This window comes from Marmota monax, unplaced genomic scaffold, assembly GCF_021218885.2.
Source record: "Marmota monax isolate L192 unplaced genomic scaffold, Marmota_monax_Labrador192_F-V1.1 WCK01_AAM20220418_F8-fsc00055, whole genome shotgun sequence".
Taxonomy (NCBI): domain Eukaryota; kingdom Metazoa; phylum Chordata; class Mammalia; order Rodentia; family Sciuridae; genus Marmota; species Marmota monax.
Window position 1 is genome coordinate 7791356 of NW_026695205.1, and position 72089 is coordinate 7863444.

Below are 72089 nucleotides of genomic sequence, written 5' to 3' on the forward strand. Positions count from 1 at the left end.
CTGGGGAGGCTGAGGCAGGAGGGTGCAAGTTTAAGTTCCACTTCAGCTACAGAGCAAGACACTGACTTAAAGCAAAACCAAAAAGGGCTGGGGATGTAACTCAGTGGTGTAACGTGTGTTTAGCACATGCAAGGCCCTGGGTTCAATGCCCAGCACCAAAATAACAACAACAACAATAATAAAAGTTAGTTTCAATAAAGATTATGCATAGCTTTGCTGTATCACAGGGCTTTCCTTCCTCCTCCTCCCTGATATGATTATCCCATCTTTATCACTACACAATCATGAAGAAGAACAATAAGATCAAAATTCAAGGCTTAATAGCAAACAACTGAAGATCTACCACAGACTGGTAGGAGCCCCTGAAAAGATGAAACCAGAATCTGTTGAACCAAGAAGATTGGCACAGTTTAAAGAGTAAGAGGAGGAGGAAGATGAGCCATGCCCCTGTGGGACAGAAAAGTGGACAGGCAGGGGCCAGGTGACAGCTGATGGGAACTTCTGGACATCAAATGAAACCTGGGACTTCCTTTCCTTCTCCAAGAAAGGCTTGTTCAGGGCCACCACCACCCTTGCCTTCTTGCTAACCCCTGCAATGTCCTGTGCCCTGCGCTCTGCCCCTCTGCCCTCTAGATCCCTTCATTCTCTTTTAGGCTGAGAACAAGTGTGTGTGCATTTTTTAAATTATTTATATTTTTAAAAATCTTCATTGCTTTCTCCTTTTCTGGTTGGAAAAAAAATGCAAATAGGAAAAAAAAATGAGAATGAGGAATAGAGAGGCCATTAGACCTGCCCGTAATCACAGGGGCCTCGTTAGAATTGATTTATGTTTGGCCAATTTAGAAATGTTTTTACTAAAACAATCCAGTCCTAATTTTAAGAGCTGTGTAATCTTTCACCCTCAATCTGACTGAAATTACTAACGTGATTTAAACTCTGTAAGGCACACATTGCCCAAGGCCAGGATTTAGAGGGAGAGTCAAGTTTGCAGTCTTTTACAAAATAGACTTTCTCACCCCTGTTCTCCAGTTACCAAACCTTTTCCAACTTGTCTGGACCTTCCGGGGCTGGTGCATAAATCAGGAGAAATGTGGGTGGAAATGGCTTCCTTCTCTTCAAAGCCACATGTACCCACCTCCGTGGAGCCCTGGAAATCCATAATGGTGCATGTGGTCTCCATTAGGCCAAAGGAGGCCTGTCCTGACTGTGCCCGGCTGCCGGGCTGCTGTGTGACGTCACAGCCTCTCCTACATGCTGGAGAAGCCCCTGGATCCAAATCAAGAGGGGGTCATCCAGGCAGATCCCTTTTCTATTCCAAGAGACAGCAGGAAGACACTGCTCATTTGGCAGACTGGCCTGGTCTCTGAAGGACAGAGTCTTAGACTTCTGACTTTAAATACCACTATCCTTCAGGGATTTCACTGCAGCCTGAGCCAGAGAGGCCTGGGAACAGGACACGCAGCCTTGAGGCCGCAGCACTCTCTTGTCTTTGGAGTTCTATGATGCTCAGCATGCTGGCGTGGGTGGACAAGGTTTGCGGAGTTCCAGCTCCTTGTTTTTCCTGAAATTATTCTTATTTTTCCTCTAATGCTGCTTTCATCAGTGTGAGTAGCACTGAGTTTCACAGGCAAATGGATTAACGGCCAAGATAAGTGGACTTTTATATGCCACAGGGTGTTTTCTAATAAATAGGAAGATCATCACAACTACTCACAGTGAATGTACCAAGAGATGTCTGCGTAAGCCCTGTCCTCCAAAGAATTACAGGCTATTGGAATAAAAATAATTAATGATAATAATAAGATAAAAGAGAGCCAATATTTACTGAACATTAATTATTAATTAATTCAGCCAATAAGTGTTCAGTGAACAGCTACTCTGTACTAGGCAGTTCTCTAAGAGCCAAAGATAAAGCAGCAAACATAAAGCTGAGGCTGGTTTACTTTGCAGTGTAAAGGACTAGGCATCTTGTGTATGTAACCTTATTTGATGCTCCCAAGAACTCTCCAAACTGGATAACATTATTCCCAGTTTACACCTGAGAAAACAAAACCCCGGAGAGGTTAAATCACCTTAGTTTATTAGAGAAAGAGCCTGGATTACAAACAGTAAGTCTGACTTCAATGCCTACATTTTCCACCACATGGCAAGGCCTTTAAAGACTAAGGGACACACCACAGGGAAGGCCTGGAACAAACGCCAGTGAGAAGACTGCGAAGGGGGAAGGATGGCAAAAGGCAGGGAGGTGGGGGGGGGGGGCGTGGGGAGGCTGCAGGTGGAGGCTCAGATCAGAGTCGGAAGGTTAGAGTTGGGATGATATGGGAGGGAATCAGCACAGGAGGTGCGGAGACAGATGTGCTTGTGGCCCGTCCAGGGACCTTGAGCAGAAGTGGCTTAAAGAGAAGAATGATTCTCACAGGAAGACAGAGCCAAAGAGGAAGGTCTGGACAAAGTCCAGTGCCTTGAACTTATAAATACAGTGTCTGTACTTTTCTGGGGGCAGTGGAGGGTGCAAAGGGACTGAGACATGACAGCAGGTGTGCTCCTGCTGGGACTGCCCTTTGAGGTCTACCTTTCAACACTGTCCTGTCCTTACCTGTGAAACACAGGAGAATCACAGATAGTGTTTAGATGACTTCAGGACTCACCAACTCATAAAACCTCTGTTAACTACTGGAAAAAGACCAGCATATGTTAGGTTTTACCCCCAGATACATATTTTTAATAGCCACGCAGATTCTTCTTTGAGTACTCTTGGTGTTCATATAACTGGATACATGAATATTAAGCTAATAAAACTGGTCAAAGAATGTGAGAAATTTATCTACTGCATGAAGTCATTGTTTCGTGTTTGTCTGAAGCTCCCAGTGGACTCTGAATACCAGATTTTTGTTCCTTTCTGCTTTCCACATTGCTCTTTCCCATGAGGAGATTCTTTTGATATCAGCATGGGGTGTATGGAATTCTTTGGGGGTGAAAGGTGTACTTTCTATTACAGTAACTTTTTATTTAACCAGTTCCCTTCCATACAAAAGCTGCAATTGATGTAATAAAATTCGAAAGAGGCACACCAGGTCTGTGTTTCAATTTTCCTCTGGTGGGGTAAAGTTGCCGAGCAAATTTGTTGAGCAGCTGGAATTATTAAGATCACACTAACGTTGAAAAACCAAGGTTCTGACATCAACATACCCAAAGACCTAGATAATTTGAGGCTGCCTTCAATTTGGAAATCCATTTCTCTGGGATTTTGTATCTCCTTCTCCTTTTCCCACAGTGCTTTTGGCTTTCCTCTTCATATAATGAATCCAATTCCATGTGGATTTAAAATTTTTGCCTGCTATAATGCAAACAGTTCCAATGGTCTAAACTTAATGTCAAGTCCACCAAGTATTATTTGCTCAGTCTGTTCAGGGGGGAAAAAAAATCCCTTTTTTCTGCCCAGATCTTGTGTAATGGCATGAATTCTCCTAGTTATTTGGCTAAGAAAATCTATCCCAAGGTACACTGACTCTAGGATGGAGGAGAATTCATTATACATTCCCTGCTGAAATAGTGACCTGCAAATAATGATGGAGAAATCAACCTTGATCGCTGTTGCTTTCCCTTTAGTCTAATTTTCTTCTGAACTTTAGACTGTAACTTGTTTTTTGGCTAGATAGCCCCAGGACATGCTGGAGTCTGACAGGGAGTGCTGAGACCTGGATTTTCACACCATGAAGCTGGTAACAGTTTTGACTTCAATGCCTTGAAAAGTAGGTGATTTCAATTGCCCTGTTTCCTTTCAGGGGAAAATGCTTTCTTTGCACCTAAACAATCTTCCGGTGCTTTTGACTGACAAGCATATTGTTATGATTATGACTGGACTTCTTGACTCCTACAGGGATAGCATTTAAAACAGCCTGAGACTGGCACAAATCAAAATATTCATCAACTTAAACTATGTCAGCTAAACTGGAAAAGCCAAAATTGTAGTGTTTTATATCATGTCAGGAGTCCAGGAACACTGCAAAATGCTTAACTCTTTCCCTCCCTGGAGAAAATGGAGCACTGCTTATTTGGATATTTTTTCAAAATTAGACTATCATATAAATGCCTTTTCTTTCTCTTTGTATAATAACCATTGCTTGGATTTATAGGTTCAATTACCTTTTTCTTCTTTTCTGTTCATCAATTCATTGATTATTCGACGTACACTTTTGGATGCCAAGTGTGTGCAGGGCATTGTGTGTGCCTTGTGGGAAGAGGAGAGGACTTCTTGGACACAATTTGCTGGTGGTCTGTAAGGAGGAGACATATGCACACATTTCTATAAATGAGCAGTACAGGTACTGGGTGGTAGGAATTCAAGATGCCAGGATGGCTCAATGCAGGGAAGTCACCTCCCCCTCTGGAGAGGGCGATTGTGCACCTAAGAGGTTGTCCCCAGCCTCTTCTTTTTCAAGACTTTTCCTTCCTGCATTCATAGTGTGTGCACCACAGACAGTATCAGAGGGGTCCTGTCCTTCCCTGCAGGCTCTCCTTCAGCTTCTGTTGAGTGACCATTGACCATACTGGCCTTTCAGAAGGCCTTCCACAAGAGTTCTGCTACCAAGCAAGAGATTTCAGTCTCAGTGTGGTCAAAAGGGAAGTGAAATCCACAGAGAGGGTGAGCCAAGTCAATGGAGGTGAAGAGCAGGTGGGTTCTGAGGGCAGTTCAGGTCTTCAGTGCATCCTCTGACTCTGGCCACCCAGCCTTCTCGGAGCACCTGCGTTTCATTTTCTCTGGGGGAAAGGATAGCAGAAATGAGTCGATTTCTGTGACTTGCATCCCAAAGAAACCTTCAAATGCAGGAGGCTGTGGAGGAAGGAGAGGATCATCTCCATTCAAAAGAGAATGGGAAGGAGAAGAGAGGCCTTAAGAAGTAGGCAAACATTTTGATGATTAACCAGTGTGTTTTCCCCATGATTTCCTGTTACCCTTGACCCTCCCCCACTGGGCAGCTAGACCATGAGTCACTCCTTGCCTCAAGGGAGGGTTGTCACAGCAGAACCAGAGAACAAAAGAGACAAATTCTTGGCTTTGGAGTTTAAAAAGCTGAGCTTCAGGCTTCAGACAAAAAAGATTTGGAAGAATATCTGATCCATTTGAGCCAATTTTTTTCCTGCCCACGTAGATAAAAATTCCCCTGGCTGGGATACAAGAGACAATTCCAAAGCAAAGCCAGAGGGTTTGATGCTGCTGAGTCCGAGAAGGGGCTCCTGCACTCTTCTGCCCCCCACCACTGATCCCTGGGGAGAGTGTGGGCTTTCAGGGTCTGAGAACCAGGAGGCTTGCACCATTTCCTAGTTAGAATCCAAAATATGGCAAACCTCAGTGAGATCTCTTAGACTTTACATTGCACCAGAGCAGAAGAGTCTGGAGTTGCCTCAGAGAAATTTCCATGGTCCTAGAGAGGTCAGGGAGGGGAGCCTAATATTCTCTGTAACCCTCACAGAGATACAGCTTTAGGGATCTGGACTGATTTGAAAAACTTGAAGCAAACATGTGCGCGCGCGCACACACACACACACACACACACACACTCATACACACACACCCCACAGACACATACTCACAGCCCGGGCAGGCCTCAAACTTTCAGTCCTCCTCCCTCAGCCATTAGCTGCTATAACAGATGTACACCACACTTATATCTCTGAGAGATGTGCAGGTCAGGAGGGAGCCAGATTCAGTCCAGTCTACAAGAGGGCAATGAAGATACAGTACCCTTGGATTGAGGACCATCAGCAGGGGTATGTACGTAGCTCACGACAGGCCAGCCTGGACCAAGAACCAGACCCTGTGGCACGCGGAGGACTCTGTCATTCTACAAAAGCAGCTCTGCTCCCCTTTCTGAGCTCCCTGGACTTACACCTCTCCCATTTGCACAAAATGTTTCTCTGAATAGTTCTGTTCTCTGGGGAGAAGTTATCTACCAACTTCAGAGTTTCTCCAAGAACGGAGTAACGATCGTTGGGGCTCAGAAAATGACACCTCAAAAGACTGGTGCTTCCACATGCTGAGACCCAGAAGCTGCCTCTTCCCCTGAGCTTTCCGTGTTCCACCCCACCTCCCAGCACAGGGAGGGGCTTTCCGTAGAGTTTCCTTATCTACTTGACCAGATCTACCCAAAGAGGAACAGGGTCACCTTTAGTCTTTTTCTGAAATTTCAGACTAGAGAAGTCGGCTCATTGCAGGGAGGAAAACTGAAAGTCATATACCACACCTAGAGCCCACAAAGAACCTTGTCCCAGCTATTGCTTGTTCTTCTGGGTCCATTTGTCTCCCCTAAACAGAATTTACTACACCTCTAAAATTTCCCCACCCCCTCTGCCCTTGGAAGAGTACCTAAGCTTCAATTATCTGACCTCCTCCGAATCATACAGTATCTTCCGTGTTTGACATGTTAATAAATTTTTGCTTTTTCCTGTTACTCTGCCTACTGCCAGTTTATTTCATGCACTATAATGTTCAAAGCTGAACTTCCCTACACTCTTCTTTAGATCTTTTCATAAGAGGGGCTAGGTTCTGTAGAAGTCAGTTTGCCCAGATTTCTGTTCAGGATGAAGACTTCCTTGTTCCATGGGAAAGATTAAGGACCATGAAAAACCTTGCCCTCATTTCTATCCAGATTTTTTAACTAATTTCTGAAGTGATCAGACTCAGAGGAATCCAGCAATAAGACACCTGCTTCTATCTGCAGGGCTTTTCAGCGCCTCCTTCAGAGTTTGGGTATTTCTCACTCCACCCTGTGGCCACTGGGAATCTCAGCTCTCATCTTGGTTAAAGACCTGCCACCATAGCGTGGGGTTCAGCTGTCACTAGCTTGAGGAGCCCCACTGTCTTCTGCCAGCAGCCTAGGGTAGGGAAGGGATAGATCAGACAGAAAGACTTAAGATGTTTCTGAATCTATGCGACACTGAGGCCATGTCTTATAATAACTTCTAAGGGGAACATGGGAAATAAATCAGCCAACATATGGAAAATGTGGTTGCTTCAGCTATTTTTCAATTATAAAATCCAAGTCTAAGCAACTAACCAAAATTCTACCAAACTGTAGTTCCCAAGTTTTGCTTAGCTGAGTAAATGAGACGGCCAATTCTGTGGAGTTTTTAATTAAGCAAAAGCTCTGGTATGAATATACAGCTTCAAAATGCTGGACAGACAGCACTACTGGCCACTGTGCTTGCACATAGCAGCACAGTCCAGCAATGGAACACACCCATGAAATGATTCTCCTAACTATTCATCTCCTCTTCCTTGAAACAGCAGCGACACTACACCTTACAAGGTCATTATTTCACTCCTCATACAAATCTTTGGCCTAGTGATTTATCTGAGGCATGCTACAACCACTCAGAAACATTATCCCTGTCACATCTCACTGCTTAATTATGTCTCTATTTTAGGCTTCTAGAGTCATTGGACTTGGAAAGCCCTCTCTCATGTGTGATCTTTGAACAAGACTCCATGTTGAGTTATCCTTGAACTTAAATGGTTCCATTTCTAACCTGTTCTGACTTAGACAGCAGTTATGGTTTCTTGGTTCAACAACACATGGAATAATCATGAGTTCTGAGCTTTATGCTCATCTCCATATAAGGTACTATCAATTCTTTGCAGGAGGGTCTACTTTTTTCCCAACACTTGATAGGGTTTGGATTGGTGAATCCCAGTGAGTCCTCTATTTTAAATTGATAACATGCACATAACTTTGTTTTTCTAATTCACTCTTGCTCTGGTAACTATACTTTTAAACTCTGTACATGTTGTCCATCATGAATTTTTTGGTTTTATTTTGGTTATACTTATATTGTTCCCCAGTGCTAAAAGTTAACTTAAAAAATATGGCTGTCATAGACACCTCCATATATTGCCAAACAACTAGACAGAATATTTAAAATTAGGAGTGTTGGAAAAATTGGGGAGTTCTGGAGGGATATCCACATTTAGCTTTCCAAACACTTATTTCGCTTACCATTATTAAAGCATTTCCTCCATTGGCCTTTTGTGAGTCTAAATCTTATTCCCTCAATTAGACTATAAGCTGCTTAAGGACAAAGGCCAGATCACATACCTCTTAAACATCACCACCATGTAAAGTAGCTACACGAAGTTGTCTGATCAACTGTATAGAGATGACACTGCAGCATTTTTAAGACAGCTGTTTGATATTAGAAGCTTGCAAAAGTAGCCTAACATTGAAGGCAGACTGGAGAATAGTGTTCTGCTTCATCCCTCCAGAGAGCAGTTCAAGTCAGGTCCCGAGTAGATCTATGTTGAGAAGAGATATAATTACCCGGGTCCAGAGTGGCCTCAGGTCTTGTCTGGCAGACTGAGTTATATCTATCAGAGCCTTTTAAAATGCTTACTTGGCTCCTTATAAAAACAAACCCCAAAACATCATTTATAAAGGTCATGGGAATGGCCTGGGCCAGAATAACTAGAATCCGTTTTGTGCCAACACCACAGAAGAGGTTGTGGCTGAATTCTTAGGTAAGCTCCTCAAGCCTATATTGCTAATTCCAAAGAATGAGACATTTATAGCTGAGCTGTACTCTGTAATTCAAATGCCAATCCAGCAATAAAATAAGATCATAGAATTCCAATCAGAGATTTTTATCATCTGACGTGGAAACCACTACACCCTCAGTGATACAAAGATTGACCACCACCTGCAAGTGCTGGAATTCAGCATAATTATATAGAGGTGAAAATTTTGAGGAAAAAAAAAACTATTTCATTGCAATGAGAACCACGTTTTCAAACATTTGCCTTCTCTGAAATGACTAATTTTAATAAGTAGTGAATCAAGGTTTAAGAGCCCTATATCCTGAAATTCAAGTTGAACCAAATAAAATTTGCTTCAAGATTAATAAGTGAAAACTACTACAATTTGGAAAAGACTTTTAAAGAGCACAAGTGAGATCCCCAAAGTAGTTTGCTCCTCAATTACTCATCACAAAGCTCAGAACTCTGTCTTCTACTTCAGCTAATTGAGAAGTTTTAACATAAGAAGGACAGTTCTACAAAGTGTCCCAATAAACACACAGCATTAATTCTGGACCAATAATTTCCTTTACAGAAATTACCAGTTACTGTGTACTTGTGAATCTATATAGCAAAGTCTTCCAATGTATTTTAAAAGATGTACATATCAGGATTATCTTGAGAAAGCCAGTGCATATGGTCCTATTATCAAGGAGCCCCCAGCTCTCATTCATTTGCTCTGTTCCTTCCACACATGGGATACAGCTGCCTTTGTATAAAACTGATGCAATATAGTTTTGTCACTTATATCATCACCTGAACACTCAGATACCACCCCAGGAAAGCCAAGCAAGATAACGTTTTTAATTTTTTTTGTATAGTCATATTTGAAAAGCATTACACACACACACACGCACACCACACACACCCTGAATGGGTTATAAAGCAAGATTGTCAAGCAGAAGGATGTGCTGCACATCACCAGGTGATGTATGTAATAAATACATGAGTAGTACAGAACTTTACTGGCACTTTAAAATGAGCCAGTTGGCCAATCAGCCACCGTCAAACTTCTGGCCCTTAAATTCCTCATAGTAAAATAAGATGATCAGAAGATCAGATTCATTTCTTTCATGATTCTCACTTCTCCATTCAGCTTATAAGTAGTCAGCCTGAAAATTAACAGTGCACATAGCCATATTTAAACAATATTATAGAACTTTATTTGTTAATAAATTTTCTCATACAAAATTGAATAACTATATCTACTTACCTCAAGGAAATCCAAAATGCATAACTGACACACACTTCCCCAAACAGTTATCTCTTTGAAACTTGTGTTTTTAGGTAAATAAAAAGCCACATTATAAATATATCAGACTGCTTTATTCCTTAGAAAAATAAAAGTGTCTTGGGCATTGAAGTTTCAATTTTTGTGTATGTTATCCATAAATAAAACCAACTCCTATATAAATTCATCTATTGAGAGAGGTCAGTAATGAAAATTATACTATTAACTAAATTATATGCAAGTACAAAGATCATCCATACTACCAAAAGATCATACCCTCAATCAAACCCACTTAAAAATGACATTATAGTCTTTCTTATCTTTTTATAATAGTTCCTTTTTTTAAAGACTTAAAATGCAATTATTTTTATTTTCTGGAATTTCTGATAAATAGATCATCATTTAATGTAATAGTCACAGATTTCAGGACGAAACTACAATATGTTTATACACCACCTTCACATATAGCACAATGAATGTAGTGGTCAAGTATTAATTAACTAACTATATTAAAGTAATAAAATGATTTATGCCAGGATAATTTATGTCCAACATACAAAACACACATTTACAAGAAACTTTAGAAAGAAAATATATCAATTTTTTTTTGAAAATCAGGAGTAGCAATAAGATTTTCTGTATTATTTTCAGCCTTATGTTAGAAATGTTTTTCTAAATTAAACTGATCAATTTGTCATTTAAAAAGAGCATACATTAAAAATAAAGTTACACATACAAAGAATTTTTATATACACACACGTATATAAAATAACCAACAAAACCAACAAACAAATATTAAAATGGTAAACTAAAACCATTTAAAGGCAAGTTAAAAGTAAAAGTAATGTTGCCTGAAGCTGTTTGGTTCTTTATATAAAACTACTACATTATAACATAAACTATACTATACCATATACTATGTAGTTTGGTGTATAAACTACTATTTCCAAGTTGTATTTTGCAACTCTAGTAAGATCCATATATATAATTCAACCTGATCTTCCTCTATCGACACAGTAATTTTTGTGTCTTTTAATTGATTACATAAAACAAGACTTCCATTTTCAACACTTCTCCCAGGAGAAGCTAAACAAGTGGGATTAGGTAGTGAGTGTCATTTTTATTTTACTTTCTGTATTTGCTTGGTCTAAAATTACTCTAACCATGTATTTTTTCTTCCACCTTTTCTTCTTTATGTGGTGCTGGAACTCGAGCCAAGGGTCTCATGTTCTTCATCCTTTAAGTCACTTATTTTAACCCAGTAATAATGGTTAAAAGAATAGTGGACTGAAATAGGGTGAAATATGTCCCTTGAGGAGCTGGCCTTGTGGCTCAGTGGTAGTGTGTTTGCCTACATGTGTGAGGCACTGAGTTCAATTCTCAGCACCACATATAAATAAATAAAAGAAAGGTTCATTGACAAGTGAAAAATATTTAAAAAAAAAATGCCCCCTGATATAAAATTATCATCATTTGGAACTCTAGAATAGCCAAACATGTTAACCTACTTAAAACTAATCACATATTCAAAAACTAAGTTTTAAAGAGGCTCTTTCTAGACACAGACTGTAATCTACAACAGAGAGTACACTTCACTGAACATGATATTAGCTGAAAAGAACACTGGCACTTCCACTGGCCATAGCAGCTGACATGTCATTAACTCCTTGGTTGGGGCAGTCTGGACTCACACAGGGGATCCTGCTGGAACTTCCACACTGTTCGCCTACCTCTAGGGAAGCAGACTGTTCTTGTGGTTTTCTGTCCTCTTTTACAAACTGTAATGTCGCACTCTCCTCAGCAGACTGACATGGTCTTTCTCCAAAAGCCACTCGTTTCCCTGCTTCTGCTTCCTGTTCCCGGAGCAGTCTTTCCACCTCCACCTCAAGTTCCAAGGTCTCCTCATCAGCTTGCACATCTAGCTGCTGCATCAGCTCCTCCAACTTTTTGGCCTTCCGGAGCTCATTTTGCTGTATGATTGTACAAAGGTGCTCGGTGAGTTGCTCTTTTGTCTCAGTCTTTCGCTGCAGATCTAGCTTTGCTGTAATATACTCAGCTTCAGCCCTGTCAAATCGCTTCCTATCAGGACAGGGACAAAGATTGAGCCATTAGTTTTCCATTGAAGAAGATATTTTTTAAAAGGCCAGAAACAATAAACTCCAAAATTGGGCAAGGCATGTATGATGAAGATGGATATTAACACTTCACAGATACCTGTCTACATGTTAGATGAACTGAGGAATGGATGCAGAAACTTTCACAACATTCTTTAACAACACCCTTCTGTGCTCTCTTCTTCTTTCCGAAGCTGTGCTTGAATGAGGGCAGGCTTAGACTGTTAATTCAGTGGTGTGCAAGCTCTGAAATGTGTGTCTGTGGGGGTGGGGGAGGTGGAGAGCTCTGACTTGTAGCTTTGCCAGTATGTATCTACCACTCCCGCCAATTTTAAGCTACCAATGTGATATCACTAAATATGGATTTGGGAAGAGATGAACAAAACCTGCTCTTATGAACTAGCACAAGCTAGCTCCAGCACAGAACTGGTTATAATTTATAAGAAATAAAACAAGAGTTGGAGAAAGCAGAAAATCTGTATCTCTTAATTAATGAATTATAAAAGGTAGAAAACAATTTGATGGAGGATATGGATGGTGGTTGGGAGGTAAACATATGTAATACAGAGTGCACCCAACAAAATACTAGGTGAGGGCAAGAAGAAAAAACCGGTAGAAAAGAAAACAAGGCAGATTTAAGCAGGATCTCTCACACTTGGCACTATTGGCCATTTTTAAGTCTTCATTGTGAAAAGCCACCCTGTATACTGTGGGATGCTCCACTCACTAGCTGCCAGTACCACTCACTGCTTAGGACAACCAGGACTGTCTCCAAACACTGCTGAGCATCTTGTAAAGGGCAAGACTGTCCCCAGGGAAGAATCCCTGGGTTGAGCTGTTCTCTCTCCTCACTCGGCAGCAAGACTACTATCACATTCTTTGGCGTTCACACTTATGTACACCCTACAGATGGGCAGTGCCAGTCTTACACGAGGTAGGGTAGTTCAAGCAGGGAAGCCAGTCACCCTGAAATAGTCTTTTATTTTTTTTTGCAACACAACGGTAAAAAAGAAAAGTCACATCTTTGTTCACTGTCTTTTGCTTTTTCTATATAACGTATAAAATGTATTACTCTTCTTTTTATAATAAGGAAAGAGGTTTCCTCCTCTCTTCGAAAAAAAGAGATTGATTCCCAACTAGTTCTTCAAATAACTGCCACTAGCACTAGTGAAGACCATTTTGGCTTTCCAGTCATGGCTGCCCACTTACATTAACTCAATGTAAGGAGTACTTTTAAGTGAAAGAGTCATAGCAAAAACCAGTTATGTCTCCTAGTGTACGATTCTCTGTCTTGGAAGGACATATAGTGAGAATCATAAAGGCTTTGATTTTAGAAATCCAGGGTTTGAAACTTTCTTCTGCCACTGACTGTGTGTCACTTGCTTTGGTCTTTGGATACAAAGAATAGTTATCCAAACTAATATGGGGGGGGGGAATGAATTTTATTGTAGAATACAAGAGGCAATTTCACAAGCAAATCCTAAGACTCAAAGGCTTCTTACTCTCCTCAGAGCTTAGAAGCCACACCATTTCTCTCACTAGAGCTCTCCTATCACACTCCACTCAATCTGTCGGTGATCCTGTTCTGTAAATGCCAGGAGAACCTGGGTTGGCCTCATTCATCTCAGTTTAGAGTTCTTAACGTTCGTGGCCACGAGCCACTGTCTGGCCTATGGATTAATATGTTGGAGCCAGCAGCCCATCTTTGTTCTAATCAGAGGAGCTCCAAGCTCAGCATCTGCAGTGAAAAGCAGTCAGATTCCTGTGGAAGGGGCTGGGCAGGAGGCACATAGGGACTGACAGCTCCAGCACAGCGACTCTGGGCAGTTCTCTGGTGAATCCTGGTCTATCTGCAGAGCAGTGATGGAATGAAGTATCTCACAGGAATGATTGAAAATTCAATAGCACAAATAGGCCAAGCATCTAGCCCAGTGCCCAAGAAACAGAGCCTCCTTCACAGCACCAGAATTGAAAAGCATCATTATTGTACTAGTAAACATGTATCTAAAATTAAGATTGTGGAAAATTTAGGAACCAGTATTTACACTTTAAATTCTTATTTATATAATGTTCACTTATCATATTTCTTTTTTTTCTTTTACTATTAAAACATGAGAGAATCATTTGTGTTTCAGTACCCCATGAGTTAAAAGAACTGTTCTAAAGGAGCTCTGTTGAACACCTGGGTCCCTTATTTCCATATTTTATAACATATCCTGTTTATAAATGTCATCAAGGCAAGAGCCAGCCCTGACAACATTCTCCATAGAGAACTGCCCTTTCTCCCACTCAAACTTCCCTTCTCTGAGTCTGTGGTCTCCCTCAGCCTAAGTCAGTTAGCAGAGATTTACAAACTGGGTTCATGAATACTGAATTGAAATTAACATTTGCAAATAGGTCCCTAGGCTTCCAGTAATCTTTCACTGGAAGATAAATCACTAAACATTTTGTATTTTTTTATATATATTTGAAGTCCTCCTACTCAAAGACATGCATATATATTCTTGTACAGAATGACTTATATTCAGAATATTGATTAGTTTCACAAACTACACTACCAGCCTGAGGGTCAGGTGAATAAGATCAAATCAGAGTAGGAATAAAATAATAAGAGCATTATACACAACACAGTAAGACATACTGCACTGGAAATGTAATTATAGAATTGTTATTTTAAAGGGATATTGAGAGATTTAATAAATGTTATTTAAAGGATTCTAGAAACTGTCCTTCGGTTTTGGTTTCTCTGAAATTTTTAAAGAAATTATTAACCCTTGGTATATTTAGGTTTCACTATACACTTTTATTTTCTCAGTTTCTGTTTTGAGAAGTTTTAACTCTTTGTATGCATTAGCCCAGGACTTTTAGAAAGTATTTAAAAAAACAAAGAAAATTCACTTAAAAAAATAGATTAAAATGAATTGTAATTTGATAGAGCTTTCCTATCACACTCCACTCACTTAAGGTGCATCATGAAATTAAAGACACATTTTTCCTATATCTTGACACATTCTTCCATCTCGTCACCCTAGGAATTGTTTCATCATTACTTACTGATTATTCCCATTTATGTTAAAAAGTAAACAATGAGAAAACGAGAATGGTGGAATGATCTAAAAAGACGATGCAATAATGAAATAAATTTATCACTGCTTGATTTTCTAATTGTGTTGTTCAAAGTACTATGTCACCTCAAAAAGGTGTAAGAGAAGACTGGAAACACCATCTTTACATACTGCTCTTAGTTTTCATTGAAGACAGTTGAGAGTTAATAGTTCCTCATTTTCTATGCATGTTGGCAAACAGACATTTGACAGAAGAAAACATTTTGCTATTAGACAAATCAAAAGATGAATATTGTGGTGGGCTAACACAGCTTACCATCAAAACACCTCCTAATCCATGGAACTTTTGAATGTTACCTCATACAAAAATTACCTTATAAGAGAAAAGATGTGATCAAGTTAAGTATTTTGGGAGTAGTTAATCTTGAAATTGTCCAGTTGGGCTTTAAAAGCAATCACAGGTATCCTTTGAAATGAGAAAGTAGAGAAGTTTTGAGAGAGAGGAAGAAGCAATGTGATCCTAGAGGCACAGAACGGAGTAGCGTGGCCACGGACAAGAAACATCTGAAGCCACCAGAAGTTGGCACAGGAAGGAAGGAAGGAGCACAGTGCTCTGAGGAAACTTGGCCGGCCACTACCTTGTCTGCAAGTGTCCAGACTCCAAGAAAGCACAGGAAGAAGCATCTCATGTTTTAAGCCATACAGTCTGTGGTAATTTGCTATGACAGTCCTAAGAAATTAACACAAATGCAGACACTCTCTTTAGAGTGGACGTAGTAAAACTGATATTTAAGTGAGATCTCAAACTATGAGTCTTTAGAAAAACCCATCCTGCGTGAATTTCCTCAAACTCAAGAATCCACGAAAGAAAAACATAGTTTTAAGGACAAAAATGAAACATGATATCCTCATACAATTAACAACTTCAATAGGAAGAACTGTCAATATTTTATAAGCCTGGGGTTGTCCTGTGCTACGAAAAGAATTTTCTCCTCTTTTCAGTTCGTAAATCAAATTTTATTTGATACAAAGAAGTTTACTACAATCACGTTTTTATAAAGTTGCCTTCTACAATCCCTTTTTATCTGACTTCTATGAATTACTCATAAAATGATTTTAAAATATTTCCCTCTTGTGTGCATGTGTGCACACACAGGGGTGTCCTTTAAGCCTAGATGATCAACAGAGGTAGCCATCGTACACTCAGGTTCAACAACACACTCTGGATGCCGTCGGCTCCATGTTCTAGGTGGTCTGCATGGCACTGGGGCAGCCCTGCCCCACAGCTGTGCACAGCAGCAACAGCAGCTCTCAGGTCCATGGCAAAGTGCTGGTCTTCTCAGAGGTGAGGTATCCTAAGGTTGCTTCACACTAGTCAATTTTAAAGCAAATTCTGGCTTATTTACTGAGAACCTTTGAGGACATAGCACTGATCCAGGACTAGAAAATTTAAGATATCATTTTTATTAAAAAAAAAGAAAAAGTTAAGGAAATCTCCCACAGAAATCAACAACCTGAGGATTACCTTCCAGTAGAAATCTGGACCATTATCTTATAGTACCAACCTATAACTTCCCTGTAACCACAAATGCAAACTTACAAAACACTGCATAATATCATCACTAACAACCAACCCTGAATCCAGTCGCAGTTTTCTGATGCTTTTCTCTGACTTCACCAAGAGCTGAGGCTTTTAAGAACAGTTTCACACTGCATCCATTAACACATCGCCACATCAACATCACGAGGAACTGATATCTTTAGCTCATTAGAGATGTAGAAATACACTAAAAGTTCATTAAGGATATTTATATATTATGGGATGTTTTCTCCTTTAACTAGTAATTCTACTGTCACTATGGTTCTCTGAAGGTCAAAACTGACATTTCTTATATACTATTCGGTATGAAAAGGTGTCCTTCTCCATTCACCAGTAGGACAGAATTAGTTTTTGTTGAGATACTCAGCAATGGACCTTATACTATGAATTATTCAGATAAAAGGCTGAAAAGGCATAAAAAAGGTTCTCTGGCAAACTCATATTACAGAGAATAAAAGATGCTAAAAATCAAGGCTTAGTTTAATCTTAAAATCCTGGTTACTTCCTCAATGGCCTTATTAATAGGAATCTGGAACCTCTGCTTATCAGCTACTGATGGCATTAATTTAAGCTATTAATTAATAAAGGCTAACCATTATGTCTAATAGCATATGGTCAAATAACAATTACAAAATCACAAGGACAACCACAAACCTCTTTCTTAAACACTAAACAGTGAATTAAAAACCATAATCAAGCATTTCCACTTTATTAAATTGTTACATAAACATTCTGATGTTGTGGTTTACCCTGGACTAATGAGGCATTCCGATTGATTTCTAGTGTTACAGAGAAAATGCAGAACCAAGTCATTAACACAGCATTCCCTTGTGAGAAAAGACAAACCAGGATGATTAAAGAAATGTTGAAGAGACTGAAAAACCCTGAAATTGGACTTTTTTTTTTTTGCCCTTTTATCTGTTTGCAAAGTCCATGTAATTCTTTACATGTGTTAGTTCATTTTAAAAATACTCCATGATGATTTTTGCCTCTTTATTAAAATGCCAATAGTTGAAGCCAAGGAAACAAAATAATCAAACCATTTTGTACATATAATTTTAAAAAATAAGAAATGAACTTTAAAGATTCTAAGAAAGAATGGTATTTTCTTAAAATAGTCACAAGCTTATAAGAAATAAACTAGATCTTCTGGCTTTGAAGAAAACTAAGAGAATCAGGCTGTAACCCCACAAAGGCCATTATCAAATGATCACAAATCTTAATGGCAAAGAACATAGATTTGGTGTTATAGAGTTAACAGTTTGGGGACAAGCCATTCAGATGTTTACTTTGCTAGATCCTAAAAGATTAACAAGGGTCCCAAACATTAAATAGTTGGAGGTATACAAAGAAAAACTAAATGCAAAGAAAAATACAGGAAACTCTCTAACAGGGACACAACAAGGTAAGCTGGTAAAGCAGAAGACAGGAAGATGTCACAGAAGAAGACACACTCAATTAGCACAAAAGAGAACAAACATTACTTATTAGGGTTGAAAAGAGACTTAAATGATGATATGCTTAAGAGCTATGGGCCTGGCTAGTGATAAACACGAACTATACCAGAACCCTAGATCAAGGTTCAGATTCCCTCACTCACTGTGCATATGAATAGTCCAAGCTGGCCTGATCAATCCGGTTCCTGAGGATTCCAATGTCAGCAGACACCATGTCATCCAAAGCCTGTAACTCCTTCTGGATCCGCTTTAATTTCATGGTCTCTGCCTGAGTTCTTTTAGATCTAGAAAATCAGGAACATGAGTGGGTAAAAAAAGTTTTAAAAAGATGTATCCATACATAATGTAAGGAAAAAACAAAATACTGAATATATAATTATAATTATGATTTTTTAAATTGAAAAAAGTCAGAATTTAAATAAATGTTATTAATATTTTCATATTATCTCTAAAACCACATTTGTTTTTTTCTGCTTATTCTTCCAAATTTTCTATAAGCACATGCTACTTCATAAACAAGGAAAAACAAAAATATATAAAAGAACAGATCTGTATTCCCTTTAATTGAAGCATCCAACACAGCTTTTTAAAATTCTAGTATTAAATTCCTCTACTTATTAAGCCCATTTCCATTTGAGTCTTACCTGACATGAAGAATATATGCCTGTATTAAACATTTCTTTAAAAGTCTGAAAACATCTATTTGTTTTTAACTGTTGTAAGCCCCATTTCTCTACTTTTCTTGCTTTGATTTTTTTGTTCTCTAGGTTTAAGTACAGGTCCTCAGAATTATTTGTGGGGCTCAAAACCAAAATACTCTTTTATTTCCTTGTCTACCTCACTAAGTTTTATTTTCCCAGATGTGGGATAACTATAAAATCTTAACTGAGCAACAAATATACTACTTATAGTAATTTCAAAATAAAAATTATGTTTTTAAGAGTTCTATTCTTTTGAGAAAACAGGTAAAATTAGAGCATTTAAAAATATTTTACATTTATATAAAATATATATAAAAGAATTTAAGCTGTAGGTGAATTTCCAATCTATTTTAATGCACCTGTGTTAACTTTGCTGAAATATTTGCAAAACTGAAAAGTTCCACTTCATCATCTCTCAGTTCCTGCACCACCCCAGGCATACACTTTAGAAACAGAGTAGCAAATACAAACCCAAACTTTTAATCCTGATTCACTGATTTCAAAATCTCACACATTCTCAATGTAGAAGAAAACCCTATATGAGACTATTACATGGCAACTTACATTCCCGATTCCACTGCACCATGCGTTTATCCTTACATTCTACCCACCACAGTTCACTTAACCAGTATGACTTTTACATCAAATACTTCATAATCCATTTATTAACAATCCAACCATGATGCATTATTCTTTACATTTCTATCAGCATCAGTGTTCTCCATCTTAAATCAGAAATACTGAGAGAAGTCTGAGCCTGTGAATCTTGTAAAAGCCCCAGTAAACAGTCTCCCCACCAGATGCAGCAGTGTACACCCTGTACTCTCAGCCACTCAGGAGGCAGAGGCAGAAGGACAGCAAGCAAGTTCAAGCCCAGTCTCAGCAATTTAACCCAGTACCCAGAAAACAACCCCTGCCAAAAAAATCCACAACCCCCTGCCTCTCTTTCCAAGCCCTTCTGTAATTCTTTATTTCTACACAATTCTCTGGCTTATCCTTTTCCTTTCTCAGAGAAGTGAGAAGTCATTCTACACTTTTTCTAAATGGAAGCCTATGACAATGCTTTTTGAAAATAACCACTTGTGGGGAAAAAGAGGGCATTTCTCTTTCACACATTGTTCTTTTTCTTGAAACATACTTAAGTCAGTGAGCTGCATATCTCCCATGCTTCATGAAAGAAGGAGGTGCATCAGCAGAAGAAAAATGTCATTTTCAAATGCATACATCCCTCTAGCTGATCAAGTTCTGAATCACCCTTAAATGCAACCTGCTTTGTTTCACCTCTTCCCTGGCCCCTGTATCTATCTATATATATTCCAGCCTCAAGCAATAATAGTTTTGTCAGACTTTTTCAGAGGTCTGAAAAGAAAATGCCATCGAATACTTGTTTGCATTAAGTTCACAATGTTCTTAACCCCTGCTTTATTTCCTAAGGCCACAGGAAATTAGTAACTAAAAACATTGCCATTTGAGGCTGGTACTGTATAGCAAATTATGTGTTTTATTTATCTGTTTTATTTTATTTTGTAGTACTAGAGACTAAATTCAGGGCTTTGTGCATTCTAGACAACTGCTCTACCACTCAGCTACATATATCCTCAGCCCCTTTTTTAAAAAAATATTTAATTTTGAGACAAGGTATCCCTAAATTGTGTAGGGTGGCCTCCAACCTGCAATCCTCCTGCCTCAGACTCCAGAGTCACTAGGATTACAGGTGTGAGCCAACTTAGCAGAGTAATTAAGAAGGGACCACTGACAAACTAACATTGGGAGGTGCTAGAAAATCTCATGCAGTGCTCCTTACGGTTATCTTGCATCAACAATAGAAGGCTAAATTAAAAGGTAAATTAAGAGAAATATCCATAGGAAACACAACTAAGATTGGTTGCATTGTTAAGTCCTTATGCAGAATAACCTTTCTCCTATACAGGTCAGATAATTAAGGTTTCTCCACATCAAAATTAAAACCTGCTTTCATTGCACTTTTGCATACACTGATAGCTATTGACTGCTTCCCTGATGAATGTGTAGATGGTTACAACTGAAATCAGATGCTAGTCCTTAGCTTTAATATTACTGCATTTATAAATTCATTATGATACATGCTTAAAAAGCCTCCCTTAATGAATTAGAACTGGAACTTCAATATCATTTATGAAATGTAACTTGTTTAACTATCATTAAAAGTAAAGGTTGTAGAAAAAATGCCAGTTTATTAGAATGGGCAGGGGAAAACATAAAACACAGCAAAACTGACAGTAGGTTAAACAAGCTCTCCTGGTTCAAGAGCCTCACCTTTCTGCAATTGCTTTAGCCAAAAGAGCTTTCTTACGTTTATTTTTTTCTTCCATTAGTCGTTGTTCTTGTTGAAGGATTTCCCAACGAGATTTTTCTTGCCTAGAGAGCAAGAGCAAAAAAAAGGTATAAAGATAAGATTATGAAAGAGACTTCTGCCCTATTCCACACCTCACCAGTCTGTTTCCTATGTATAAAATTTAATCAGGCAGATTACATATATTCTTTCAAAAGTCCTCTTAAAAGAAACCCATCTGCAGCTCATTATTCTACTCTAGAAGGAACAAAGACTATGATCTGAAGGAAGTAAAAAGGGTTACATAAATTGGACCTTTGAAATCCATTATATGTATATAATCTAGGATCCCACAAACTGGAAGCCAGAATACTGTAGCACTTTTTTAACCCACTTGAATCAAAGTGTGGAATATGATATGTCAAGAAATTTGTAATGTTTTGAACAACCAACAATAAAAAATTAAAAAAAAAAAAGAAAAGAAAAAAAAATAAAGAGTACAAAGAAATGTGTGTAAGTTAATTATGTATTATATGCAAAATTGAGATCAAATAAATCATTCTGTAGCTGAGGTCATGTCATACCTTTTAGAATATTCTATAATGAAAAGTTCCCACCAGTTTAACATTCTTAAGACAATAGCCAATGTTTATTTCACATATTTTCTTCCAATTTGCTCACTTTTTTCCAACTCTTTAAACATTTTAAAATAGAGTAATATAAAGCCAAATGGAATTGGGCTAAAAAAAGTCTTCAAATATCCAAAAATATGTATTGTCTTCCAAACAGATCAATTCTGAAAGAAATATATTAAAATTTACCATAAAGTCATGAATTTGATGTCAAATCAAATTAAACAACAGCAAAACTATTTATTCCAATTATTGTCATCTCTTACCACCATTACTTCCAAATTCTCTACTCGTGAACCTGGTAACCACTTCCAAATGGATACCTCTTCACTTCATCCCTCCAGCTCTGCCTTAGTGCTGGCACGGGTCATTCCACATTTTCTCTACCATAGATCTCCTCACCAGGTGCCTAGTTCCAGCTCACCTGGCACTGTCCCCCAAATGGTCTGCAAATGCAATAACACCCAGTATTTCTCTAATCATAACTTTGATCAGATCATTTCTCCCTCTGAGGCCTGAGAACAAGGCTGTGTCAGCAAACTCACTAGACATGCTGCCTCTCTCTCTCTTTTTTAAGAGAGAGAGAGAGAGAGAGAGAGAATTTTTAATATTTATTTTTTATTTTTCGGCAGACACAACATCTTTATTTGTATGTGGTGCTGAGGATCAAACCCAGGCCGCACGCATCTGCCAGGTGAGCCCGCTACCGCTTGAACCACATCCCCAGCCCCATGCTGCCTCTCTTTCCAAGCCCTTCTGTAATTCTTTATTTCTACACAATTCTCTGGCTTATCCTTTTCCTTTCTCAGAGAAGTGAGAAGTCACTTTAGAGCATTCTACAGGATACAGCTTTCCTTTCCCCTGCTTATAACCTCTGAATTTTTCCTTTTCACTAATGGCTCCTCAGATTACTTGTCTTCTTTAAAAATATGAATATATTCAGTGTTTTTAAAAAAAGAATAATTTTCCTAATAACACCCAATCTAAATTGTCCAGCTTAATTTAAACTTACACCCCCCACCCCCAATTATTTCAGGCTTTTGTTGGTAAACTAAACACTCTTTCAATATTGGTTTCATAATCCATGTGATCTTATATCTCTTGCCTAAATTCTTAGTTATAAATCCCTGATGGGCATTAAACATTTAAACTCACGTATAGAATCTGGATCACCAGGGATTAGAAAAACATACAAAATATTTTGAAAAAAAAAAAAAACAACAAAAGTCATCATTTTTCCCTTATTGCTATTTAATGAATTCACAAGACACAGAATGGCAATTTCCACAAATTATGTATGTTGTTTCTAGTACAACCACATTAAGTAAATAAAGAAATCTAGTGGTGCAATTGAATTATATAATTAGTCCCTCAGTTTCCTACACTCTCTCACTGGCCCACCTCTTCATGTCTCTTCATAAATACTCCTTTCTGAAACAATGGAGATGTCATCTAGAAAGTGAAAAGTGAGTTCAACTTGGGAAGTGGTACAATACCCACAAGAACTACTTTTGGTGAGTATAAAGGTCACAGACTTTGGATATAGACATATTTGTGTATCTGAACTCTATTACTAGCTGTTTATTAGCTTTAGGAAGAGGACACCTGTTCTGAGTACCAGATAAAGTGAAAATAATAAACATACATTGTAGGGCTAGCCTGAAGACTGAATGATATAAAAGAAAATGCCTAAAAATAATTCGCTCATACTATGTTTAGCTGGTAGCTACTTTTCCAAGCTTCCTGATAACATTTCAAGGCTTGAATATAAGACAGAGAAAATGTTAAAACCAACCAACCAACCAACCAACTTTCCTCAAATTACAAAGTGGGAGGGGGAAGTAAAATGAGAAGTCTCATAGACTTACTAACAATTCCACTTTCTTTTTCTCCAATTTGCAATCAGGCTTTGGAGGTAGAACCTCAACATTTTTGTGACCATCATGGGAATTCTCAAGTCCTGGTTCCCTTGATTGACTTTTAATACCCTGTGGCTTTCCATCACCAACAGGAGAGGAGAGTGTAAGAGGACTAGGGAGAGTAGGGGAAGAAGAATGTGGTTCTTGAGTGTTAAGTCTCTGTTTTGGTGCAGAAAGCAGCTGCTCTGGAGGTAACGAGGCTGATCCATCTTGAAGTCCGAGTCTCTGGCTTAGCTCTAGAAGGGCTTTTTCTCGCTGAAATTGTTGTCGAGTTTTCTTCCCAGGGAGACGGCGCTGTGGTTCAAATGGATCTATGTAAAGGGGGATGAAAAAAAAATTAACTTGTGTGAGCAAAGAATAATTATAATTTCTTTAAGAAAATAAAACACTGATATTAAACTTTGACAAAAATTCTAGAGATCCTTCTACCTGATTCTCCAAGCCCAGAAAGTCAGCCATTTTTCTGTAAAGTTCAATAGTTCAAACACCATATTGCTGATATTTAACAAAAACCCAGCTCTCAATTTATCTTAACAGAAAATCCATTTGTTTGAGAGTGGGCCTTGGAACACAAAGCAAGTTTTCTTTTCTTTTCTTTTTTTTTTTTTTTGTTGCCTGGATGCAAATTTTTTTATTTTAATGATTTTATATTTATTTTTAAATATATTAGTCAAATTACACAGTTTTTCAAGATTTCATGGTTATCACTGCTTTTCTTTTTAAATCTGATTTGATATCTGCCTATAAGAATTCTGATCTAGGTAAACAAATAAATTCTCTGTCTTGTCCTGACTCTGATTTATGGTTCTCTCTGTTCTCCTGAAATAAATTGGTCATCAGTTTGCAAACAGATTCCCTTCTTTACTTTTCTAACAGGTTTAGGGGCAATTTTATACACAGGTGGACACTTTTAATAAATATTATTGACTAAAGTCTCATAATTCTAGGAATTAGAAATTAATAATAAATTCTATTGTTTTATTTTATCTTGCAAAACAACTGAAGGTTGTATCTCCCAAAGTCTAGCCAGGCTCTAATTAATGCATTCAAACTAATTTTAATAGTAGCTTTAACAAAGCAGTAGAGAAATATAAAATAATTGGAGGAATTTTTTTTCTAAGCATAAACTGAATAATATTTCTATTATATTTTTTGGACTGTCTATGCCAATCTTAACCTCTTAGGGCAGACAAATGGAGAATATGACTTACATTCATACTATATTTAATAAGATCTATATAATATTTTCAATAAAATACTTGGAAAATGAAAGTATGAGTCCTTATAAATGAACAACTCAAGTAGGTCTTTTAAATTCTACATACTGGCTTTTGAAGCAACACACTCCTGTTATTTAAGTTTCCCAAAGAGGAATTAAAAGTTCTGAAGTCACAGCCCAGTTTTGCTTACAGACCAGCTCTGTCAGGCAAACCATTTTATCATTCAATATCTCAGTTTCTTCATCTGTCAATCAATTGAAAATTATTTGCTTTATTTAACTCATGGAGTTAATGGAAGAATTAAACAAGGTATGTTAAAAGATAATTTCAAAGACAGAAGCACTATGCAGGGTATGGTAGCACACACCTTTAATTCTAATTACCTAGAAGGTTGAGGCAGGAGGATCACAAGTTTGAGGTCAGCCTGGGCAATTTAGCGAGACCCTATCTCAAAATAAAAAATAAAAGGGGCTGGAGGTACAACTCAGTAGTCAAGTACTCCTGGCCTCAATTCTCAGTACCACAAACAAAATAAAAAATCACAACTCTTCAAGGATAGACATATTCCTTCTCTTCTGGAACACACAAGAAAACTATTTCCTATGACCCAAATCATATAACTTAGTTTATTAAATGAAATGTAAGTAGGAATAACACATGTCATTCACTGGTGAAAGCATTTAACTGCCAGTGTTCACTTTTCCATCTGCCATTGTGAACTCCTTTATGACAACACCAAATGATGGTGTGGAATGACTACATGTAGCAGAGTCACCTGGCAACCTATGTTAGACATAATACTGGAGTGAAAAATAAATTTTTATTATCTTAAGGTTACTTGTTATGTCAGCTTAACTTGACTGACACAGATTGCACAATTACCATACCTTTGAAATTCCCTCGGTATTCAGTCCTTCCTAATCACATTCCTTCTCTTGCATCCCCACCAACTTGAACTTGGTATTTCTTTGACTTTCTGTATTCCTAAAGGAATATATCTGTTTTAAGTGATTTTGATTTTATAAAAATTATCATATTTTATATATATATGCCTCCAACTTGCTCCTTCTCTTCACTTTTCAAATGCTTCTATCTTTGAAATTATCTTTTAATTAGAGCACAACTTTTTATCTCTTCCCCCGTTAATGAATACTTCAGTTGCTTTTAACTCTTTAATATTATAAATAAGAATAATGACCAAGTTCCTCAATGTACATTCAGGCATTTCTAGGGTATATTGTCCTCACTTTTGCTATCGACCAATTCCATATTCCTAGATTGTTTAATTATATTTTTAAGGCTGGAGAACAGCTGGGAGGGCCCTTAACATTAAAGATCCAATTCTTAGAGTTTTACAAACGAGAAATACAAGGCGAAAGGACTTAAGAGGCAGTCCTGGGGTCGTTATGCCAATCATCATGTTTGTGCATGGGTATACAAAGTTAGCATCTTTGTCCTCAAGGTAGTTATAGAGTAGTGACCTGGGGTCTATGCCCTCACATTTCACTACCATATCATGGACCTTGAAATTTAGGTCTTTACCACCTTATACCAATCCCAAAGCACAGTGATAATTCAAAGTATAGTTTCAGTTAACAACTGTTTTGTTTAATTAGGGCTCCTACATTAATTAAATGTTCTTTGCCCTGGGAAATTCACCTCTGCTAACACATTAATCTCTGTGAAAGATTCCCAAACTCCACCCAATCCCTAGTACCACAGCCAACTTTTGGAAAAAATCTACATTCGAATAGTTTTATGGTCTTTCTCATTAGGCTATAAGCTCTTTGAAGGCAGGAATGGGATGCTTTGCTTATTTTTGCATCTCTAGTGCAAAAAGTGATACTTGGAACTTGGAATTCAGACCAGAAGCATGGGTACTTGTACTCTACATCTGGATATGTGACTGCCCGTTGAAAACACATCCATATGTGACTGGATGATGAAATAATTTGAGTACATCAAGCTAGATAGAGTCAGTTAACCACTCACTGAGGCACAACTTTTCTGCTACAGTTTTTAAAGGCCTCTGGAACAGTCAAAATTTCCCGATTTATATAACCTACATTATCCTTATCTTATTAATTTACTTCCTTTTGCATTCGTCAGTCCTGGATTATTCTCACATCTTTGCTTAAAGTGTACAGGCTATTGAGTCACAACCAATTTTCCCACAAACTAATAAAGGGCTTAGCAAGACTTATTTAACTGCTCCCCAAATAAATTATGGTACCAAGAGTGGCCCGAACTTCTCACAAAAGTGGTGTGCACTACCAGGATCACTATACAGACCTTTATGAAAATTCAATCACAAGCAAAGCACAGTTTACATCACTAGGAGTTCCCCACCAAGTCACTGGAAGCTTAATTCCTTCATCAAAATACATTTAAAAATAATATGCTTACTCATAAAGCCAAGCCGGAGGGAGAAGTACACGATTCTAGCTGACCCGAGTTGGTATGGTTACGTGTGTGAATAGACACAAATTTCTGTGTGAAGGTAAACGCGCGCGTGCACACACACACACACACACACACACACACAGGGCTTCACATCTAACTTCTCAAAAACCCTTCCCATTGCTGTCAAGAACTGGAAAGTGCGAGACCCCCTGGCACCCGAAGCGCAGGCCATCCTGCAGACTACTCTCACAGGAACCCGGGCTCTGGCACCTGTCGGGCTCTAGGGTCAGGGTCAGGGTCAGGGTCAGGGTCCCCTTCTCCCCGCGCCGCCGTCGGCGTGAACGCGCCCGGCCAACCGTGTGCAGGTGCCCCCCACCTTCCTCTCCGCGGACCCCCGCTCCCTACCGGAGGCAGCCAGACTGCGGGCTCGCCTCCGCTCCCAGGCCGTAGTCGGTCGTTCGGACCCGGCTCCGGAGAGCGGCGGCGCCAACTGGCCCCAGCCGCCTTCCAGCGCCCCCGGCAGAGCCTCCGGGTCAAGGCCACGCAGCGCGGCCCACGCTCCCGGCTCCACGCCCCCTTCTCTCCCGGGAGCCGCAGCCCCGCCCTTCGCCGCCACAGGCCCGGGGAGCAGAACTCCGCACGCCCACCGCGTTACCTTTATTCTGCTTCAGTCTCCTCAGCTCCTCCTCGGAGAAGCCCGCCCAGTCTCGCGCCATGGGCCCAGGCCGCCGGCACCCCGAGCACGCCCAACTCGCAAAGCCTGGACTGCCAGCTCGGCGGCCCCGGCACATCCGGGTTCCGCCGCGGCCGCGAGTGGCCAGCCAATCAGCGCGCCGCGCTCTGGGCACGGGGTCCCTCCACGGTTGGTGTCCGGGTCCTCCGGAGGCTGCGTCCGGCGTTGCTGGGCCGGCTGCGGGGCACGGTCGGTTGCGCCCCGCCGCTACGCTCTCTGCAGCACTCAAGAGATGAGGGGAGCGCCGAAGTGGAGAGGGGAAAGGGGCGGCAGGGAGACCGGCCCGAGGACTCTGACTAGGCCGTTAATGGGGGCGGGCCGCGGCGGCTCCCCGCTGAGGACGCGCTGCCGAGGCCTTTCCCGGAGGGTGGGCAGGTGGCCCCGCAGGCTGCGTCTCTGGCCGTCAGTCCTCCCAGCGCACGGCCGAGGGGGGGCCGCCGGGCGACACTTCCCGAGCGTCCTCTGCGGCCTGGCTCGAGTTCTGTCTTAAACGCCACCCCCCCGCCCCCACCCCGGGCCTCCTGTCCCCAACTCTGGGGGCGTTTAGGAGGTGGAAAGATGTGTGTCGTCGTGGTACTCGTAGGTCAGGGCGAGTTCAGGGAGCTGAGTTGTTCTAGTTTTAGATTTCTCTCTTGGCTGTTTTGTATCTAAGAAAGAAATAGCAAAACCTTATCTGGGTTCATCTTTGAAAGTCCGAGGTGTTACTTTGGGTTTAGTATGTTAACAGTGTGTTTTGAAAAATTGAAATAGAGGAGCAGGTGGACAATAGGACATCACACCCAGAGAAAAAAGTGGAATGAGTACTTCAGGTTTAGAAGATTGATCAGAAGGGGAAAGACGTTTGGGGTCTCTATAGTCTTTTGGGGGAGTTGCCAAAGACGCTTATTTTAAATGTGGATTCATTTTTCAATACATTGAAAAAGTAAAATGCCATCCAGAAGGAATGGAGCGTACAGGTTCATCCAGTTTTTGAATATAGAGGAAATACAGTACATTAAAGGCATAGATTAGCTCCAGAATAGTAAATGGGAATCAGTGGCATTCTAGCAGTTAATTCCGTTTCCCATTTGCTGACATCAGCCATCTAGTTCATCTAACAACAATGTTAAACTAACTTGTGAGCTCATGTTGAACTTTATACATAAATTTTCTTTGGTTCGCTCTGGATGAATTTCAAGTTATCCATAATCTTAATAGAGATGGTAATTGTGGTATTTTAAAAGGTTTTGCATTGGCCCTGAATGAGAACTGAAGCATGAGCAAGATATAGTAAAAGATAGTAAAATCCATCTGTATAAAATTATGATTTCCAGTTGCAATGCTCTAAATCTCATGTTTGTTGTTTCTGTTGGCTCTCCCTCATGGTGACTGGTTTTTTCAATTGATATATAATATTTTAGTGGGGGCTTATCTTCAAAGAATATTCTGTGGGAGTTTTCTGTACCCGGGTGGAAAGAGTGTCTCTACATTTGCTTTTGCTGGGCCATAGATGACTCGATTGTGTTAAACTAGATTTAAGATAATTTTTTTCCAGCTTACAGTATAAATTTGGATCCTACCTTCAAATATACAGGCTTCAGGTGTCAGGATTTTTGTTTGTTTTTTGTATTAGCACAAACACATTTATTTACTAACCAAAGGGATGGTCTTAGTTAAACCAACACTTTGAAATAGTTCCCTGTAAAATGTTTGTGATAGAGAAATTGAATGTAGTAATAATAATAATAATAATAAAAGCAGTCTGGAGATTTGTTCATTGAACTGAGCCTCTTCATTCTTGCAGCTAATTCCTGTCCAAAGTGGTGATGGAATTTTTATTCTACTTTCTCATAACCCACCTACAGATGACATTACTCATGGCACACTCCACCACTAACTTCACATCTTTAAATTGTCTTGTTACTGCGCTTTCCTGCCCATTCCTGATGCTGAACCACCTATCGACAAAGCTACAGACCATCTGAGTTTTTCTGCCATCCGCTGTCGTTTCTTCAAGCTTCTCTCCCAGGGTATAAGAAAACTGTTGTTTTCAGTTTTTATGTTGATCTTCGGCCTTCAAAGGTGATGACACAATCTGGTTTGGCCTTTGTGCCTGTTTTCTGCTTAGTCAGTCCCATTCCTGGTTTCTTCATGTAGCCATCAAAGCCTTTGCAGGCCCCATCTTCCTTCCAGCTGCTAGAATGGTGGCCATGGTGGGCACTGGTGGGCTGGTGTATACGGTGAGGGGAACAGGTCGGATGTGGGCAGCATGCTGTCCAAGGTTTTTTTAAGTCACAGACAGACTTTCCTACTACTTTTCCAGAGTATTAGGCCGAATTTTCCTAATTCTCAAATGCTCTATTTTTTTTCCAGTTCTTCAAATTTTGTCTTCAAATATGTGTGGGAGTCCCAATATTGGGGACCTATAATACCTAGGACCCCTCTTTCTCATCTCTTATGCTTTCGTTTAAGTCCAGTCATTTATTTTTTACTTAAATAAAGCATGTATTACTGAGCATTTTTGTGTGTATGGAAAGGGGACCATCTGTGACAACTGAGACTATAATATTGCCTCCAGTTGATTCTCCACTAGGGCAGCTAGAGGAATCTTTTAAAAATAAAAATCCAAACATACTTTATATACAAAGAAAGATATGAAAAATTGTGTTCTATATGTGCAATAAGATGGTGATGCGTTCCACTGTCATGTATTTAAAAAATAAAAGCAATTAAAAGAAGAAAAATAAAAATCCAATAGTGTCTATAGTCATTAAAACTATAAAATGACTCCTTATCACACTGGATAAAATGTCAGTGCCTACATAATCCCAACCTAATGGACTTTTGCTTAACTTTTATATTAGGCTCTCTTTCCCTTCACTCCACACTCCCTAAATTCCAAATTGACTTTCCTTTGGGTTTTAGAATTTGCCAGATCTCCTTCCCCTGCCCACCCTCAACCTCTTATTGCCCATCCAGGGCTATCCCAGTGCTTACCTCCAACCCCTGCCCATTGAACCCAGGGGTGCTTAACCACATCCTACCCTTCCTATTTTTTATTTTGATACAGATTCTCACTAAGTTGCTGAGACTGGCCTCTAACTAACCATCCTCCTACCTCAACCTCCTGACCTGTTGGGATCACAGGCAGGTAACACCATGCAAGGCTCCAATGCTGTTCCCTAAGCTATGATGTTTCCCTTGTCTGAGTGGTTCCTCTTGTATCTCAGGTTCTGACCTCAGTGTCCACATAGATTTTTATGATTGTCCTATAAGAGTGGCACCCCCATTTTCTTAGCACTAATTACAATTTCTAAATTATTGGTATTCGTTGACTTTTGGGGCGGGGGATGGCTGTTACTTCTTTATTGGCCGAGAGTTTGTGCCACTTCAGGGATTGGAGGTGTGCCATTCAAAGTTCGCACCATTCACAGGGATTGGAGGTGATGGTTCGCGCCATTCAGTGTGCCATGGACCTGAGCTCCCGGAAGAGAAGCGCTCTGGGCGCCATCTTTACCAAAATTCCTCCCTTTTTTGTTTTGGTTTGGGGACACTGTACTCCATCTGGCTACTTCCTGCTGAATAGGGGTGTCGTTTAGAGGGAGGGAGGGAGGTCAGTTGGTTGGAGAAGGAGGCCAGGAGGCCCCATATCCATGTGTTGAAGGCATGGATTTCCTCCAGGGAGAAGTCCATGAACGTGCCCTGCAGCTATGAAAAGAAACAGCATTAATTTCTGGCATGTCATCCAGTCTGTAGGGCTGGTAGGAAAAGGCCTATGCCCAGGAAAAGGCAGGTTAGAACATACAAAGCTGAAAACCAAGGGCTTATTTATTTGGCATGGTGGGGTAGACAGAGATGGCCCTTCGGTGGAGTTGTCATTCGGTATCTTCATCTTTCAGCACTTGGTGGAGGTTTCTTGGGATGAGTGGACGTGAGTGTCGTCCGGCTTGTTGGCAAGTAGCTGGTAATCTCTGAGGAGGAAAGGTAAATCTGGGCAATTGTGGGGGTCCTGCCAGGTTGGGAGCTGTGGTGGGATTGTCCTCTGGAGGGCATGCCGCCGGTTCTAACCAATCCGCAGGCCAGTGGTGGATGTCAGGCAGGCGATCAGAGGAGTGGACTGCAACAGGAATGGTTGGGCTCCGAGTTTGGGAATGGGATTCCCCCTTGAGGGAGGGGGATCCCCATCCTGGTTTCAGCACCAATGTAGGAACGGCGGAAAAATCTCTGTAAACTCAACAAGCTGAAACAACCGTTTACCTGTCCAGATTTTCTTAGCAGGAACGTAGCAGCCAGTTGCAGAAGAGAAGGGGGGAGAGAGAGAGAGAGGGAAGAGGGGGAGAGAGGGAGAGGGGAGAGACAGAGAGGGGAGAGAGAGAGCCGAGAGGGGGAGAGAGCTCGTTGACTTTTTATGTCTTATTTTCCCTGTTAGATAATATCTCCTCAAGATTAGAACAGCATCTTTTATTTACCCAGAGTAAAATATATTTGACATTAAATAAGCACTGAATAAAATATTGACAGAATAAATCCTTCTGAGCCAACCATTAACTTGAAACACTGCCACATGTAATGTATTTTTAGATTCCTTTCTAGTGTGAATTTTTATGATGGTGAATAATATTAACCATGTTTATTATTGTGTTAGGTCTTATATATCTTCTGTCAGCTTTCTCCCTAAGTAGTTCATGATGTGATGTTGATATAAGTATTAATATTTTATAATGTTTAGTTTCGGTTATTTTGTGTATACACACACACACACCCCAAAATGCATATGCTGGAACTTAATCCCTATATGATATAATAAGAGATGGGGTCTTTAGGAACTGACCAGATCACAAGAGCTTTGGAACCTCCGGAATGGGATCCACTATAAACAGGTTTTACGGAGCCTGCTTGCCTCTTCTATGAGGTGCTCCAATAAGAAGGCACCTTCTAAGAAGCAGAGAGCAGCCCTCACCAGACACCAAATCCACCGGTGCCTAGATCTTCAACTTCCCAGCCTCTAGAACTGTGAATGATAATTTTCTGTGCATAAATTACCAAATACAGGATTTTTTTTTTGGGTTATAGCACCAAATGTACTAAGACAACATGGAAATAAAATTGGCTTTATTTGTTGATCTTATATCCTGCAACCATGATAAACACACTTATTAGTTATGAAGCATTTTCAGAGGGTAAATATCATTGGATTTTCTACAGAGAAAATCATGTTCTGCAAATAAACAGTTTTACTTCTGTCCAATCTGCCTTTTATTGCCTTTCTTGCCTTATTGAACTGGCTAGACCCATCAGTATAATACTGAATAAAAGTGGGATCAAACACTGTTGGCCTCTGGTCTTAAGGGAAAATCATGCAGTCTTTCATCATTTAATATGACGTTAACTTTAGTTTTCTTGCAATGTCCTTTACCAGGTTGATATAATTAATTTCTGTTCCTATTTTGCAGAGACCTTTGATGTATAATGTATTTTGTTGCATACTTTTTCTGTTTCAGAGTATTAATATGGTTAGTTGAATTGATTGACTCTTCGTTGTTATACCAGTCTTATATTCCTGGGATAAACTCCACTCAGATATGTTTAATTATCCTTTAAAAAAATTTTAATAGTTGTAGATGGACAGCATGCCTTTGTTTAGTTTTTTATGCAATGTTAAGGATATATCATTGCACTTGGTTGGCTAAAATTTTGTTTAGACTTTTGCATATTTTTACAAGGAACATTGGTCTGTAATTTTATTGTTTATAATGTCTTTGATTTTGAGATCAGGATAATACTCTGACAGATGAGTTGAAAAATGGTCTCTATCTTCAATCTTCTGGAAGACTTGTGTGCCATGAACAGTCATTTTTCTTCTTATATACTTGGTATAATTTACGAGCCATCTGGAGCCATCTGAAGTTTCCTTTGTGTGAAAGTTTTTAACTTCAGATTCAATTTCTTTAATAGTTATAGAGATATTCATATGCTCAATCTCTTCTTGGCTGACTTTTGTTTGTTTTTCTCTCTTTAAGATTTTTTCTTGATGCATATTAATTACACATTATGGTGACTTTCACTGTGGTATTGAGTGGTGAGGATGAAGAGGCCCCAGGGATGCACCCTTCCAGGGACACCCCAGTGACCCAGCTCTTCAGCCTCACCCCATCTTCCTAAGGTTACCACCAAGTCAGTCCATTAAAACTAGGATGGACTGATTAGGTTAAAGCTCTCACAATTATTTTCCCTCTGAATATTCCTGCTTCAACATGGGAAGCTTTAGGGAAATACCACATATCAAAACCATAACAAGGCTTTTCTAATTTACATTCTCACCAAAACTGTACAGAGTTCCCTTCCCCCACATCCTTGTCAGCATGTGGTGTTATGTGCACTGATGCCCCACACCCTTGTCAGCATGTGGTGTTTTGTGCACTGATGATGGCATTTCTCATTGGAGTGAGATGTAATCTAAATGTAGTTTTGATCTGCATTTCTCTGATTGCTAGAGATGTTGAACATCTTTTTGTATAATAGTGTACTTCTTCTTTTGAGAAGTTTCTATTTAGTTCATTTGCCCATTTAGGGAATAGGTTATTGGTTTTTGTGTTGGAGTTTTTGAGGTCTTTATGCGTTCTGGATATTAATTATTTGTCAGACGAGTAGCTGGCAAAGATTTTTCTCCCATTCTGTAGGCCCCTTCTGCATGCTGTTGTTTTCCTTTGCTCTGCAGAAGCCTTTTAGTTTGGTGCCATCCCATTTACTGCTTCGTGGTAGTATTTCCTGAGCTATAGTAAGCCACTGCCCATGCCTGTATATTGGAGTTTTCCCTTTATGTTCTCTTCTAACGGTTGAGAGTTTTCTGGTCCGCTTCCTGGGTCTTTGATCCATTTTGAGTAGACTTTTGTGCAGGGTGAGAGATAAGGGAACAAGTTTCAATCTTTTATGTATGGATATCCAGTTTTCCCAGCACCATTTGTTAAAGAAGCTGTCTTTTCTCCAACATAAGTATTTGGCAGCTTTGTTAAAATCAAATGGCTGTAGTTGTGCGGGCTTGTCTGTGTCTTCTACTCTGTTCCCTTGGTATATGGCTATTTTTATGCTAGTACCAAGCTAAGCTCCCTTCTCCCTCAGCACTGGAAATTAAACCCAGGAGCACTCTGCCACTGAGTCACATCCTCAGCCCGTTTATCTTGAGGCAGGTCTCACTAAGTTGCTCAAGCTGTCCTTGAACTTGCCGTCCTCCTGCCTCACCCTCTTGAGTTGCTGGGATTATAGGCATGCACCATGGTGCCAGCCCAACCTGTGTTTGTTACTATGGCTCCTAAGTATAATTTGAAGCTGGGTATTGTGATGCTTCCAACTTTACTCTTTTTGCTCATAATTGCTTTGGTTATTTTGGCTGTGTTATGCTTACGTATGAATTTTAGGATTTTTTTCCCTAGTTCTGAGGAGAATATCATTGGTGTTTTAATGGGGATTGCCTTGAATCTAAATATTGCTTTTGGTTGTAAGGCCATTTTGACAATATTCTGTCTATTCACGGACGTGGGGGCTCTTCCCACATAGTTTTTCTTTCAAGATATTTGTCCATTCATCCAACTTATTGAATATATTGGCATAAAGTAGTTCATAGTATTCTCCTGTTGTGCAGTAAAGGGTTAACTTGAACGGGTTGGGCTGCTCAAATCCAGCATGTTCCAAAGAGAGGACTAGCCCTTGACTTGCTTTGGGGTGATAAACTCGAGACCCTTGGCCTTATTAGACACTTTATGCTAACAATGTGATTTATGGTGAATACTGTTTTTGTTGGTTTGCCTTCCTGGCCTTGCTGTATTAGTTTGGTGTCTGGAGGAACTGGATATTGGATAGCTAGTAAGTTGTAAGAATCCTCCAAGCCTCTGTGACTGACACACCCAGAAGAACTCTGCACATCAAGGTTCCAGGTATGCTTTCCTGGTTGGCAGTACTTCATTTGTGTAGTCACATATCATTGCTGGGAGAGTTAAGTGCTGTTTCTAAAAATACACTGGTAGGGGACAACCGGAAGCTCCCACCTGATTTTTCCAGGACTCATATGTGCCCTTTGCCTTTGCTGATTTTAATTTATATCCTTTCATTGGAGTAAACTGAGTTCTGAGTCATTTCTAGCAGATCATCAAACCTGAGGGTGGAACTCCCCTGACACTTATCCTTCTGGCAGGTACGAGGGACTGAACACAGGGGCGCCCTAAGCCACATCCCCAGTGTGCCCCCCCCTTCTGAGACAGAGTCTCTAAATTGCAGAGGCTGGCCTGGAACTTGCCATTCTCCTCTCTCTGCCTCTAGAGCAGCAGGGGTTAAAGGTGTATGCTATGCCTGATTTACTTGTTATTCTTTTAATAGCTGTTGACTTTATAGTGATTTCACTCCTCTAATTCCTTATATTGATTATTTACTTGTGTTGTGTCTCCTTACTTCATTCCTTTCTTTTTCTTCCTGTCACTCACATTAGAGGCTTATCAATTTTATTAATTTTTCACCAACAGCCAGATTTGGGTTTTATTGAATTTTTCTATTGTTTATTATTTTTATTTTGTTGATTTCTACTCTAAATTTTACTTTTTATTTCTTTTGCTTATTTAGATTTTATTTGCTCTTATTTTCTTAGTTTTCTATAAAATAAGCAGATCATTGCTTTTTAAAATTTTTCTTCTTTTCTAAATAAATGTTTAGTGCAATAAAATTTCCCTTAAATACTACTTTAGCACTATACAATGATTTTTGATGTCATGTTTTCATTTTCATTCAATTAAAAATACTTTTAAATTACTTTTGATTTTTTTCTTTGAGTCGTGAACTATTAAAATCTGTTACTTAGTTTCCAAATATTTTGGAGATCTTTCTGGAGTCCTTTCTCTTTTTGATTCCTACTTTAATTTCATTGTGATCAAGTGGTTTGTATAATCTGAATCCTTTTATATTTACAGAGATTTTTTTATAGCAGATAATATAATCTCTCTTGGAAAGTGTTGTGTGTGTAAATGAAAAGAACATGTATTCTGCTATTATTAGATGGAATCTTCTGTTAGTGCCAATTAGGTCAAATTCTGTATCCTCCATGATTTTCTGTCTATTTGCTCTGGTATTTATTCAGAGATGGGAACAGAAATATTATACTGTAACTGTAGATTCATCCATTTCTCTTTACAGTTTTCTCAGTTTCACTCCATAAAGCTTAAAGCTCTGTTATCAGTACATGTTTAGGATGGCATATCTTCCTTTTTCTTTGACTCATTTGTCATTATGAAATGACTTTCTCCTTCCCTGAAATTTTGGTCTGAAATCTATATTTTTATATAAATAGAGCCACTTCAAATTTCTTTTAATAATATCTGCATTGGTGCATCTGTTTTCCTTTTTAAAATGATTTTAATCTATTCCCTACTCTATACAATTTTATTTATTATGAGCTCTTTATTTTGTTGTTGGTGTAGAGTCACAGGGCACACCTTTACCTGTCTATCTGTAGATGTTCTTACACCATACATAGCACAAGAACCTTCCTAGTATACTTCCACTTCTCCTCTCTTGGCCTGTGTGCTGTTGTTTAAACATTTCACTTACACACCTCAAAGTCCACACTGAAATGTGAGTATCTTTGTTTAAATTGTCAGTTACCTTTTAAAGAGGTTTAAGTAAGAAAGTCATATGTGTTTACCCATGTAGACTCAATTTCCTGTGCTCTTCATTTCTTTTTGTAGATCCTTATTTCCATCAGGTATTGTTATCCTTCTGCCTGAAGAACTTCCTGTTCCATTTCTTTTAGTGTAGGTCTGCTGGTGATGAGTTCTTTAACTTCTGTCTATATGAAAAGTATTTTGCCTTTCCTGTTTGATTGGACATAAAATTCTAGTGTGACTTTTTTCTCTATTAGTACTTTATAGATGCAGTTCCACTCCCTACTAGCTTGCATTGTTCCTGATGAGAAGTCTGCTGTCATTCTCATCTTTGTTCCTTCATACATAAGGTCTTTTCTCTGTTTTTAAGATTTTTACTTCTCTATGTTTCTTGTGTTTGAAATTCTTTAAGCTGCTTGGATATGCACATTTGTTGTTATTACCAAATTTGAAAAATTTATGGCCATTGTTCCTTCAAATATATTTGAGTTTTCTTTTCTCTCTTCCATACTAATTTATGTCCCTCAGTCACCTCAAGAAACCGTTTCAACTATTACTCCTATTTTGCCAAAGATGAAACAGAGGCACCAAGAGAACTAGTCCAGTTTTCACAGCCTGCATTCAAATCCAAGCAGTATGGCTTTAGGATCTATGACCTTAACTATCCTGCCATTCTACTTTTATAATAGTCCTCAATTTGTAAGGAACTAGGGCCAACATTTCACTAAATTCTTATGTGGCTCATATGAGCAGAATGTGAAGACTGATAATCACTAACCCTCCATGATATTTGCATTTTCAAGCCCATGCTTATGTATCCAGATTAATCTTTAGTAAGTGAAATATTATGTATTCTACCACAGAGAAATGAGATATATTTTTGAGATGTAGCAGAAGCTGGTTTTAGCCACTAGCTCTCCCAGTTTTTCTCAATCTTGGAATTTTCTGGTTTGGTTTCCCTGAGATGTTCCTGATTTTTGCCAACTTCTCTTAATCCATTCCTAAGACTGTTAAAGATTTCTGGTTTCCCCTTTTTAAACTTTTGTGTCCTTTCATAACATCAGCTAATGGGAAAGATGGTCATAAGAGTGTTTTTAAAATGAAGTGCTGCAAGTAAGTGAACAGCTTGCATTTTCTTTTGGGAAGCATTCAGAACTCCTTCCATCCATTTAGATTCTAATTTGTTCACTTGTATTAGAATTTTTGTCGGGCTGGGGATGTGGCTCAAGCAGTAGCGTGCTCTCCTGGCATGCGTGCGGCCCGGGTTCGATTCTCAGCACCATATACTAACAAAGATGTTGTGTCCGCCGAAAACTAAAATATATATATATATATATATATATATATATATATATATATATATATATATATATAAAATTCTCTCTCTCTTTCTTTTAAAAAAAAAAAAAAGAATTTTTGTCTGTCCCTGAGTGCATCACTATGAGGTACAATAGGAGGTGTGGGAAAGGATTTTTGTTGACTGCTACATTACAGTAACTAGAGCAAGCCTGAGATGGTGGATTAATATTATTGGATGGATGGATGGATGGATGGGTGAATCAAGCCATACTGAAGGCCACCTGGAAAAGCCAAAGGAGACTGAGCAGGCAAAATAAGCAGCAGACGATATATTCAGCATGAAGTACACATATAGCACATAGGCAATTGAGTCTTGAAGTTGATATTTTGGCTATGGGATATATTTTCTACTTATATTGTTTTGACTTCAGAATTTACATACACAATAAGGAAATCATACAGACTTTAAGAAGATGTTGGAAAACTGAATTTCCCCTTTCTTTTCTATATGGTATCTTCACTGGAATATTTTAAATGTTTTCCAATGAAGAAGTAATTCCTTTTAATTGCATGAGTATTTCAGGCATTTTTAAAAAATGAGAACACATAAAAACATTAACTAGAACTGCTGGGCAAAATAACTCTCCTGTTTAACAGTTTCCATCAGTCTTCAGTTTAATTACAGGTTATTCTGCCAGATTTCTCCAGAAATAATTGACTGAATGAAGTCATTTCATTGGATATTTACAAACACTAGACTTGTAAAGGGGGACATCTGTCAATTCCCCTTTGGCTTGAAAATGATGGAGGCTGACCTGGCAGTGCACAACTGCTATTCTGGGATCCACATATTTTGATACTCATTAACACAGTAAGGAAAGAGAGGAAGGTAAAACGTGACTTTTACACTTAGCCTTAGTTTTGTAATTTTTTTGCAGTGAAATATGTGAGACTACAAACCTGATTTGGTCTAAGATACAAAGGGATTGGATAATGATTTTTGTGTGTGGTTTTTAGAATATCTTAACATTCAGAATAGTCTGGGAGGACTCTACAAAGCTTTGGGTATCTGTAGTCAAAGCCTAAGTATTGGTGTATCAAGCATGATAAAAATGAATTACCAGGGTCAGTTTGTTAATGTGATCTATTTTGTGTTCTGTAATAACGTGTTTTGTTTTGGATTAAGTAATAATATTTGATTTTGAAGGCACAATCTCAAATGGAAAGCAGACAAGATGAAGATTAGACTGGGATTTATTTTATCTCGGGCAGCCTACAGGAAATTCCAGAAGACAAGATCAATATAAATGAAGTTTTTAAAGAATTGAAGTGGAATGCCAAATTGTGGTTCTGTAGATCCAAGTTTAAAAATGTCAATCCCTATTACTTCGAAAAAAAATTGATGCAGAAACTTCAGATGGTCTTTGCAAAGAATTCCAACTGTGGTAAAACTTACAATGTGATGCATTCAGAGTGTTTATTCATAGTTTAAAATATGTGGAGTTTTCAATCACAACTTATAAATTTGGTGAAAACCCAATTTCCTCTTATGTGGTAGCTGCAGATTTTGTGGGAGAGCAGGGCTTATATAGCTTTGTGAGCCCTTAGGAAGGAAAAATAAAAATACAAACTTACAGGGACTTGAAAGACTCAACAGGTGAGAGGCCCTAAGGCTTGATCAATCTTGATCAGCTTCAGATCAATCTACTTCAGGTTCATTTAATTTCATTTATTTAGAATGAAACGATTCATTATAATCAAAGTGGTGTACACCTGTAATCTATGTGACTTGAGGATGAGACAGGAAGATCTCAAGTTTGAGGTCAGCCTGGGCAATTTAGACCTTCAGTAATTTGGGATGCAGCTCATGGTAGAGTGCTCCTGGGTTCAATCCCTAGTACCAAAAAAAAAAAAAACCAACAACAAAAACAAAAGCCCAGACTGATCCATTCATTCCACTGTTCATTTATTGAGTGAAGCCCTATAAAAGGCACTGTGGATGTGGCTTTGAGTTTGAAGGCCCTGTGCAGAAGGAATAAGGCATTCCTATCCACTCTGAATGTGGAGATAGTGTGCACCGACCTGCTTATTGCACTCAATAGATTTCCTCATGTTAATAGTTCTTAGAGGTCTGACTACTAGGAAACATACACCACACACATAGAATTCAACTTCACTCATTCCAGTTTTTAGGCTTTTTAAAAAATGTGTGCAACATGTAGTAACATCACCGGGAAGACATTTGGGGAAAAGATCATTCAGCCTCCTTGATTCTTTGCTGTGCTCAGGTTTTCCCTCTGGCCAAGTGGGAACTCACATTCTTCTTACAGGTATGCTGAACGCAATTAATGTTCTAGACACACTTGTACTCTTTGGGCAGTTCTGATTAAATGATACCACCAATTGAGCACAAATGGGCAGTGGGTGTGAATAGCTGCTTACCTGGGATGGAGAGGCTGACCCTTCACAACCCAGGTTTGTTCTTCACGACTCCTGGGAGACTCTCCCTTTAGCATCCTTCCACTACTTATCTGGGTTCTCTGCTCTGGCAATGTTGCCTCCTATGCTGGTTTGTAGAGGTTAGGTATGAAGACCACCCAGGCAGCCTGTGTGGCGGTTGGAGACCCAAGCAAGAGTAAGATTTTACCCCTTCTTCAAAGTATTTCAGGATGTAGAGGCCTGAAAGGAGTCCTCTCGCAAAGTATGGCTTGGAATTTAAACTTAATGCCAAAGTCACCACACCTTTTTTAGAATAATTACCACTTAACCAAATATTTCTGAGTTCCTTATAAAATGGCCCCCACAGTCACTTAACCATTTTAGTAGTTCTTCTCTGAACTTGGTCCAAGTTTTCCATGATTCTGGTTAACAAGGTGCTCTGCAGGGAATGCAGTGTCCAGGTGCATGACCCTGCCAGGGCATTTGGTGTGGTGGGGGGAGCAAGAGTAAGATGACAACCATCCAATATCCCTCAGGCTCTCATAAACGTATGGCAGCTTTCCAACCAGGAAAGTGGTGCTCACAGTAAACCAGTAGGCAGGCAGTCGGGAACAGCCCTGCCCTGGGTTTAGGTGGAGGAGAAGCCAGGGGCCGCTGGCTTGGCAGCAGCAGAGAGGAAGTGAGTGAATGCTAAGAAATCTTTCACTTTTTAAATGTTATAAATCTCCTGAACACAAGAAATCCTTCTAAAGCAAGGCTGAGAAGGTCTAACCAGGGATGGATGGTTCAGGAAAGACAGGTCTAATCCAAAAGCTTCCTGGGCTCTGTCCTTTTCCGTTATTTACATATTCCTATAAATGCGATCACTAAAGTGTTGCTTCATTTTCCTAGTTTCTGGTGGTCCTGAAAGGGAATCTGATGAAAAGTCACTTGAAACTGACTTTCTCAGGATAAGCAAATGAGTAAACTAAGGAGTCAGGATTATACTCATGGTACATTTGGCTTCAAGCCTTGGACTTTTCCCTTAGCCAAACAAACAAGCAATAAAACCAAAATGTGCCCATTACCATATCCTGTTTCTAACACCTGTTCAGGAAATTAGGTGCAAACACCTATTGGTGAATTTCTGATTGTTTAATTTAGTTACTGTATCATTTGTGTCCATGTCTTTATTTTTAAATTTTGTAGTCACTGCCCCTGCCTTTTTGGATAACTCTTTTCATAACAAAAGATCAAATTCCACAGACATCAGCATCTGGCACTTAGGAAAACGTAAGTTATGTCAGTTTGTTGGGGGTTCTAGAATACTCTAACTAGGATTCCAGCAAAGGATTGTTAAGATTTAAGTATAAAAGACAATAATAAATATCTGAAAAAATAAGATCTTCTTATTTCTTGATATTTGGGACGTTAAAACCAATTTTTAACAATTTGATTTCAAGGAAAATTAAATATGTATATAATGGACCACCCTAAAATATACATAAGTAAGTTACTTAAGCATGGAGCTACAAAATCGTCATGACCACTAATGTTTGAACCATATTTTCAAACACATAATACTGCTATAAAACAAAATGAGGTAAGGAGAACCATACCAGAAGAAATGCAAGAGTTAATACAACTATGCATATTATTGAGGCTTTTTAAAGATACTGTTTATAATCATGAGAGTTTGAGATTTCAAATGAAATACTATTATTTCTCACAACCTAGACCTAGTGTGCTGCTGGGATTCTCAACTGAGCACTACTGACAAGTATCTTGAGCTGCTGGCCAGAATCTGGCTCTTATTTCAATCTCCTTTCTCTACCATTATTTTTCCCTGACTATCTCGGGATGATTGCTTAAGAGATCTATAATTGAGTGAGGATTTAGGAGGAGGTAGAATACTAATATCAAACACAGAATTATTCTTTCTTTCTCTGGTCTACGACTCTTTGTTTCAGCCCTAACTTTGGAGGCTGAGTTTGGAAATCAGAATACCTTTTGAACACAGCTGGACTCTCAGGTAGTTTGGTCTTTGGGGACTGATATACCTAAAATAACTTTGAATAGTTAAATCTGACCACGTGTGAAATGGCAGTTGCCTTTTAATTTTAATGGAATATTTTAGAGCATTTTTATGGAAAAGCTGTTAAAGTTTTTTTTTTCTTCACTACCTTAATGAAAAGGGAAAATGTGTTGCTGTAGCTGTTATTTTTTATAATAAATTTAAAGCAGTTCCTGCAAATCTTAACAAGTAAAATCAAATATTTAATGCTTTTGGCAAAATGCCTTTATAAAATTTACAGAACAAAATAAAATATCCTGGATTTAGACTTTTTTTTTTAATAAAGCAGACTGAATTTCTTAAGAGTTTCTTATATCATGTATCAATATTTCCAAGTTAATTTGCTGTGTGCAAACATCAAACCTCATCATTACCATTATAGTTATTGTTGCAACTACAGATTTGTGCTCAGATTTTTAGATGGAACAAAAAGCTGGATTCACAAGTATGAATATTGCAGATGGAAACATATATATCTTTGACATGCAAATTAGGATATTCTAGGATATCTGCTCTTGATATAAGGTATAATTATAAAAGACTTTGTGGGCACTCTAATTCTGGGTCTGCACAAGGCTAATTTTTTTGGACTATTGGCAGTGATGTGCTGTAACATTTAATAAAAGGTCCACAGAAAGAAAACAACATCCTGGATTTGCCAATTTCCACAGTGTAAATGTGAAATGCAGAATTAAGAAGGATGCATACAGTTCTCTCTTACCAGCTGATGCCAACCAGCTCCATCAGATCATTGAAGTTTGTGCTCTTAATCAATACACTCTAAGCCACAAGTTTATTTTTTAAAAGAAGCCTACTAATTAGAGTACTTAGTGAATAATTTTGAATATTTTATAGTGCTTTATGGTAATTGAATGTGGATAAAGTCATTGATATTAAACTGTCATTGACATTCAGATGGGTAGATAGTTTGACAGGGTCAGCATTTTAAGGTTGGAGCAATTCTGGGTCAGATAATCTTTGGATTGCATTTACAAGATGGAGATTACATAGTAATGTGGCTATTACTTTAGTTACACCTTTAGTTAACACAAATCGTCTGTCAAGAAACTATAAATTTGTGCTCTTTATATTGCTCCCTACACCAGAAGGAATTTAGGTGCCTATATACACACACACATGTACATACACACATACAGAGATTTGTAATCTATATGCAGGGAAGTAAGGAAATCTAACTTAAGGTTTAAAAAAAGTGTAGGAAAAATAAAATGGAGCAGAGAATGAGGAAAGCACACACCAGCCTTGATTCAAGATCTGAACTCCTTCCTTGAGCTCTGTCACGACCTTTGTTCTGAATCTTTTCAGAGCCATGGCTGAGGGGGAAATGATTGGCTATGTCTGTATATTAAAAATACAGCAAAAACAGGGCACTTGGAAGAAGCCGGGGAGGAGTTTCATGAGAATGGTAATGATTTTATTATCAAATTCATTAAAGAGTATGGTCAACAAATTTAGAAAACAACGTGTTTCACTTTGGTGATGGTAGGACTTGGGCCCCTACCCCTGAGCTATACCCCAGCCCTTGCTTTTTGTTTGTTTTTAATAGCACTGATTGAGTAACATGATTTGATGTCCAGATTGGCCAAACCAGGCAGCCCCATTATGTAGCCTCAGTTCTACCAGCTTTACCTAATGCCAAAAGACTGATGGATACTTCTGGGCCTCAGCTTAAGTCATATACTTTTCGTCTGGGAAATAATTCCTACATTTTAATCTGAAAGGATTTCAAGAAAGATTCTGAAAGAAAGAACTTCCTTGATTAAAATTATAAAGCACCTATAATTAACAAGGTATTAGCATGTAACACAGAACATGCTCAAATTGGATAATTGAGAATTTATAGAAGGGACTATTTACAAAGATGTGAGCTGTGTTAATGGAATTAACAAGGCATGATGGCCACAGCCAGAGGCCAGGACCACCAAGGCCTGTAGGGACCAAGGGAAGGAGAGGTAACCAGAACACAAAAGATTATGGCTGTTGGTACTTGTAGCAAAAGGCACCCTGACAGTTGTGTTCCTCTAAAAGAGTCAGTCACTGCTGTCCTAGGGCCTGACAGGGAGGGAGTGGGGGCTAAACACCCTTCCTGTTCCCCCTCCCAGCCTTCATCTACTGCTGGTGACCCCCACGAATTTGACTGCCTTTCTTATGGTTTTGTATACCCACCAGTGATGTAAAAGAGCTTCCACATCTTTGTGAGCAGGCAGTTATTACCATTTTTTTTAAATGGTGGACATTAAAGGGGTCTGTGTAGCGGCAGCTCATTGTGATTTTAATTCACATTTCCTACTGACATCTGGTGTTTGGTGCCTTTTCATGAGCTTATGTACCATTGATATCACTTCTTTGATGAAATGTCTAATCTTTTAATCCATTTTTGAAGCCGGAGTGTATATTTGCTCACTATTGACTTTTGGGGATTCTTTTTCACTTCAGACACATACAAAATTTTGACCATCTCTCTTTGAGTGAACTTGCAAAAGTCCTTGTCTTTGCCTCAGGATGCTGTCAGCCTCATACGCTGCGTTGAGAAGGTTTCTTCTGTTTAGATGCTGGTTTTGGAATAATTACCTTCTTTTGCATTTTGAGGTAAATGTTTAGTTCATTTATCTTTCATCATAAATAACTTCATAGTAGGCCATATTTTCCCCTTGAAGTTGAAAATATTCATTAAATTTGTATGTGGAGTATTTTCACTGTCGTTCATTTTAAAGTATGTCTCTGTGATCTCTATCTTGCAGAGAAAGATTCTGTTTTTATTCTTTATTGTCATTATTTTATTTACTATCCATTGGAACATGCACCTCTTTTTTGGTAAATGTTCCAGGCCTTTTTAGTCAAGTCTATTATTCTAATCTTCTGTAAACCATATATATATATATTTTATCTCTTTTTGATTTCTAAAAGAGGTATGTGGATTTCCATTATGATGATGGGTTTATCATTTGTTCTTGCCTTTTTAAAAGGATGATTTATTTAACTAGTATGCTTGGTACATAAACTTCATAGTTATTATATTTTCTAAGTAGATTTTGTAGTACAAGATCATAACTTTTTCCCAGTGAGTGCTTTTTTCATGAATTTTTAAAATTATAGCACTAATATCAATGTGACTAATTAAAAAAGAATTTAGCAGGTATGTATTAGTTTTCTGTCACTGTGACAAAATTCCGGAGAAAATGAACTTAAAAGGAGGAAAGGTTTATTTTGGCTCATGATTTCAGAGGTTTCAGTCCGTTGTCAGTTGGGTCCACTGGCTTTTGGACGTATGTTAAGGCTACATCCTGGCAAGGAGCCTGTGGGGGGGGGTGTGTGTGCAGAAACACAGTTGTACCTAAAACCCCCACTGGGTTTGAACTTTCTTTTCCATATCATCCTTTTCTCCTTCCTCCCTCCCTCCTCCCTCTCTTTCTTCTTTATTAGTTTAATAACCACTTTTGTAATCAACAAATAAATAAAGTCACTCCTCCTTCCGGGCAGTGATTGTCCCACTGTTCTTCCTCCTGACTGAGTATAGCTCTTCTCCAGTTTTCCATGGTTAGTGTAGTTAACATCACACTCTTTGGTGAGTTGTGGCATTTATAACTGATGGAGTCCAAGGCAGTTCACCCCAATGTGGCATCCAGGTGTATGGAATGTTTTGAGCTAAAGGAAGTTGAGAAACAGCAGTTACAGAAATAACTTTCTGACTTTTCCTGAAGCAAATTTCTAAGACTCTCATGTGAGAAGTAGTTCCCCTAAACCCAGAGGAAAGGAAGATTCTATGTTCAAGACCGAGGGACTCCAGAAGACTGCAGATGGACAGGCCTTGTTGAGTTTCCCCGTCTGCCCATACATTTTGTCCTGTCACACTTTTCTAAACTCTCTACTCTTCATCAGACTTACCATAGAAATGCTTCCACTTTGGGGGGCTTCATTCCTCGTGGGAGCTACTATGTCACATACAGCTTATATTAAGTAGATTTGTGTTAATCTGCACATTGTTAAAGTGACCCCAATTGAGAATTTAAGAAAATTAAAGGAAAAATGTTTTCCCTCTTCTATGTAACTGCAGTTTGTTTGGTTGTTGACTGAAAATAATCTGCTATAGACTTGGTGAAGGCACATGCATGTTGCACCTGTCTGGTTGTACTCTTTGGCCTGATACGCAGAAAGTTCCTGGGTTGGAGCCTTATCATTAATGGAGTCAGGGTGAGTCACACTTGCAGAGACTCCCCAAAATAGAATTATGTACATTATGTTTTTCCACATTTAAAAGGTCCAGATGATTTGACATTGATATAAAGATTTAGAGGTATTTTGGTTTGCACCAAACTAGTTATTACATAAATTCACAGATTTAAGACATGGCCCCTGATTATATTTTTAGTTTATTAAATAAAAATTTTTGTTTCTTCATTTGAATTTTATTATAAAATTAACTTCTGCTGGAAATTCTTTTATAATTATGCCAGAACTTCTTAAATGATAGAGAAGAATAATTCTATTTGAGAAAAAGATAGAGACTTGAAAGATCTTTCTCATTCCCCCCAGTCTTAAGCATAAAATTAAAAAATCTAAAAATCCTAGTACCATCTCAAATTATATTTAAACAAGAGTGTCAAGAGCTGGCCCCCCAGATGTCACTGACACCATCTGTCAGTAAGGAGAGTTGAGTTTATTGACTACTCTTGGAAGGGAGTAAGCACCGCATCACAAGATTTTGGCCCTGTCTGGGAGGGAAAGGTAATGGCAGAATTCATTGCAGATTGAAAGTTTGGTTTGAACCTGCCCTTTCAGTGTAGGAACTGGATTAGGATTGTGGAGGAGTCAAAATACAACCATCTAGGATTAGAAGACAGAGCAAGGGGAAGATTTTGAGGCAAAGGAATGAAAGAATCCAAGGCATAACCCCCGGTACTTTCCACGGAAGAATTGGTGGGTCTTTTGGGAAATTCCTGTAATGAATAATCAAATTGTTTTAGTCAGCATTTTCCCCCTGCTGCTATGACCCAAAGACCTGACAAGAACAACACAGAGGGGGAAATGTTTATTTGGGTCTCAGTCCATAGATGGCCAAGGTGAGGCAGGACATCATGGTGACAGGGTGAGAGGAAGGAAGCTGGGAACATGGCACCCAGAAGGGAGAAAGAGAAAGAGAAAGTGAGCGCACACACGTTCCACTCTCCAGGGACAAAATACATACCCCACCTCCTCCAGCCACACCCTGCCCACCTACTCTACCACCCAGTTAATCCCTGAGGGGGCTTCAATTCACGGACTGGGTTAAGGCTCTCTCAAGTCAACATATCACCTCTAAACCTTCTTGCATGTCTCACACATGAGCGTTTGGGGGACATCTAATATTCAAACTTATTCTTTGCTTGTCAAGCCAGTGGGAAGAGAGAAAAAGAAATGCTGATAAGACAGAAAAGTAAAATTCCATGAATGTAGGCAGTAAGGCAGGGCTTCCTTCTCAGTGCTGAGGCTGAGTGTGGGTAGAGGGCTTGGGTTCTTAAGAGTTATCTGGATTGTGTGACCCTGCACCTGCTCTGCCATCAGATCTCACTGGGATCCTCCTAATTTTCTTCTACTCCTTGTTAGAAAGTTCTAGAATAAAATTTCACCTGAAGTGGGAATTCTGATAGTATAAATGGCATGTTCTAAAGTCTCTGGATCATGATGCGAAGCTCTGGGAGACCAAAGATGTAAGAGCCAGGTCCTCCACTTTCCAGCATGGACAGAGGCAAGACATGTGGGCTCCCTGTCCCCAGCATTATGGCTGTAAGTGGAACCTTCACTGTAGGGAAAAGGCTGAGTCGTGACAACTCTGTTTCCAGAGTGACTGGGGAGCCATCAGAACAGAATTAAAAATGAAGGCTCTCCAAGGCTCATCTCAGCCTGTTCAGACTGCTGCACAGAATACCAGGCACTAGATGTTTAAGAGCATTTATTTCTCACAGCTCTGAGGCTGGAAGCTCAAGATCAGGGCGCAAGCATGACTGGATTTTGGTGAGGGCTCTCTACCGTGTTTGAAGGAAGCAATCTTCTTATATCCTCCATGTCAGAGAGAATGAGAGAGAACAGAGGAGGAGGGAGGGAGGGAAAGGGGGAGAGAGCTCTCTGCTGCCTGGTGTTATAGGGGCACTAACCCAACATGAGCTGCCACTGCCCAAGGCCCCATCACAGTGGGGTTAGGGTTTCAGCATATGAATTTTGGGGACAGAAACATTCAGCCTATAGCAGTTGGCTTTAAATTCATTTTCATCTGGCCTCCAGCCAGGCCCTACAACAGCTAGCATGATGCAAGTAAGATGAATTAGTGTCTCTTGGGAAAACACATATATCTGCCCTTTTCCTCCTGCTCCAGACTCATTCCACTTTCCCTCCTCCAAATAGAAGATCTGAATTTCCATTTGTTAGAATTTGTACATCTGCTCATGTTTATTATTGTGGATCTCAAAAGGGACATGATAACCAAAGTTATCAAGCAAAGATAAAATCATTCTATGTCTGTTTACTGAACTGTGTATGTGTGTGTATGTGAGTGTGATTATATGTATGTATATACACATACATACATAGTATATACACATACATAGTATATACACATACATGCATATACATTTGTCTATGTGTGTATATGTATATGTACACATGCACACACATGCAAGCACTTCAAATTCTTTCTTTATCAATGATTTCTCTTGCTGTCAGAAAGGTCAGAGCAAGATAAGTCCTTTCCTGTTCTGTGTCTTGAAGCAACTTTCATGTCAATGACCCACCTAAGCTCTGTCACCAGACAACTATTACTGGCAAACTGGCCTCAACGTTTCAAGGTTGGAGTGTTGAGAGCCACAGCCAAAGGGGCCCCAGCAAACGGGATCAGAAATTAGTAAAAAACAAACTGAAAGAGTGTTAAGTAAATTGTTAGAGGAAGGAGGCATCCCAGTAAAATCAAGAGCAGTCAGGGCATACGTTGATACAATACAGAAATGTAGCCCATGGCTTTTTAAGGAGGAGTTGTTAAATATATCACAATGGAACCATCATGGTGAAGACAATGTAAATTGTTAAGAAAATTGTTTTCTTTTAGTGCCTTCTGTAATGTTACATAATTTTTTCTTTAGCCATTATTGCCAGAATTCCTATCTTCATCCCAGTGCTGGTGAAGTCAAAGATAAAACCAATCTACAGCTTCTACAATAGCCATCACTGAACTGCTTGCAGAACTTGCCTGGACACATTGTGAGCTCACCTGTATGCATTGTGAACTATCTGTTGGTACAGCGAATTGTGGTAGTGCTGGAGTATTTTTGCTGATGGTGTCACCGGTGGTACAATTTTTCAAAGGAGCCCTCAATTGGCTTAATGTCATGGCATTTTGCATCCTCCTCTACTAGTGATGGTCTAAAATTTGGGGGCCAACAGAAGTGAGGCAAAGAACCTCACCCCCCCACAGGTGCAAAGTCCTATCCACAAGTATGGCTGTATGCTGGACTGGTAGTCAGTGACGGGTATGATCCAATTGCAGTGGTACCAACCTAAGACAGGAGGCTGACGCCTAGAGGTCAGTTCATCCGATGACGGGTAAGGACCATATGTTGAATTGGACTGCCTAATAGGCACGGTCCCTAAGCCACATGCTTGTTGTTTAAACAGAGAGGGGGAGATGTTGAGAGCCACAGCCAAAGGGGCCCCAGCAAACTTCCAGCTGCCAGCAAACTTCCAGCTGCTGGCTGATGATTGGCTCACAGCGGCCCCAGCAACATCTAGCTGATTGGCTCCTCAGCCCCAGCAACATCTAGCTGATTGGCTCCTCTGCGGTGATGCTCATTGGGCTGTTTCCCTGCCCTTTCAGACCACGGAGCTGCTCATTGGGGGACTTTTTTGGCTCCGCCCACGTGACCCAGCCAATCGGCCTCAAGAGCAGGAGGATTGTGGGAGGTGGGGAGAAGCTTGTGTGAGAGAGAGAGGCTTGTGGAAAGCCGGTGGTGGCAGTTGAGGCTCTGAGGGTTTTTCCTGAGAGGCTGTTTTGTTTGGCGTGTGTGGTTCTAAAAATAAAGTTAGTTTCTTTTGACAAGTGGCTCCTGATTGTGCCCAGCCAGACTGCGGCATTGGAGAGCCTCAGCCAATGCTGGAGGATGGGACAGAACCGAGGCACCAAGCAGTGTCCTCAGGCTGCTAATTTGCTGGATATATAGAGCCCTGTCTTGTACCCTCCCCTACGTTGTGGGTGAGTGGAACCCATTAACATTTAAAAATATTTGCAGAAATCAGAGGGGGAAGGTATTTCTGGAGGGCTAGTACTTGGTGCACTTTCATGCGTGCCAGAGTTTGCTGGCACGGCTCAGTCTTTGATAGAGAACATCTGGGGGGCTGCTGCTACAGCACAGAGACATGGCGGAGGGCAGGAACAAAGGGGGCTTGTGAGAAAGCGTTCCAGTGGGGAGCTGCTCTGTGAACCAGCCTTACTTAGTGCCAGCCACGCTCGGCTCACTGGTGGCTAGGGCAGGAATGGGCGGGTTTGCCTCCCGTTGCCCTGGTGACGAGTGCCGGCATCTGACCGAGTGCCAGCACAGGGTGGGCTGGTGGAGCTGCAGGGCCCTGTTGCCCCTGCTGGACAGACAAGTGTGAGGGCCAGGATCAAACCAGGGAGTGCCACCGGGCACCCGGGGCTGCTCCTCCTCCGCAGCTTCATTGCTGGGGACACAGAACTGCATGTGCGTCAGAGACGAGGGAAGGCGCCATGTTCATGGACACAGATTCATCACGGCCTCCTCCACGGCCAGCCCTACTCATGCTCCTGGAAACAAGATAAAATGCGTGCCCCATCAAGAGTGGGCACATCTCATACACAGAGTTGCTGTTATTAGCTGAAGGTTAATAAATCTGTTGGATGTCTTTCATTTATGGCTAGAATTTATGTTGGATTCTGATTTATGTCTGCCTCACCTTACCTGCTCGCATCTACGTGGGAGGACGACCCTCGTCTGGGCAGTCACTAAATCATACCCTTGCTGATACAGGATGGGAACCTCTGCCGTTCTTCATGAGCTGGTGACTGTGCACTTGGCTAGTCTGCGTGCCCCATCACTGGTCCTCTACGTGGATAACTGGACACGGTGTGTCCCATCACTGTTCCACAGAAGATGTATTTTCCGTGTCCCCTGCTGCTCTTCCCTTTGCGCCCCAGCTGGCTGCTTCCTCCACAAAGCTGGCCCCTCTTTTTTGTTGGGGAGGGTATCGGGGACTGAACTCAGGGGACACTCGACCACTGTGCCACATCCCAGCCCTATGTTGTATTTTATTTAGAGACAGGGTCTCACTGAGTTGCTCAGTTGTGTTAGGGTTTACATTGGCTGATAGTACTCTCACTCTTGTGATCCTCCTGCCTCAGCCTCCAGAGCTGGAGGGATTACAGGCGAATCCACCGCAGCCAGCTAGCCCCTCATTTTTAATATTGCTAAGAGCTCTCTTCTCTGGGGATCCAATGAAGAACCCAGACATTAACACACTCACCAGAGAATTAACCCTCCACAGAATTCTGGAGGGTCGAGGTCCAGCGGAGGTAGTACCAAGTGCATAGGCATGCCAAGCCGTGTGACCTTCAGACTCCATTCATCTGACATTTATCAAGCATCACTGGGTCATGGGCTCCCGGGACATGAGGCTCAACAAGACCATCTCTGCTTTCCAGTTCTAGGAGCCCCAGATGATTCACTGAATATTTCCAACAGCAGAAGCTGACTCGGTGGAGGCCTGGTAGGTGCCTGTATTTCATTAAACTGCCTTGATGACTCTGATCACTTCTACTTTTTACTTGGCTCTTACTATTTCACAGTGCACGTGTACTTCTAAGCTTATATTATTGAGATTGCTTGTCCTGCCATTCTAAAGCTGCTAGTAAAATGATAAAGATACCCTGAGGCTTTGAGTTTTCAGTGCTCTGGTATCTGTGAGCTGTGTGTGCACGTGCATTCTAAAATAGACCAATCAAAGTGATTTTTTTGTCCGCACTGATTCTTTTTTTGTTTTGTTTTTACTGTTAGCCCCTATTTTGTTTAGAATTTGAGTTTACTTCAGCTTTGGGTTAGGGTTTACATTAGCTGATAGTACTCTCACATTCCTAAATGCTTTTTAATATTTTAAGGCCTTTCTGCTTACATTTTTTTCTAAGACTTTTTCTTATCCTTTCCCTCTTTCTCCCAATCAGTAAACCAAATACATCTGAATGCCAAATTTATGGTCAGCTCCTCCAAGAAAAATAGTTTATTAAACTAAAATCACTGGAGGTTACACTTCAGACTTTATCAAAGATTCTTTCTAAAAAGAATAATTATAATAAACTGTAAGCCTGAGAAATAATAGATATCTGTGCTAACTAGAAATAAAGCCTCAAATTCATCCTGTAAACAATTGTCTTGACCAATTTTTAGTCTGAAGAAAGCTAGGGTACCTCTTTTTATAGGGAAAAAAAGAATACATTCACACACCAAAGTTTGCATTTGTCCTGGAATAACTATATACTTGTTAGTCTTAACTGTAACACAGGCGACAGGCTCTATTTCCTTTAAAGGTTAACATATTTTTATGAGATGATTGTTCCTTGAACAAATATCATCCCCTACATCAGAGTGGCATTGTTTTGGGCACAGTAGGTACTTAAATGTTAAGCAGAACTTACATTTCTAAAATAAAAACATCTTAAGGAACGGGGAAATGGAATATTAGTCTTAGTCATGCCTGCAGATATAGAAATTGACATCAAAGCCAGAGGCAGTGATGCACATCTGTAATCAGAGTGACTTGGGAGGTTGAAGCAGGAAGACTGCAAGTCTGAGGCCAGCCTTGGCAATTTAAAGAGACCCTGTCTCAAAATAAAGTAAAATAAACTGGGGATGTAACTCACTGGCAAAGCACCCCTGGGTTCAATACTTAGTACCATAAAAACAAAAGAAAATGAACAGCAACAAAAAAGTAAAATAAGAATTTTTAAAAATTGACATCAAAATCCTACAAAGAATCTCAAATTTATCCAGCCTATGTTGTCTGAAAGCAATCCAATAGGTATATGTTTGTTTCCTCTCATCTCAAAAGTTTTTGGGTTCTTTTTGTTATGTGGAATGCTAGAAATGATTCTAAAAATCACAATTAAATTCAAGAATGCTCTGAAACCACTATACTGAAGAAATAATTAAGTCTAGACTATTAGACTTTCTTCACCAAAGCTAACCATCATCAAATTAATTCTCCATTCAAGAGCAGTGTTAGAGAGTGGGTTCATATCATAATCTAGTGTCCCTCCAAGCTCAAATGTGAGACAATGCAAGAACATCTGAGGTGGAATGATTAGGTTATGAGAGTTGTGACCTAGTCAGTGGATTAATCCATCCATCTGAATCACCAGTTGGTCACTATAGGCAGTGTAGATCTATACTAACTGCTTTCTTCCACCATGCCCTTCTGTCAGGATGTTCTGCCTCACCTGGGTCCAGAGCTGTGGAGTCAGCTGACCATGGACTGAACCTCTGACACTGTGAGAAAAATAAACTTTTCCTCCTCTACATTGTTTTTGTCAGGTATTTTGGTCAAAATAATAACAACAACAACAACAACAAACTGACTAAAAGAAACACTGATGCCAGAAGTGGGGTCATTTCTGGTTGTGACTAACCTGGCCACATTGTTCATGAGCCTTTAGAGCTGGTTTGCAGGAATTTTGAAGGTTTAAAGTTGCAAGCTGACATAGCTCTAGAATGTGTAAGCAGGGTGTAATGGGAAATTCTGGTGGAGTTCAGAAGATCAGAATGCTGATTGGATTGGGGCCAGTAAAGACTGCCGCTCATGAGGTTTCAGAGGAGGAAGTCTCTACTGGGATTTGGCCTAGAGGGTCATTCATGTTACATTCTGGCAGAGAAGTTGTCTGCATTTTGCCCATGTCCTTTCTATGAAGATGAATTTAAAGATAATGGACTAATAAATCTGGTGGGGGAAATTTCAAGACAGCACAGCATTCAGGCAATGGCATGGATACTGCTAATAGCTTTTATCCAAGCTTACTGTGATTATCAGGAGCAGAAAGCAGAGCATAAAGATTTGGAAAACTAGCAATCTAGCCAAAAAGGAGCAAATAAAACTAAGGCCAAGAAAGGTATGGTTATTAAAGAGATCATAGCCGCCAAAGAGATATTAAGTACTTTACAAAGAGACAATAGGAAAGACGAGGGCATCTTGGGTATTGATAATTCCATACCCATCTCAGGCTCAAGGGTATAAACATAGAAGTTTCACTGAGAAGAAACCAATGGGGCTTGTACACAGGGGTCCAGGGCATTGTTTCACCATATTCAGCTACCCAGGCACTCAGAGGCTCCTGGATTTATGGCCCCAGGAGGCTTGGCTACTGCTTGAGATGGTGGCAGACTTTGGTGGCAAACATGTAGTACAGGTTCTGCGGGAATACAGGATGCTGGAGTTAGGGGGTCCTGGAGGCTTCAACTAAGATTTCAAAAGAAGGCCTCGGGGGCAGGCAAAGTGTAACAAGGTGGAGGTCCCTGTGAGCTGTCCCTGACAGGGTAATGTATGAAGAAGCGAGAAGGAAGCGGAAGCTACAGTGGAGACTCCCAAGAGTAAGGGAGAGCAGTAATGTGGAAGGTATGCTGAGAAAAGCTGCAGGAATTGAGCAGAAATAAGGGAAGAGAGAGCCATGTGAGCTGCAGTCAGCAAGCCACAGGGTAGAGCTACAAGCACTTTAGAGAAAACGTCACAATGCTGTGTGACCCAGATGTGGGACATGAAGCTACAGGATTTGTTTGTCCATCTGGATTTCAGTCTTCCCTTGGTCCCACCACTTCTTTCCATACCCCTCTTCTTCCCTTTTGGAATGGAAATCTTTACTCTGTGCCTTTATATATTGGATATATGTAACTTGCTTTTGACCTTTACAGGTGAAAACATCCATGAGTTTGCCTTGAGTCTCAGATGAAAGTTTGCACTTGGACTTTTAGACAACGCTAAAATGTTAAGACTATGGGATTCTTGGAAATGGAGTAAAAGTATTCTGTATTATGAAATGGGCATGAGCTTCTGGGGGCAGAAAGTTTTATTTTTGATTTATCAAAATAAACTCATGTGTGAGACAATGCAATGTCATTCAGAGGTAAAATGTGTAGGTAAGCAGAATTATATCCTAATCAGTAGATTAATCCACTGAATTGGATTAGCCAGCTGATAACTCTAGGCAGATGGGATGTGGCTGGAGGAAGAGGTCACTGGGGGCATGCCTTTGGGATGCTTGGTAAGCGGAGTTCTCTCTGCCTCTGGTTGCCATATCCTAAGCTGCTTTCCTCTATTATGCTCTTCTGCTGTGTTCTGCCTCACTTGGGGCCCAGAGCAATGGAGTTGGTTGACCTGATACCGTGAGCCAAAATAAACTTTTCCTCTTCTTTGATGTTTTTGTCAGATCTTTTGGTTATGGTGGCATTAAAGCTGACTAAAAGAGTATTCAATCACTAAATAACACCTAATGTCTATTTCCTTTCTTCATCTACTAGAAAAATTGAGAGCTGAGCATGCATAAAGCAAACACATCCATTGGTCAATCTTAAAAGGCTATGGCTCTTTCAATAACCCACAGCCACCTGCATGACTTTAAAAAGATCTTCTGAATTTAATGTAAGGAAATACTGCCAATGAAGCACCTCAGGATTTAATTCTACCTCATTTTGTTGTTGTCTGGTCATATGCTGTCTATTGGCATAAAGCATCTGCATATAGAAAAGGAGTGTGGACTTATCAGTGGTAATTGAGGGGAAGATGGCCACAGCTTCTGCAGATGATCCAAAGGCTCTATTCTCCATGACTGGTTCCACACCTTCGTCTCCGTCCATCTCCGGATGAACATAGTTGTCTTTTCCGGCACTTTATCTGCAGAATGGAGATCAAATGGTTTCAGTCTGTCAGTCCCAGCCTTGGTACATACACAGTGGGGCTTTAGCAATTGCAGCAAGCACTGTCTTTATGTATTTTTATGCAAGGAGATGTCACAGGCTCCCTGAGCTGCAGAGGCATATCTTACACCTCTCTACAAGCAACCTCCACTGCTATCAGAAATACTGAACCCCGTTTACCATGCACATGGCTTCTAGCCCATCCTTAGTTGAACTGTTTTATCAACTACATCCTGAAACTAGCAAAATCCAAAGCCCTGTCACAACCCACTAACGATCACCCACAATGTGACAATGATGTGAGGCAATTGCTTATTTATCGTACAATTTAAAAGTGCAATGGTCCTTTGGATGTAAACTCAAGTATCAGCTGATAATTGTGACAGTATTACTTTGTAACTTATAACCATGATCTGTCATTAACAAACTTCCCTAAATCATTCATGAATTTGGTGGTGAGAAACCGAGATGGCTTTTCAGGGCTGTGTACACCTCTTGAGCTGCTCATTATTACCCGAGAAAGGTGACTTTTTTCTTTTGGTGAAATATCATTTCAATTAAAAAACTGAATATTAATGAGAAGCCATATTTAAGAAATGAGATCGAAGACATACCAAGGGGATACCCAAATAATACAGAGACATTAAAATACAACGGGAGGCATCGGATTTCTTATTGGAAGGCAGTCAGATTCTCAGTATAAACAAAACAAAAACACTCTGTCCTTGCTGCAAAATTGACAGATCAGTACGAGATTGACTTAAGTGGATGGCAAAAAGAAAGAAGGGTAGCATGTTGACAACTGTAAGAGCAATCACTTGTTTTCGCATTTTCACTTTTGAAATGAATGTAGAATTAGAAGTTCTGTAATGAAGCAAATCCTTATTCAGGGTTCTGACTCATCCAGCTCAAAGTTGCCTTCAGAGTCACTGCGATGAGCCTCTGGTGGAGCCACTTGAGCTAGTATTCCAGCGTTTGGGATCTGAATTGTTTGCTCCGTTTACCAATCGGAGATGTCAGGCTTCCACTCCTCTCCTTCCTGAGCATGCTGATGGGGGACTATGGTGTCCCTGGGGAGGCTTAAGCAGTTCGCCAGCTGGTGGGCTTCCTAGGTCTTCCTCAACCTGTTATAGACTCTGCTCTTCTTTGGTAGAGAAGAAATCTCATATTTCTCTGGAAATTATTTTATTCCCTGCCTGCAAAAAAGGAAGATCCAAGATGGGCAATGGAGAGGGGAAAGATCTTTGCTGCATTTGTTTTCTGCTTCCTGGGTTTCTCAACCAGTCAAGATGATATTAGAAAAAGGTTTGTTTTTTTTTTTCTTTGCTTTTGGAAAAATTTTTATTGTTTATCTTTCTGAATTAAAAAAATATACTATTAAACATGCTTCATTCATATTAGAACCTAAGCACTCTTAGGTTCTATTGTCCTTTCTAGGTATGGAACTTGTCTTTAAAAAATAAAATAGCATTGTTTCTCAGATATTTAAAATAAACTAAACTGAGGGAGGATGTTTGTAGTCCTTTTAGGATAAAAATATTGATTTGGCTATAAAACATTAATTTTGATACCTTAAAATTATAATGTAGTTTATAACTATTAACCGGCTTTGGGAGCTAGCAGCAGCAGGTGACTTCAGGGGATAGGGGAAAAGCCACTGTACCACTGTCCCTTTATAGCCAAGTACAACCCAAGGGCTCCTGGGGGGTCTTGATGCTATCTTTCATTGATCACCAGCAACTATCACTCTGGAGTCTTCTGTTCCTTCAATTATTTTTGCTTTCTTTTTTAGGATGTGATAAATCCCACCAACTGGGCCACATATCCATCTATTAGATGACCCTGTGGCAGATACAGATTAAGCCTGAGTTGAGAATACGATCAAGAACTCCCAGGATTTGGTTATCATCTCTCACTCCTTGGAAAAACTGAACTCTGTTAGATTTAGATTTAAACCCACCTTCCTTGTGCCCCTGCCTTTCCAGCCAAGAAAGTCACTTAACAAGGTCAAGACTGGTCAGGCAGTACAGACTGTCCTGCTGGACAATGCAATGGGAGAATGCCAATGTGGGTCAGTACCTCCTGTCTCAGCAAGATTGCCTCTTGCATACTTCTTTTTTTTTTAAGTGCCTTTGATAGGATTGGTGCATGAGTCTACTAGCAAGTACTGTACTCAAGTGTTTTGTTAAATCCTGACAACTAATTGTTTTAAATTCTTCACAAGGAAAATAATTTTCTATTGGCTATTAAAATTAATGCTTTCTTAGGAGCCTGGATGGCAGTCCTGTTTTCAGGAGCTGGTCAGAGAAGGAGGTAGGAGAATAGGTCATTGTAAGACACCTGGCTCAGGCCAGCTACTGACGCCCCCTTGAATCTGTTAACACCTATTTTTGTTTTCTTTAATTGATTAACTTCTTCATTGCCAGATGACAGCACATCTTGACCTCTTTTACCCACAGAGTTCTTGGGATCACCTCCAATTATTACTGGAATCAACTTCTTTGTGTAGTCTTGAACTTGGTTTATATGGCTAAAGCCCTCAATTCACTTAGAGAAACAGATGCTTCCCTAATGTACCTTCTCACCAGCAGTGTATGGGGCTCCTTTTCCCCTGCATCTTCACCAGCATTCATTGTTATTTATATTCTTGATGATTATCATTTTGGGTACAGTCCATCAAAAAACTAAAACTGGAGCTACTATCTGACACAGCTATAATTAGAATAAAATCAGCCCACTCTAGCTATGCATGTGACTCCACCATGTTTATTGCAGGACAAGTCACAGTAGCCAAGTTAAGGAACCAGCCTAGGTGCCCAGCAACTGATGATGGATAAAGAAAACGTGGCATATATACTCAACAGAGTTTTAATCAGCCTTGAAGGAGAATGAAATTATGTCAATTGCAGGAAAGTGGGTGAAACTGGAAAACATCATGCTAAGTGAAATAAGCCAGATAAAGACAAATGTCACATGTTTTTTTCTCCTATGTGGAAGTTAGGAGGGAAAAGGGGACAGAAAAGGAGGATTCTCACTAAAGTAGAAGGGAGACCTTTAGGATAGAGGAAGGAGATGGAGGAAGCCAGAAGGTCATAGGGAAGTATTTGGGGGTGAAATTGATTAAATTATGTTATAGGTGTATGCAAATGTGCCACAATGAAATCTGCTATTCTGTATAATTGATATGCCCCAATTAAAAAAAATAAAGAATGTTTGAAATATGGTTTCTGGACTTCTCACACCCTCTTGTAATGAGAGTACAATGCTGCTCTCTGCTTAATGTACATAACCTTGTGTAAAACCTTGGTCACATCTCTGATCCCCTAGAGTGGTGATCTGCTCGCTCTTGTTGTATACCAGGCAATGAGTCATATGTGCCCCTTGATCTTCATGGCAGCCCACTGGGATAGTCCATGTTATCCACACGTTCCAGGTTACATGCAGCCTTTAGAAGGAATACCTGATCCTTTATCTTAGAACATTCTATGGATCCTCATTGAACTACTGCTTCTGCAGCCAATCAATTTACTTGACCTACCTCATCTGAACTTTTGATAAAGAATAATCACGTACCACCTCAGACAACATGCAGGTCATTTGTCAATGCTCCCATTCTTCTGGTCTCCTCTTATTACCCTAGTCTAGAGAATATTGCTGAGCAAGTCCCTGTTGTAGTGTGTTCAAACTATGTGAAGGTCTTCTTTTATCTTGTAGAGGCAATTTTTCCTCTTATTACGGCTTTTCCTGTAAGCAAAATAGGAATAAGTTTTCCCTAAACTTAAATATTCAGGGAGCTGCTAATAGATGCTAAAATATTGCTCTTGTACTGAGTTAGCAAAGTGCTCCGGAGACAGCAGTCTGACGCACCACAATATTTGTGTCAGAATCAACCAGAGCATTGCTGCCACAGGCATGGAATGATGCCCGTGTGTCTGGGACCATTTTTCTATCTTTGCAAATTAAAAGCTGTTAGCTGTCAAGAATTTAAGAACCCAAGGCCTCGATGACAGCAGTGATGTTCTGTATATTAGAATACACGGTCTGGAGTTTCTCCAGTGAGGCAGACCTCATCTGAGGACCAAACTCATGTCTCAGGTACCTTATTTCCTTTCAATAGGACCATTTCCCCTGGTAGGATCTGGCCCTGGAACTTTTAAAATTAACTCATCTTGCTCTGCTCTACAGCTCAGAGGTGAAGCCAAGTCTGGCATTTTGGATCAGTTTCTTATTCTGACAGTGCTGGCACCAGCATGGTTGAATTTCACAAGACATACCTCTGAAATTCAGCCACTTCTAAAATGAAGGAGCATATAATTTTTACATGCTGAGTGATGAATATCCTTTGAAAAGATGCAAAAGAATAAGTGTTAGCATTAGACATTTGATGTCCTGGTTAACAATAAAATATTTAAGAAGATGAGAAGACAAATAGAAATAATATATTTTAAAGACCAACCTTTTATGAATTCAAATACCTATTCTTCCACTTAAAACCAGACAAGTGTAACAAGTTTGGGTTGTATCTACAGAGTAAATTCTATTTTTAGAAAATTCATATGCCAAGCTTAAGCTGAACTATAATTTCACTAAGGTATTTAATTAATGAGTCAGTATATACATACCAATATTATTTTGAAGTAGATTTCAATTTCATTGAATTATTTACCAGATCATCTGAGTAGTCCTGTATATTTTTAGATTTGATTTATTTAGTCTACTGATACAAAAAAAAAATAGTTTCAATAGGATTTTCCTTCTGAAACAGGGAACTAAAGAAAACAAATTTCAAAATAGTTAGAAATTATTTGCTTATTTCCAAAGTCTGAAATTGTGATAATTTTTTCCGATCCAGCTCTATATCACTAAATTTTTACTAGATGCAATCAGCACATCTAAGACTGTGCTGCAGATGGGTATCGTTCCCTTGAAGAGGACATTTATTGTTCTGACAACATAATGTAGCCCTCTCGGAGGCAGCTTTGCCGGATCATTCTGAGTTAATATGAAGGAAGTACTTCAGTCTACGTCATTGGTATTTATATCGTGTCTCCCTAGTCCCTGGGAAAGACACAGAGCTAAGACCCACCTCCAACTTCCAAAAAGAGATAACTTCTGTTAGGAATACTTGAATTTTGATACAGCTGCTTGCCTTTTACAATGATCATACATCCCATGTCTTCATTTTATTCTAATAACTATAAAACAGACAAAATGAGAAAACTGGGCACAGAAAGTTTGTAGAGTCTAGTTAATATACAATAACTAGTTGGCGAAGGAACCAGGACTAGATCCAGTCTTTAAGTCCCTAAACCAGAGGGTGTGAAGATCTAAAGGGTGGTCTCTCACCCTGGTCTATAAGCCTTCAATCAAGCACTAGCTGTCTCTGGTGCCTCTGTTTCCCAGGTGTATAATAGTGCGGTTGGGATAGATGATCCTCATTTTTTTCTGCTTCTGAAGTTCTAAATTAAGGAAATGTGACAACCCAGAAGAAAGATCATGCTGTTATAACATAGTTTTCTTAACTTTTTCTTCCAGGGTTAATACTCTGCTTCTTTCTATAGATCCAGATAGAACCAAGTTTTGTTTTGCTTTAGATGTCTCTTTCATCCTCTCTTCCTAAATCACAGTTTTCGCTGTCTTCTTGAACACTTTACTGCTGTGGTTCCGATTTGGGGGATCTCTTTTACAAACGTATACTTGGCTTCTTTGATCATGGTAAAGCTCTTTGCATTAGAAAACTCCAGGTCTCTGCAGTAAAGGCAGAACTTGCCTCCAGGGAACCGTTCTGAGGATTTAATGCCACTTCCACACCACAGTCAGTATGTCATTAGGAACACCCTGTGGTACAGACCACAGAGTGGTGGGTACTAGAGGTGCATGGAGTTAAGACTATGGAAATCAGGTCCACTCTCAAATCGGCTGTCTCTCTCTGGCACACTGATGGCAGGTTACTGGCCACCATCCCTTTCCAGCACTTCCCTTCTCCTGGGGAGGACTGTGTCCAGACCCTCACACACACCACTGTCAGCCTCACTGTCATCGAGGGACATTCCATCCTGGACACACAGCCACTGCCTGCCTCATTGGCGGTTGCAAGGATTTATGTTGGATGGAAGAAACTTAAAGTTTAATGGTTTCTTCCAATGACTCAGACTTTATTGAGTGCCCAGAAACATTACTCAGGAATAGCTACGCTTCCTCTTGAAAGGCCATAGTTCTCACAATGCCTATTAAAAGCCGAGCAACAATTACAAATCAATCGTTTACTGAATATCTCAAATAACTCCCAGTATGATGTTTGACTACCATAATACCTGTGAATTTGATTCGCTGTTGCCCTGTTAATATTGGATGATTTCCTGTGTGATGAACAGCTAGAGTTTTAATTTTAAATTCTCTAATTGAGTTTTCTTTAAGCAAGAGAGCAAGGTGGTCTGTGGCTGCCTTAAAGCCAGACAAGTCTTTTTTTTCTCATACAATAAATGTACAGGAAGGTATGTGTTTCCATGAGAGACTAATTCCATTCACATTAAAAGCAAATTGCAGGACATTCGCCAATTTCTATTATGAACTTGAGAAGTCCAGGAAATTTCTCTGCTGCCGCCTAGACTGTATTTACTCCCTATCCTAAAATTTTGTTACTAGACAAGTGTCTGCAGCATTTAAGTCAGTTAAATTAACCATGTCTGGCATTTAAAATTCCTTCAGCTACACTCATATTTACATACACTGAGTGCTTTATTTATTAATTCTCAGAGGCAGTCAGTGTAGTGAAAAGACACTGAAGCCACGTGTCCAGGTATGGTAAGTGGTAATAGGACATATGTGATGTGGTGGGGTGTGTGTGTGTGTGCGCGCATGTGTGTGCATGCATGTGTGTATGTGTGTGCGTGCGTGCATGTGTGTGTGTGTGTGTGTGTGCTTGCACATAAGTAGAGGGAGCAAAACCTTATAAAACCCTACTAAAAATGCTGCATATTGAATGGGTTGAGAGTCCAGTCTAGCCAGGACGTATGCTCAGTGAGAAGACACTGGGGCCACATGGAGTTCTCAGGCTCCTTCTGAAAGACTCTCTGATGAGTCTGGTTGAGTCTGACAGTCACCTCATGACTCAGGATGGAGCCATCCCTTTGTGAAACCTTCCCTGACATTTCCAAACTCCGGGCAGAACTAACAGCTTTCTTTTCTGTGCTTGTAGTATTTTATATACTGGTGATAATTAATATAATGATTGTTTATAAATCTGTCTCTTCAATAGACTGGGACTTACTTGAGAGTAGCAATTCTGTTTGATACTTTTTAATAGAGGCAGGGTAATACCTGAGAAGGAACCCGAGCTTCAAAGCCAGAGCTGGTTTCAAATCAATCTCACTAAGGTGCACTGTGTTGCCCTGAACAAAGTCCTCAAAGCTCAGTTGCCACAGGTATAAAATGGGGATATGTAGTGCCTAATTCCACAGGGGTTTTTCCATAAATACAAAAAGGCTCTCAAGTATTTTATTTCCTTCTATCTTACTTAAAGCCCAGTGCCTACCAGAACCACAAGAAACACTGAATATTTTCATGTTCTTTGGTCTTGAATATCCTGTCAACCTGGAGTCCATCCTTCCTCTTCCAAAGGAAGTAGGCACCTTCTCAGTGATGGTGTTCTGATGGGGCCTGGGATGCCCTGGTGACAGCTGGACTCTGTCACTGAGGTTGTGCACACAGACCACAGTTACTGAGCTGTTCAGGGGGCTGCAAAGAAAGTACTCTTCATGAGGAGAGTTGCTTCAGATGACCTCAGGCACTCAGCAGATAGATTTTGAGTACCTGATATTTGCCTTCCAACTGTGCCAGATGCTGTGGAGATTAGAAACCAGTATCTGGAAAAGATGTTAAAATTAAATAAATGAATAAATCGTGATGAAATGAAAAGTGTTATGAAGGAAAGAAATAAGACCCGAGACCCTCAGTTCCTTTCCAAGTCTCACCTAGGTGACTCAATATTCAAATTTCCAGCAAATGGAATTTTTTTTTAAAGAGAGAGAGAGAGAATTTTAATATTTATTTTTTAGTTTTCGGTGGACATAACATCTTTGTTTGTATGTGGTGCTGAGGATTGAACCCGGGCCGCACGCATGCCAGGCGAGCCCGCTACCGCTTGAGCCACATCCCCAGCCCCAGCAAATGGAAATTTCAAGGTCCTTTTGTCTAATCTACTGATTTAATCTTCTGTTCCATTTCTTTCTAATGGGTCTGTCTAGCCAGGTTCTCCTGGTGGCACATCAGTGTCCCTTTGTCCATGCAATTATCATTCCCCACACTGCAGCATTCAAGATGCGTTCCATCTCCCTGAGCCTCGTTTCTACACTTTAAAATGAGCCAGTAACATTAAATAAGTGATCTTTATAATTTTTTAGCCCCAGAACTTTTTGATTCCTTTAATCCCTCCAATGAAGAAGGAGGCCAGATTGTGCTTCCTACATTTTTATGTCTAAATTTTATTTTCTGTGTTCGGTTGTCATTATTTACTCTTTTGAGCTTTGTCTATTTTCAGAAAAACAAAGAGAAGAAGCTGGAATGTAGGGCATGCATTGCATGGAAAGTGAAATGTTTGAAAAGGCTTTGAAGTGTTGAATGGGAACATCGTTCTAAGAACATTCCAGAGACTGAATGGGCGGCGGATGTGCAGATGGTATTACTAAGCATCCTCAAGCAGAGAACATAGCCTGTGTGCACAGATCGATACGCCACATGCTTCTGTACACTGGATATACCAGGAAGTTGTCAGCAGTTGTTATCTCTGTATGTATTGCCTCTAAGGGGAAGAATCCAATTGCCCACATTACACACCCTAGATGTCTCAGTTTAGTGTTACCAAGAGAATGCTTCCATAAGCACAAATCAAACATAAAATCTGTGGGCCTGTGCAGGAGTTGTGAGGAGGCAAAGAGAAAGATCCCCTAGCAGTTTAGTTCTTTTAGAATCTCCTTAATTCTGATACCAGGCAGTCTACAAACTATAATAATCCGGTGTGTTCCATATCACCCCGAGACATTCTAGAATGAAGGCGAATCCCTTACCCCAGTCAACACTACTGATAAAGAACAGCAAAGAATCTGAGTATGGGCATGAGTCAGGCAGCCATTGCAGCATTACAGAGAGGTGTTATTTCTCAGAGATAAGGGAACAAAGAAGGCTTAATATCCGGCTCTGCCAGGGCAGGAAATTGCCTACTTCCTGAGCCAGTGTGGTGGAGGCTGTGGGATGGGAGCCAGATACTGGAGGGAGGAGGCCGGTGAGTGCTGGAGACTTCAGGATTTTATTGTAGGGCACATGGACTTTGTATTAGAATGTCAAAAACTCATTTTGCCTTTAACACAGAAAGATGCTTGGCAAAGAATTAATGACCCTAAAGCATTCTTATAAATGTCAGGGATGGCCATTAATTTTCACAGATAGTCATTCGTTCTCAGACATCTGTGCTTTCTATTCCTGGACTCCTCCCACCCCAGCTGTGGTATGTGCCAACATTTTAATTTTAAAGACTATCAATTATCCTGTTAATTCTAAACTCCATTATAAAAGTGTAAAGTCCCATGCTGACCTGACATCCTTAGTCCTAATCACACACACGTGTTTTCATAGACCTCTCTCCAGCCCCACTGACACTAACAAACTAGTTTGCAAAGCTCTTAAACCCCACCCCCACCTCCACGTGTTGGCTTTTCCTCATTTGATGTTTGAGACATCAAACTAGATGTCTCATAGGTTTGGGTTTTAAAGAACAGTGGCAGAAATTCCATCAAGCACAAGGCTCGTAATGGGAATGAGAAATCTTTGGGAACTATCTGAGTTTAAATCTCTGCACCTCTGACTATCAGGCATGTTACACTGGGAACATTCTCTAATTGCCTCAAGCTGTTTTCAACATTTGTAACTAGAATGGACCCCCACTGTAGGGTTGTGACAGAATTAAGTGACATCAGGTGTTAAAGTGTATGGCAGAGTGTATTTAGTGGCTGCTCCTTTTATCTCCCCCTCTTCCTCCAGTGTTACGTGAACTTAACAGATTTTACTATTTTTTAATAAAAAAAGAACCCAAGTTCAGATGGATGTGCTGGAGAACAGAGGAGAAAGATCCATTCACAGAAGAGCTAGAGATGGGTAAACTTTGACAAGTGAAAAGTGGGGATGGAAGACATTCTCCATAGGGAAGAAGGTAACCCAAAGGCAGTGGCTGTTGCAGAAAGGTGCGTGTGGGGGTGATGGACGTGAGCCTCGTGGAGTAGAAATATGACCCTAATCATTCACTCTGTCTACTGGCTTCTACTCAAATGTTTGGGTGCCATACACAATGTTCTTGTTAAACATATATCTTTTCCTTTTAACATATGTCGTGGAGATCATCCCATATCTACACATAAAAATCATTCTTTACTACTCTTAATATAGCATTGTATGTATTCATTATAATTTATATAAGCAGTACTCTACTGATGCATAATTGGGTGGAGACTGACTATATTTCACTTCTACAAATAGGTGGCATTTTGCTCTTGTAAGTAAGATTGTGTATACGTGTACATAAATTTTAACATGAATGAGTAAATCTGTAGAATATATTCCTGAAATGTGGAATTACTGGTTTTAAGGGCTTGTACATTTTGAATTTGAAAAAAAATAATTTTAAATTGACAAACAATATATGTTCATATTTATAGGGTATGTTGGAATTCAATATATGTATACAATGTGTAATGACCAAATCAGGTTAATCAGCATTTCCATCCTCATACATGTATGATTTCTATGAGTTGAGAACACTCTGACTCTTGTAGTTATTTTAATGTATATAATATGTTACTGTAGACTACCCTAGTGTGCTGCAGATCACTAGAACCAATTCCTCCTATCTAACTGTATTTTGGCACCCATTACTCATCCTCTCTCAATACCCTTCCTTCTTCCCTGACTCTTGTGACCACTACTCTACTCTGTCTTACTTTGCCACCAGCCTTTATAGCTCCCAGAAATGAGTGAGAGTGTGTGGTATTTGTCTTTCTGTGCCCATCTTCCTTAACAGCTGACATCCTCCAGTTCCACCTATGTGGTCACAAATGACAAGATTGCATTTTTTCATAGCTGAATCCTATTCCAACATGTACATACACCACATTTTCTTTATTCATTCATCCACAGATGAACACGTGGTCTGGTTCCATATCTTGGCCACTGTAAATAATGCTACAATAAACCTGGGACTGCACATATCTTTTTGATATAATTTTGTTTCCCTTGGATGTACACCCACCCAGTAGTGGGGTTTCTAGTTCTATTTTTTTTTTGGAGGAAAATTCATATTGTTTTCAATAATGGCTAATTTACATTTCCACCAACAGTGTGCAAAAAGAGTTCCCCTTTGTCTGAATCCTTGTCAACATTTGCTATTGTGTCTTTTTGGTAATACCCATTCTAACAGGGGTGACATGATATCTCAGTTTGGTTTTGATTTGCATTTCCCTCCTGACTAATGATATTGAGCATTTCCCCCCATATACTTGTCGGCCATTTGCATTTCTTCTTGTGAGAAATGGCAATTCAGATCATCTTCCCAGGTTTAATTGGATTATTTTTTCAATGTTGATTTTTTGAGCTCCTTATATATTCTGGTTAGTAATCCCTTATCGGATGAACACTTTGCAAATATTATCTCCCATTCTGCGGGTTATCTCTTCACTGTTAATTGTTTCCTTAGCCATGCATAAGCATCTTAGTTTGATATAATCCTATTTGTCTGATTTTGCTTTTATTTCTTGTGCTTGTGGGAAATCATACTTTTAAAAAGTATATGTATACCAAAGTCCTTGAATTTCTATTTGTAGAAAATTTTCCTATGAGTACATTTAAATATATTTATTTACAAAGGTACTTATGCCAATATTTGTTTATGATATCAAGAGTTTAAAGCAATCTAAATGTCTAATAACATGGGCCTGCCTGGTTAAGTAAGTTATGGCATTGTAATGGAATAATACAAACCCCATCAAAGGGTTAAGGTATATATGTGTAAGGACAAGAGAACCCTCTCTCTCTCCTCTGTTAAGGTTTGACATTTGGGTCTGAGAAAAAAAATTGACATTAGACGAATTAAAAGGAGGAAAGGCATGTAAACTCAAGGGGAATACCCAGAACTCATCAGGGAGGTTTAGAAGCTTATGTTTCCTTTCTTCATAGGGAACAAGGAGGTGGAAGCTGTAAAAAATTTTAAAGGAAGAGTAAATGATTTTTAGTGGAGATGAATGACCCTAAGAACAGAAAATAGCCCTGGAAAAGATTCATCTGGGTTCTGAGTGTGACATTACCTCTAGTTTTCCTCCGGTAAATTAATCTTTGCTATTTGATGAGAATTATAGGGAAAGGGCTCAAGACAACTGCATGTCTTCTGGAGAAACTTCCCCTACTTAGATAAAGAGGCTTTAGAGAAAATCTTTCCTTGTCCTTCAGGAGGAAGAAGGAGGTAAGGGATCGTGGCAGGGTACAGGGGAATGGAAGAGAGCATGGGGTTGCAGAAGGGAGGATAGAGACCATGGGGGGTGCAGAAGGGATGGGAGTGATCATTGGAGCTGCAGAGGGAGGTTAGGGACCATGGAGGGTGCAGAAGCGATGGTAGAGACCATAGGTGGGGGCAGGAGGGATGGAAGAGACCGTGGGGGCTGCAGCAGAGAGGTCAGAGACTTTGGGAGGCCGAAGGTCAGGGAGCCCTCAGCTGTAAGGCTGCCTCTTTAGTTTAAAGTACTCAGCGTGTCAAAATACCACACTCTGGCAAATAATTTTCTGAACCCCAGAATATGGAATTCACTCTGAAATACATTTTCATGTCTAAAAACCAAGGAAGGGCATGCTATAGAATATACTACAATCTAGTGTTCAAAAAGAGTAAGAATATATTATGTATATGTGTATATATGCAGTTTACACACAGACTCAGATGAGCACATGTATGCACACCTGTTTGTGAACATAGTTTACTTCTGTAAGTATAACTAGGAACTGTTGAGAGTGATTTCTTCCAGGGAGGAGAACTGGATGTGCAGAGAGAATGCTTACCTACTATCTGTAGCATTTCTGTGCTTATTAAATTTGGTGTCATTTATATTCCTTATTCAAAAATTATTTTAAGAAGATAAAATAAAGATATTTTTTCAAACATAAAATATCAGAAATTTTACTTCTGTAACACTTTTGTTGAAAGAACTACTAAAAATATATTCCAGCAAGAAAAATATTTCATTAACCTAGTAAATATTACTGCATTCGAGGCATTATTTTTAGTACTCTGAACACCTGATCTAATTTAATCTTCACAATAACTCGATGAGGTAGGCACAATTACCATCCACATTTTATAACTGAAGAAATGGAAATTTAGAAGTGAAATAGTTTGCTCAAGGCCATACAATTGTGGAACCTGTATTCTCAAGATACTGTCTCCCTTTTCAGATGTTAATATAGCTGAGAAAAGCTAAGTAAACTCTTTGACTTCTCTTGCCTTTAGTTGTTCACCTTTGGAATATACTGATTTTGGGGAGTCACAGAGCTGAGCATTGTATTATTAGTCACCCACAAGCTTTGCTGAAGATAAAACATCAAACTTGTGGGCTCTGATGATACGGTTCTAGGGACTTGAACGCCACTTTTGTCAGTAGCACTGACTCTTCATTTGGACCTGAGGAATGATTAAAGCAGGTGAAAAAACCTGGCGTCTCTGCGCTCATACTGCATCTGTCTCCCTTGCTACCTTAACCTTTGGGTCAAACTGTTTCTGCTCAACTCTTCAGATAGTCATTTAGGGAATGTCTGTCCAGAACTGGTGGTACAACAATTTACCCCTAACTGACCTGCTCTTTCAAGCCTGAAGATACTAAGACAGAAGTGACTAAGATATTTTCAAGATATTCAGGGGCATGATGAGCAACAGAATACCCACCAACAGGGTATTTCAGTATTTCACAAAATCCCTTTCCATACCACTGGAGAGGTATGAAGAAGTTCCCAACTATCAGTCCCATTATAACCTTTACCTAAGGACAGAAGGAGTTGAAACTTAGGCTGAGCTAAGATGGTTACTTAGGACAGTAGAACACCATCTTCTTTCTCATCAGCCAGTTTGTTACTTAGTAAAGCTCTTTCTCTGTCACCACTATACATCTCCACTGATTTGTCATGCAGGGAGCAGACTGAGCCTTTGCATGGTGATATTAAGAGTGGAACGTAGCCTGTGGTCCGAGCAACTGGCAGGCTGAGGCAGGAGGATTTTCAAGTTTGAGGCCAGCCTCAGCAATCTAGTGAGACCCTGTCTCAAAGTAAAAAGATAAAATGGGTTAAGGATGTAGCTCATTTGTATAGCATCCCTGTGTTCGATTCCCAGTTCAAAAAACAACATTAAACAAACACACAAACAAAAAGCAAAGATATCATCTTATTGTTTTCTTCGGCAATAAAGTAACTACTGTCTTACCTTCTCCTCCCTTCCTTGTAGCAAAATATAAACAGGGTAAAAAATGGGATGGGTAATAGCTAATATAATAAAGTCTATGTAGTAAAAGCAAACAAAGAAATGGGATGTACCTCAAGGATGAAGAAAGAATAAAAGGATGAAACTCGTGATAAATATGTAAAACAAAATAAGGATGTAAAAAGTATGCTCTCTCTATAATATAGACACACAAAACACTTTAAAATACTAACATACAAGCTAATTTACTGCAGGTAAGCATGGACCC

The 72089-nt window shown here is 39.7% G+C and overlaps 1 protein-coding gene across 4 annotated transcripts; it reads right to left on the reverse strand.

Annotated features, from left to right (window-relative positions):
- Window positions 1-9709: 9709 nt before the first annotated feature.
- Window positions 9710-28035, reverse strand: Gorab (golgin, RAB6 interacting). 4 transcript variants are annotated; one of them, XM_046430156.2, is made up of 5 exons: window positions 27878-28035; window positions 23553-23910; window positions 21033-21134; window positions 18180-18320; window positions 9710-11879 (listed from the first exon to the last, which is right to left on the reverse strand). In XM_046430156.2, the coding sequence occupies exons 1-5, from the start codon at window positions 28011-28013 to the stop codon at window positions 11408-11410; spliced, it is 1209 nt and encodes a 402-aa protein (XP_046286112.1). In that variant the 5' UTR covers window positions 28014-28035; the 3' UTR covers window positions 9710-11407. The 4 variants fall into 4 exon arrangements, with proteins under 4 accessions (XP_046286112.1, XP_046286113.1, XP_046286114.1 ...); XM_046430157.2 differs by lacking the exon at window positions 27878-28035 and adding an exon at window positions 27226-27538; XM_046430158.2 differs by lacking the exon at window positions 27878-28035 and adding an exon at window positions 21633-21844 and having other exon boundaries at window positions 23549-23688.
- Window positions 28036-72089: the final 44054 nt, after the last annotated feature.

Bases quoted from the DNA above. Each gene is read 5' to 3' on its own strand.
- Gorab (XM_046430156.2), bottom strand. From the start codon at position 28,013: ATGTGCCGGGGCCGCCGAGCTGGCAGTCCAGGCTTTGCGAGTTGGGCG. The intron at 23,911-27,877 runs GTAACGCGGTGG...CCCTTTACATAG, and splicing joins GAGACTGAAGCAGAATAAAG to ATCCATTTGAACCACAGCGC. The intron at 21,135-23,552 runs GTTAGTAAGTCT...CTTGCTCTCTAG, and splicing joins GAGAAAAAGAAAGTGGAATT to GCAAGAAAAATCTCGTTGGG.